Source organism: Ostrinia furnacalis, unplaced genomic scaffold (genome assembly GCF_004193835.3).
Source record: "Ostrinia furnacalis isolate ACB-3 unplaced genomic scaffold, ASM419383v2 OfSCF0802, whole genome shotgun sequence".
NCBI classification, from domain to species: domain Eukaryota; kingdom Metazoa; phylum Arthropoda; class Insecta; order Lepidoptera; family Crambidae; genus Ostrinia; species Ostrinia furnacalis.
The window spans coordinates 20,623-92,711 of record NW_021131041.1 but is presented as its reverse complement, the minus strand read 5'-3'; the positions used below and the strand labels follow the sequence as shown (position 1 = coordinate 92,711).

Sequence of the window (72,089 nt, the reverse complement as noted above, 5' to 3'; positions counted from 1 at the left end):
AATGTTGTGTTAAAGCTCGTATCACAGCCAGGGGTCGCCTAATTGTCCCATATCAAACTTGTTTGACAGCCGTATCGGCTTTTACGACAGAATTAAGGATCGTTAGTTTTAAATGTAGACAAAATGTAGCGGTTGACAATTAAAATAATATGGACATCAACCCATATTATGTCAGCCTGATTTGCATAAGCAATAAAACCTGTGCGTTAGTTTATTTGATTACCGATATCGAATGGTCTGAGTTATACGACTGTCTTTAGTGACCTTTTGGTTAGAGGGCAAGAATCTGGGTGCAGTGCCAATATTTGGAAAAGTGCCAGAGTTCGTCTGCTAATAAAAATATTGGAATTTATACGTTTTTTGGTTTCGTCGTGAGATAAATGGTATCTACTTACATACATAGAGAAGATACCTACTATAGGTGAATTTTCTTAGAAAATACTGCCGTACATACCTACTTGTAATACTCATACTCTAATTGTAAAATATGATGATGATATGTACCTAATGAGAATGGCACATCAATATGAACACTGGCATCACTGCACACTATCAACCGAAAAAATAACTGTCGCAATTGCAATTTCATTCACATAAAATGTATGTTAAACACTTATAAAAAGCCTTTTATCCGAATAAGCACTGATTAGTCACTTTACTCGTAATCGGGATGCCTACGCAGGTGAATGGCGCGCAGTAAAAATGCCAGAGCGGTCCGTTTCCAGCACATTTAGCATATCGTCCTTATAGTTAAAAGCTGTATAATAGCGTTATCTTAGGGCCGGCACTAAATTGGGATGTCTCGGGCAGCTCGGGGCCTTATCAGTTTGTCGTGTTCATCTTGAGTTGTGTTAGGCTTTAGCCGGGATATTTACGTCCCTCGCGGCGGGTCTACACCGCGCGACAATGTGCGCAACTTATTGTCTATGCTAGGCTGTTTTGATATAAATATGGGAGAGAAAGCGGATTTCTGGTGAAATAATGGTGTGGTATTTCACACATATTTATGTATCACAACTTTGAAGAAAAAGCGTCTTTATGGTACATACGACTATGGACGACAAAGAAGTATTTAATAAGTTTTAAATGTCTTGTTATGATATATTTTGTTGGGGATATTATTAATTAAAAACCAACTTGTCCATGCTGTGACATGAACCTAAGTCTCATGTTAAGCGCGCAGGTGCTTTCACTAAGTGTTACCTGACACGGTGAAATTGGCTTATTTATATTTGATCAAATAAAAAGTTTAAGCTTTAGTTCTGTATACTTAATGAGCTATTAAAATTAGCATGATAACTGCATTAATTATGGAAATTTCTAAGTAAAACTTCATAAGATGCGCATTAGTAAGGTTATTGAATACTACTCTGGCAATAACATCTTCATTCTAGCTCTACTTAGAAGATTGTAGGTAGTTGTAATCGTAAGCTGGTCGAAAGTTTTGTGCGTGAGCTTTGCAGCCAGACTCACGGCCTATATTATCGCTTGGTTTGGATATTTAATATTTCCCAATTCATTAATGTGCACTCACAACGTTAGACTTGGATAGGTGACAAGGGCCGGCCGATTACGGCTAAGCGACAACCCTTGCCGGACATGCATCGGTTTGATGAAGCGCTTTTTTGATACTCTTTCTGGTTGTTTTTTGTTCTTATTGTCCGCGGCCCATTGATAAACGGACAGGTATACGTACTCAGACAGGCGCCAACATTCCTCGCCCCGACCTCACACTTACTTGCTGCTTTATAAAAACGGGCACACTTTTTTATATTAGCACTTTTTGGTCTTATTGCCTCCCTTTGAGGCCGTAGTGTTTGTTTTGGTCAGCGGACTGTAGGAAGTGGTAGAGATAAACCTATTGCGCCTAAGCGTTTTATTGTACCAATTTTGAATATCCGTTTTGGAGATATAGAAGTGTCGATGATGGGGCGATGGGCCGAAGTTATTTATTTAGAGATAGTGGTGCCTATCATCGTTCCATTAGCACTTGAGAGGTTGGAGCGATAGTTCCGCAATGGCGATAGCGCCTGCGCAATATACAAGTTGTCGTTTCATTAGCGTTGAGTAAACGCATATGATTTACAATTTAAATGCCGGTCGGGTTTTTATGAAGGTACAAATGTACAAATGGTTATTCGTTTAGTAGATGGTGTGATATTTATTATTTTATAATTCTGGCAAGATAGAGACCCTAACTTTATTTGCATTGTAATCAATGAGCTGAAAACGCATCCTTTTATCCTCTCTATTTAACAGTTCGTTGTTATTAAATGTGTACTCAAAGGGAGAGGGAAAGACTGTGTTGCCTAAACTCTATTCAGCTATTCCTTACATGTATTTTTTTTAATGTGTACTATGTATAATTAAATACGTAGTAGTTTAGGTATATTTAAGACTAAGTATCTTCCTTTCTAGTTTAACATGTGTGAAGTTTTTAATTGGCAATAGAAATCTGTTTACTCTCTTTCTGCGCAGATTCACAAATTTTCTTATCTACCACACAGTTAACTAATGAATACGATTAATTAGGAAGCGAATTTGCACGTCTCTACCACGCCAAATACACATTACCATAATATGTTCACATTAAATGTTTTTTGCCAGGTGTTAATTATAAAATTAATGGGGGTCTAACGGGTCGCCAGTTCGCCGCCCCGGGCTATAAATTAGCCGCACAATCCGGAACTAGACGTATTAACATTTTATGAATGGGCTAAAAGCATGACAACATTTGAAAGTTGTGATGTCACTCTACAGACATGATAGATAATGCCTATTGGACAACATGGATCCCGAAGATAGCAGAGCTCTTATCTTCAAATAAAATATAATAATGAATCGATACAAGGGATTTATTTTACAATAATAGTTTTGAGATAGTGGTATGCAACTCCGTGCGCTTTGATTTATGAAGGCAAAATTATTGTGACAATTTTAATGATAAAGAGTTTGAATCAATTATGTACGAGTAGACCTGTCATAGGTGGTTAGATTTAACTATTTGAATATAGTAAAATAATAACGTCTCATTGGATGAATTATAATTATAAATAGACAGTCATAGATTTAAGTTAAATAAAATCTCCGTAAATATTTTTAGAAGCTAATAACGTTATAGCTTACTTTCAAATATGTTAATATTCATAAAACTGTCTGCGTAAAAAGTCTCTAAAATAGCTTTGGCATTGATATCTATCACCTATCAATAGTCATTTAGTCAATCATTGAGGAAAGTTTATGAATGGAGAATCCCTTGGTCTAATAGTTCTTGAGAAAACGGTGATCCTCAGCGAAAATTGGAGCAGAGTAAATTATTAGTGTGCTGTCCCCGCCTCGTCATTTCTAAGGAACTAATAAATAGTCGACTGCCCGTGTCGGGTCCTTTGGTTTCGACTAATTCGCCTAATGGTGCAATTTTGATTTATTTAAGAGATCATTTCCGGCACTAACTGACCATTTAGCGTTCATTCATGATTTTTTGCGAAGCTGTAGGCCTGTAGTTTCGTGCATGATTGTTTTCTAACGTAAGGTTGCGTCGTCCTTGATTATGTTTTTTATTTGCCCTAATGTTGTTATAGAACAGTCACCTCGCTTAGTCATCTCGGTTAATTCTCCATCGGCAACGTAAGACATAAAAGCTTCATACGCAATCTTTGTTTTCATAAATTTTTTGATTTACAAAGTGCCATGTTCCGTCAAGCATGATATTAAACGATTTCATTTCATTCCATTTTATTTCTTTGTACTGTTGTAGCTACCTAACTACGTGTATCACTTGAATGATTTTGTAGGTAGATTTATCCTAAAGATACGCACGTTGGCAGGTAATTCATAAGTAGTGAGTATGCTGGCCTGACCATCAGATAATGATTGCAATAATAATATCCGTAACTAGAAGTATTTTATGTGATACAAAGTCGCAAGATAATAATATAATAGAAGCAATATTCATTATTAGCCGCGTTCGATTGTGAGATAGTCTCTACATTCAGGTAATTACATGTAACCACCCGTTGTAGAAACAATTCGTATATAATCGTTTGCTTGATTGCGCACGCAATATTGCTTGTTGTTTGTTATGTTACAAGGGTACAAACTTCATAGTTGCCTATTTTTAATTTAATTTTTTCAGTAACTTAGTTAAAAAAAAAATAGGTACAAATCATAAGAACATGCATGTGAAAGTAGATATTCTAATTGTAAGTAATAAAAAAATGTTTATAGTGTTTACATATTTTGTCAGGAAATGAACTGTCTTTATTATATGTTGACCTGATTTGTCACTTACGAACTTAGTTAATCTATTCAACATTAGTAGCATATTCGTATCTTACTTTCTATTTACGTTATTTTACTAAGCTTATAAGTTTAAAGCCGATCGTTAAAAATAACCTTCAAAGTTGTTCCTGAGTGTGTGGACACTGTTAACATTAAGTGACACAACTTAAAAGAGATACAAAATACCCATTATCTGATTAGGATCTTAATAAAAGACCCTCATTCGACGAAAGGCAAAGTTATATTTTGTACGCGATCGTTTAAAAGCTAAAATTGAAAATGAGTTCTAATGCGAGTGTTTCCTTAAAAACTTTTTGGATTGTTTCAATATCAAATACAATGGTCGGCTGACAGAGCACCTACCATATTAGATATTTGAAAGTTTTAAATAAATGTGAAACTGGTATTATTGCAAAATGTAAGTAAGTACTAAGTACACAGTCATATTAACTATACAGGGTTTCAATTCATATTTATTTAGGTATGTAGAGGTACATTTGACCTAGTAAAACTATCCTAGTGCACGCTATACTTAACTCGCAATGTTGTTTATATGATATTTTTTTATTAGAAAATGAAACAATAGGAACATATTATAGCCAAACAATAAGTTCCAAAACACTTGCCCACTCACATATTTACTAAAGTCACCAATCCCGGTCCCCCTGTTGACATAGGCCAATGTTCTGTTTGGCCGCAAACCGCCAGGGCAAACACCGTCGTGCCCTGCTGACGATAAATCGGCAGGGGACTTTATTTGCACGGGACCACTGATTTCCAAGATTTCAGCACTCCACCGCAGTATTTATGAACAAACTGCTCTTTCGGGGTTGATGGAACGGCAAATAGAAGTATTGATAGGCAATTAGTTAGTTAAAACTTTTTCTCTACTAAAAGTAAGTATTTTGGTAGAACTTGGGAAAGTTATCATTACGATGATAATATTGAAAACTTGTAGTGGACGTTTAATTTTTAAGTAGAGATCTTGTAACTGTTATTAAGAAAGAAGTTATCAGTTTTGGTGCTTTATTTCTTGTGCTTTAGCAAACTCTTGACTCGTTGTAAAACTTCTCAGATGCCTTCGTATTTGTAAATGCCTTAAACATTTAAATTTTATTGGTCAAATGTTGATAGAGGAATAAGTTGCAACTATTACAAAAACATACAGTTGAAGTTTGTGGTCGCAAATGTTGATCAATAACACCTCGGATCAACGTAAGATTAATTAGGTTTTTGAACTAATTTTGACCTTTATTTGGGTAACTCTACCTTTATTGAAACTGATATAACCTTATGTATGGACCTACATTAGGTTATTCAATGAATTTGCTTATTACCCAACCTGCATACGGATATGAACCTTTTAAAATTCGTTTAACTTATGCATATCACTAAAGCTTGTGCAACCAAAAATCTCCGATACAGTATTATCCGTATCTCGCCAACAATACCGTGTGATGTCATCCTGCCTCCAGCCAGGTATCATTAAGTACCATGAGCTTGCCCAAATAACATCTTCCAATAGGATAGTGTACCGAGTCCTTATTTCAATGGAGTAAGGTTGGGTATTGAGAGGAGAGTTCACCAAAAGGTGGTACAGTTCAATTGCACGTGTTATCTTATTCCCGTCTTGACACCTCGGACGCAGTCGGGTTTTCGAGTGCTTGACCACATTATGGGACTAACTATCATCGATGTTTGTCTTCTATGATTTTATAAAAATATGAATAATTTAATGTATTCAGTAGAAACGATCTGACTCTACATCAGATAAATTATATTATTGTAGCTATTCGTACTTAGATTGCATACAAACCTCCTAAAAACAGACTTCGATTACACAAAACGATATAATTTTTACATAGTTTCATCATCATCATCATCATCATCATCATCATTTCAGCCATAGGACGTCCACTGCTGAACATAGGCCTCCCCTAATGCTTTCCACCTTGATCGATTGGTAGCAGCCTGCATCCAGCGTTTCCCTGCTACCTTTACGATGTCGTCAGTCGTATTACATAGTTTATCCGAAACTAAAAGGATTGATTTTCCGTCCGTCTATAGAGACAATAGATTTTCAGTTATCATTAGGATACATAGATACTCACTCGTACTCAAAAAACCACCGTTTTGAATCAGATTTCTTTTAAAAATTAGCATGTAGAGGATTTTCATTCATAATAGAGTCAGGTTAATTTAAATCAATAAGCTATAACTACAGTAACCAAGTTTGAACATCTCCAAGAGTTAAGAGGCGCCAAACTAATTAGTCGCCCACGATCGACTCGAATTAATTTGTTATATAAGCCTAATAAAGACTTAATTTTAATCAATTAGCATCCGAAACGAGAGGAGATGTAACGGAGATAAAAGTGAAAACAAATCGGATTAAACATAAGCTTTGGGCTTTAAATTAACATCAAATTAAGCATTGGTAATTGAGGATATCTTTTGAACTCTCTTTTTTCCAGCAGTGAACGGCATTTGGCTGAAACAAATCATTGGCAACCTTCGATAAATGCTGTGTGACCTCACAAAACAATGAACTAACCTGCGGCGCTTTAACAACAGTTGCAAACGAAAGTTGGTTAAACACCGGTTCGTGAATCCAACACGGTTTGTAAAAGGTCTCATGGCGGTTATCGGAGGCCATACTCTTACTGAGAAAAGAAAGATTGGTGTTATAATATGTAATCGTATATGGAGGTGATTTTCTCATCAGGGATGAATATGAAAGTTTATGTTACATAAACAAGACAACGTTTAAGTTACATAAACTTTCTAGTTAGTTATTGTTACCTATCCAGTTCCAGAAACATGGTTTCTTACCTAAATAGGTAAAATGTTGTTAAGGGTATATAAAATTACGTTAAAGAAATTAAAGCGTGTAAAAACAAAAATGTAATCTGCAAAGCGAGATATAAATAAATACCAAGTTACGAATAAATATGTCATTAAAAAAGCAATAAAATATCAAATGAAACGCTCTCCGAATAAGCATGCATTCCGTCACATCCATCAAATCAAAGTTCTCACAGAAATAGGCATTTAATAACGAACTGGCATAATGTTATTGAAACGATTTATTTTCCACGTAAGCTCGTCACGTACGCCGAAATGATTGGTCCGAGAACCGAAAATATCGAGATAGCTCCTATTAGAGCATCGGATCATTCGATACAAATCGTATGAAATCGATTGGTATCGCGGATAAACACTACAATCAGGGGCTCGTTGCAGCTGTTAGATCGGCGTCATCCACTAAAATAATATGACACAGCCGTTTCTGGATCTCCTTCGTGCGCCCAAAAAGGAAAACTATCCGTTGGATGTATTGTAAAGTATGGATAGCAGAAAAGTTTTTGAATAGTTTTTTTCTAGACTATGCTATGAAGTACAATATGGGTGTGAATATGATAAGCATTGCAGCATTTTAAAAAACCAAAGCCTCGTGAAACAGTGGCATTTAAACAGCCTTTGAAAGGTTAACTAACTTACTAACAATAATTGAGTTTCCTAAAATATCTTACTGTTAAAATACTCATTCACAAATGAAATAGTAGAAATAAGAAAAGTAAAGATTACATAAATAAAATAAACTTTATGTTGAGTTGTGCGCCTGACGCTACGCAGGGATCAACGGCAGACGTTGTAAGTGGTCGCTCATGCTTTCAGAGCCTATAATTTGACAATATTTTGTGTCATTTGGGCTTTATTATTACTTACGCCATTACACGACTGTGGATATAAAGTTAATACGGTCGCAGCGGCAGGCGATTAAGGCGAGTAACCACAGGGTCCCCTAATTCAATATTAAAAGCATCCTACGACGTGATCGGCAACTAATAATAGTCTAATTCGAAGAAATGTCCCTGAGAAAATGTCGGAATGTCATCCTCTCCCTAGTTTTTTGGCTCAAATGAAATGGGCAATTTTGAAATATTAGACACCAATTACGGTGTTTAGGACAAGGGTTGTGTTTTATGTACGCGTAATGGTTTTCTGAATGGACTAAAATGACTACTTAGTATTTATTTTAATTATAGCAACTATAATCAAAATTGGAAAAGAATAAAATGTCTTAGTGGATACGTACGTCGTAGTAAACGGTTCATAACATTCCAAACGATTTTATATTTATTTTTTTTTGGAATTTTTTTGGTTCCTAGCTAAAAAGCTAGACCACCGTCCAATCAAGACATTATGGCACATTCCAATGTGTGAAATAATTTCAACAATAGTAAAGATTTCTAGTTTACAAGTCGCAATATAGTCTCTTCCATCCCCATTTACTTGTACAAGAGCCTGAAATAAACCGTCGACTACCCGCCCTCGGCCGCGCAGGGCCGCAGGGCGCGCCAGCCCATGCATACTAACGCCGCATAATAACTACCCTCATTTCAGCTCTCCTCTCCTTCTCCTAGCGATCGAATCGATTCCAGTAATAGCCACGTCTGTTCGTATGGTAATGGGAAATTCGAGTTCTATTTGTTTAGGTTTCGCGAGTGTAAATGTGATATGAATGACTATTACAATATTGTTTGTTCAGTTTGAACTGTGGTATTAATATGAGATTTTATTGGGTAGGTAACTATTACGTTTAACTGATTTATTGTGTTTGTCTTAATTACATACAATGTAATGAATCAACAAAAAGGGTTAACTTATTAACTCCACCAGTTCGTTAGTCAATTTATTGTATGTACAAACAAAAGCAATGTGAGCACGTTAAATCCCATTGTCTATTTCTAATTTAATTACGCAGTCACATAATTCCAATGCGTTATAACAACAATGCAGTTTAATGGCAGATTACTTTCCTGATCCGCGCCCGGAAGCCTCGAATACTCGTAATGAAGACAATTACACAACGAACTTTAACAATACCACGTAAATTAATTACGTTGGGCGACACGATGCTTATCGTCTCTCTACGTCTAATGCACATATAATATTGCCATTAAAACATTACAAAACGGATATATTTTGCCGATAAATTAACATTTAATGTACGTTTGATGCAGAATTAAACTCTTATTGTTGTGGTAGACCATTATTTTATTAATAGCATTATAAATGGAGTTGGATTGTCATAGAAGCGGATAATGAGCTAGTTTTTGTCATATGTCCTTTAGTCGGAGGCCATTATGAGCGGTAGTGGCACAGCCTATAATATAACGCAGTAGGTAGCTCTCCATAATGAATGTGTATTAAAAAATTCACAATGCTAGATAACTAAAAAGCAATTTCCTAAATTTTTTTAAAATTAGCCTTTACATTGACACAAGGAGTATTTCTACCATTCCAACAATACTACTCAATCTGAATTTTAAAACTAAATGAAAAATAGTTCATAATTAGTTAGTAGGAGATTCAATGCATTTTTAATTAAAATAGAAAACATAACATTCTATGTTTTCGTAGTACTTACTACATTTTGTACTGTGGCCGTTTCCACGCTCTACCGCCGCCGTCGCGCCGCCAATCAAAAGATGTCATTTCGACCAATTTCCGAAAATAGTGTTTCGGACTGAACGCTTTTTATTAGGTAACGATTGCACGAAACGCTTTCGACCACTAATGAGATACGAGGACGTAATAGCCCCATATAATGATCAATTTTCTTTGACAAATGCGGTTAGGATAGTACCTTTGCGCCAACGGGCATCTCGTATGTATTACATATATGATTCGTTCTAGGATTACAGATACACAATATGAGTTATAATGTAATAGGAACATGTGGATTTGTAAAGAGTCACTAATGCAAGGGAAAATTTGTGTTTTCATAGTGTCTCATCTCATTTATCTTCCTCATAGACAAAAAAAACTTGTAGGGCACTGTGACTCTACCATTATACGGAGTGAATTATTATAATAGTGATAAATTAGAATTTTACCTCTATCAATCTATCAGCACCAACGCTAAAAGAAACAAATGAATGACACGCTCATAAAAATAAATCACATTATCATCATTCCCTGAATGTCAACGCCGGCCATTTACTGCTAAAGACGCTAACCGAGCTCGGCGCCCGCGCGGACGCAGCGTTGCGTAAAAAGCACGCCGAGAGCGGCCGCACTATGCACATAATGAGACCATCATCGTTTACAGAAGTAAGTTTAATTAACGTAAAAAGCGCGTTTACTCTAGCCGCCGGCTTATCGGCCCATCTCCGCACTTATTATGACTTTTGTTCATTATTTTGTTGCGCGCTCTACGATTCCCGGCGTCTTTCCGGTACTTCTAAACACCAATTTTATGGTTATGTGACTATTTGATTTTATACGCGCTCTTTTAGTTCCAATCCGAGAATTAGATTAATTAATTTTCGCTCGTAAAGAACAGTTGTACGTTATTTATTAGATGGTATCAACGTGTGGAAAGTCCGCCGAGAGGAGCACTGGTCATTATTTTAATTGCTAACGTTTGTAACAAACATGGAAATGGTTGCTAGTAAACATGGGGTATCAAAATAATTTTGGGAAACCATTTGAACTTAATGGTAACGATAAACGCAACGTTTTGAATTTCACTTTGCAAAGAGACTTGATTAAACAATAAAAATCATAAAAATATTTATTTCAGGAGCTCATAAACGGGATCTTTGTTGGACTACCATGAAGAGTGATTCTAAAATCAAAATACCTACTATAACAATAGAAACCCTATAGCGTAGATCACTAAGAAAAAGTGATTTCAGGCGCAATAAGTACCTGCAGTGAAAATTTCCTGTAAATTTTACAGTCCACAATTTAATCACTTGCTTTAAATATTATTCTCTTATTATTATACAAAGTAATAAATATGAATAAGCAAGCACACCCATAATATTTCTTACACGCACACTTTTGATGTTTTAATTTGTCATTACCGTATGTTATGAATATTTATTAAAATCATGCATTGTTAAACTTTAGAATGTGATTGTACCCATTTGTAGTGAGTGCAAAAACAAATCATAATTAATGGCGTGTTTCAATGCGCTATCCGCCGTCCGCTTCACATTACAGACCAAGAAAGTGAATAAACATGTTGTTTTATGACTGTGGAAATTCTAAAAACGGCAGTAATAGCGCCGTTTACGACATGCAACCTATGAAACTGATATCGCGGGGCTGCTGTAATCGAGCACCGTAAAAATATAAGGCGTTATGACGTTTTCTTACGCTTCCGCTGTTAATGAAGAATTATAATGGTTCCATTACTGGTAGTTGCCATAACCGACCCAGGCTATTGAATGTGATATCACCTCCATTACACACGAAAAAACATCATCCAGCATACTCCTATGCGCTATGATGTATTGTTATGTTATTTAAAGTTTCTTAACAGCCGTTGGGACTGAAGCCTGTAGCTTCTGGTGCAATTTGAAAAACGGGAGAAGTGAGACGAACCGACTTTTCTTCCTATTAGAAAAAAACTTTTTTAGTTTCATTATCGATATTGCAGGATTAAATTACTTAAATTGTATGATGAAAAATATCGGATAGCATTAACATGTTCATAATTTTTCCTGGCTAATGGTCACGAGTTGAAAAATGCTTAAGTAGAGTTAACATAATTTTAACATGAACAATTTACTTACTTTTTGTAATATTGACAGACAACCTTGATTGCTCCTTACAAAAACAAAATTCACAAAATCCTGACTTTCTCTTGATAGTAGTCAAGTGGTACTCATAAAAATTTAACTACCGAACTACATTTGAGTTTTAAGAGCGTTTACGCCGTTTGGCGCAAAAACAGTACTTTTTCAACTCGTTACAATCATTAACCAGTAATATTACAAATATGTTATAGGCATAAATAGTTAGGCAATTTCGTCGTCTAAATAGTTAATTGAGAAAATATTGCGATTAGTTTAGTATTTAAGAATTCTATCAAGATAAGTCCACACAGGTTTTGTAAATTTCCACTTTAGCGTCAGTTTACAAGCTGAAATTTGTATAAAAATACTGTGAAAACGATTTAACAAACATTTATATCCTATAGCATAGATCCTTGGGCAAATAGTTATCTGAGAAAATTTTTAGATTTAAGCATTTTACAATAAGAAATCACAAATTAAAATAACGTGAAATACCCAAAAATCAAAGTGATTTTTTCACCAATATTCTTCCTTTATTCAACACAAAAATAGCTTAATATGGGAGCGAGAGGCCTCAGCCGACACTCCGGTTATCCGCCGCCGACACCCTGGGCGCAAGAGGACAGCTTATGGTCTCCAACTGTCCCTTCCTAACAGGCCTCGGTCGCTAGACATGGAGGTGTCTGGTGGCGGCTAAGGACGAATGCTACAGGCAACAGCCAATGGCGATGTCCCGCGTTCCCTCATATCACTCATATGGATCATGGCAGAAACAGTCAGGTTTTTAGTGGGTGTAGGGGCTACCCACCTTCTGGTAGGAAGAACCCCACATAACCCACTAGCTGCCCCCGCAGCTGGTGGGTATGAAATGTTATGCATTTTCCGGATAAAAAAAGAATAGTTAACAGGAAAAGTTTGTTTTGAATAGAACCGATTTGAAAAAATCTCTCACCATTAAAATTCAATTTTTTTCTGCTGAACATAGGCTGTATAAAATATTCTCAAAATAGTAAAAAACCTTTGATAATTTACTATTTGATAAAGAATTTATGTATTTATTATTTATTAGGACTAATGTATACCATGATTTATAATTATGGAGTCGGTGTTGGAAGATTTGAAGATTTTATAGTTTCCTTGAGCTGTCACTTGACAGCCTGGCACACTTTTACGGTGGTGGATCAAAGTATTTTGGTTTGACTATAGAACGTGAGAAAACGCACACAGTCACAATTATTTTAGTGTGAATAAAAATAGCATCGAAATTACCTAAACTTGACATGCCACGCTAGACGTAAACGCTCTTAATTCGATTTAGATTTGATCGTTCATGAACGTAATTTCAAGTTATTAAACCTGTAAATCACCGTTTTGTAACCATCTAGAATATGCGTTTCCTTGCAGCTATAATTTACAATTTAATATGCATATTAACAACAATTATGTACATTTTGCCGTGTTAAAAAGACTGCAAGGAAATTAAAGAGCATAAATAACTTATTATGAGTATAGTCTGTATGTGCATACTATATCATGCGTCAGTAAATTGTTTAAAAATGTTGTTTAATTTCAAATCAATTAGTTTAGCATTTAATTGTCTTGTAGTTTACGCAATATATTTAATTTCAGTTTTTCATAGATGTTACTGTAAATCAAGACTGGTAATATTTCAGCACACGAGTTTAATATCTTTAATTAACTTACACTTAGAAGTTAATTCTTTAGTTGGTACACTGGCTCTATTTTTTTTTTCAAAAGTAGTCTGATAAAATCATAATTCAGAACTTTTGATTATCTTACAAGGTTTTTTTAATTTGTGATTCAACTAAGTACTTAATGATACGAATAAGTTTAGGATCACATATAGGTATTTCGTGCCAATTATTTGTGAGAACTTGACAAAATCAACATGTTTTCTTCTGAACACTGTGTTATTTTATTACTTATAATCTATTAGTTATTTCATAACAAATATATGCACGCGAGCAGCGTAGTCGGTGCAGTAACGCGTAATATTTATCAGCTCTACATTAAACAGTCAAGTGTGGCCATAAATAATAGCGGTTGTACTTATTTATGGCTTCTCAACGGCGTTTATTTACTTTAAGATTGCGTTGTTTAATAATCGAGAAAAAGTTTTCGCAAAAAGTTATTAAAGCTAGTAGATCGCCGAGGGTCCCTAGTTACACTCCATAAAACAGGGACAGCATTGTTCTCGTGCCTCTGAATTATGCAACATTTACAAATTGCCTTTACAGTAACTCAACTACTAACCATTTATCGATATAAATTACAACGCCTCTTTTTATTTATATGGTATAGCTATAATATATTTGAAATTGCACAGTCTGATTGCATTTGTAACATACAAGATGATTTGACCATTATCACTAAATAATGCAGGTGCAAAAAGAGTTATGGGGAATGAATAGTAAAAGAAAACTACAAAAAAGCAATTAAGAAACGCAATATACCACTATAATAGGCCACTATGTGACCCAGAAATACGACCTATAGAACACCAAAAACGAATTAGGTATCAACAGCAATTGATCAAACTTAAAACCATCTAAGTACCTATTCCTGAAGAGTGATTCCAACCACTTATGTAGGTACCTCCCTATCCTGAATCTGAAATTGTACCCTACATTCCTTTCGGGTGCCTTTTTCCTATAACAGTTAATTGCTACTTAACCTGATATTTTAAAAAATCCTAATTTTATTGAATAGTTCTTATTTATTTATTTTAAAGAATATAATAATGATTAACCTGTTACTGCCCTCGGTCCCTAGTTACAGAGTTGACAGTATTGTTCGCGGGACGCGGTCGGTCCCTGAATAATGCAACAGTTACAAATTGCATCGCCGCCTTCAAGGATAAGCAACCGCTGAAATTGGCTCCAACTGATTCGCCCTGTAAATTGTACCCGGCTTGTTTCCGAGTTATGGGAATAAAGAATGAGAGGATGCAGCTCGTGATCGAAATGTTAGTTTGTACAATTACACTGCAAGTGACAATACCTATTTATAAAGCAACATAAAATCGACATTATGTGTCGAAATGTCGATATGTGTCAAGGTCGACCAATCACCTCATAAAGGTAGCAGCAAGGCGTTGGATGCAGGTCGCTACCAACCGGGCGATGTGGAAATCATTGAGGGAGGCCTATGTTCAGCAGTGGACGTCCTTTGGCTGAAATGATGATGGTGGTGTGTCGATAGTACTTGCTCTTACATAAAGTTGTTGTCATTTTCGGCCTTCTAGTATTCGTTCTCTTCATTTTCGTCCTTTATAATGCTTTCATATCTTTTGGGATCTGTATTTTAAAAACATATCCCTCCTTCTGGCGCAGTCGGTTAAAAATAGCGGAAATGCAGAACTAATTTTCATATTTTTTGTGTAATTATTTTCCACTAGCTTTTGCCCGCGGTTTCACCCGCGTCAGATTTGGTTTGTCACATATCGTTATAAATAAATTATTGCCTATACTTATGTTATTCTGGGTTATAAACAATCATACTTTAAAGCATCAACATCCAGACAGACATCCATACAAACTTTCGCATTTATAATATGTATTAGGATTTTGTTACTTTAAAAAGTTACAAAAAGTACGCCATCCTAGTGTTAGAAGCCTTCCTTTAGTGAACTGCAACTTGACTGCAACAACATAATTTCAATGAACTACGAATTGCGTATAGCTATTAAATAATCGCGTAAGTTTTATTTTATTTTATTGCAGGTAGTAGTTATGTAAGGTATTTTTTATGTTCAGAATAATCTTAGGAATTTACTGCTCTCGTAAGTTTTCCCTTCATATTGCTGTAAAAACTTAATAAGGGTAGTTTGTCTGGTCGGTTGGCCACTCAATATGGCCGTCCATAAATAACCAATAAATTAGGGAAAATGCAGCCTGGTCATTCAGTTGGAACTGTCTTACTCGAGCAAGTAACAAAATTGCCTATAAGATACGAGTAATTTAACCGTTATTGACACGTGGTATAATTGAAAGGAAATACAAGTAATTTAAAATAATGTAATACATGCCAATTAGGCGAGTTTATCTTGAAACAAACAAAAACTGCGCGCAGTTGCGTAAATGAGTACTAAAAACCAAAGTAATAGACTAGTAGGCTTGGAAAGGAAACAATCAGCAACGATATACTTTTAATTAAGCAATAAGTTGATACTTATTACTGCACAAGTATGTACATAAAATTTATATCGACTGAAAAATTAATTGGTAAGCTTATATTTATATTTTGTTGCGCCATGATAATTTCATTGAAGTAAAAAAATAGGACATTTGACCAATCGACAAAATACATAAAATGTGTAAATGTCTACAAGAATTCTATATCTCGTTTCAATTCAACGAGGCTGCTACAAACAGCGTCAAACTTATCGAAAGGCAAAAAAACGTAACTTGTCATTTTCAGGAACCGACACATAATGCTTTGCTTACTGCCACAGTAAGTATGGCCACAGAATAATAAATGGCTTAGTTCGAAATAGATAAGTAGAGTTTTTCTTTATTATTTTACAATATTGTAATTTTTCCTAACGCTATTGTAAAAGCAATTTTTGGTAAACAAATTAATAAATAAAATATTTCAATCTAATTCCATCCGTTTACGAACTAAGCGTTGCAAAAATCGTAAAGTGCAATTGCTGGTTCCATGCAAAAAACGTTAATCATTGTTTGTGTAATGGTGTAAGTGTAAGCTGTGATCTGCGTTACCTAATGAGCTCGCTTCCCGCTTACGCAGCGGTTTATGAGGCTGGGCTGGGGCATGATCCGTGCTGAAGCCGCGAGGCTGATTGAAGGCGCCCCGACACGCGAGCGTCGCATGCGCTACGAGCAACACTTTTTACAAACTCCCGCAGATAAGCTTACACAACGATCAAAATTGTTTAGTGTGTGGTACCCACGGTTGCGTCACGTCTAATAATCTTGGTGGAACAAAGAGAGAAGCAATTAAATAAGTATTTGTTAAGCTGGCTGCGAGTAAAAACGCTCGCTAAATTAATGTGCGCCACCAGCTTCCTGATAATGAGTAATTATTGCAATTAGAGTACGGTCAGCGCGTTAGCTGTCAGATATTTCATATGCCCGCGCTTTGTTTAATTAATTATAATTACGCTATGTTAAGTTGGTGATGTTATGTTAATACTGGCTTTATTGTAAGAACATATTCCCAAATCGTAATTAGCGTTTATGATGTTTATGAAAAAAAATCTACTAATGAGAAAAAAATGATTCATTCACATAGTAAAAGTTTATTACACTGAAATTAGTGCAGAAAATCCTTAGTTTGTGTATGTTGGCGCTTGTTAAAAAAAGTATTATACAGCCTATGAATTTTGAAAGAATAAATCACTTTATACAATACAATAACATGAATGAAATTGTAAAAATACAACTAGACTTTTATTACCTTTCACAGTAGGAATACATAATTTTGGAAACGTAATTTCGTCAGTGTTATATACTAATTATGGCTTAATTGGGAAAGTACGTCCTAAAACTAGGGGTACATAAAATTTATAATTGAATTTAAGCAGTTTGTATAAATATTTAATTGCGGAGTGTAAAAATTAAAGCGTTTTCATTTTTACACCTTCATATAATAGTAACTAACTTTTTATTTTGAGTTTGTATCTTTATCTTATTACGGTGCTTTAAAATTCAAACAAGATTTTAATTACCAAGTAAATTCTTATTGGAAATTTTGATGTAACCCAATTAACTGAAGCCTTGTTGACGTCTTCATTAATAAGAATTTGTATCCACGTCATACGGCTCTCTATTTTCTACTCTTCCTTTGATCTGCATCATTTCTGATTGATAAGTACGCAACTTAGGCATCAAAGCTTAACGAAGGTTTTAACGATCTAAAAATAGTGTGATCAATAAATTAAAATGTACCTACCTAACGAAGATGATATTAAACAATTTCAGATCACTCTCTGGTAGAGCTGTTAGTGTCTAACGATCGACTCGGCAGTTGAATATTAGTAAGTCATTCAAAGTCTATCCATTGAATTTTGATGTATTGTTTTGTTAACCGTACCTGAGCCAGTGCGGCACGCTGCGCTAAGCGACACAATTATGTCACAGCAATCGATTACGTGGGAATGAATTAGATCTTCACGATTGTCAATCCGTCGCGTCGCGGGTGCGGTAGTCACGCGACGCTCGTTACAACCAGACATTTAAATTGGGTCAATTTACTTTCCAATATGTATAAGAAAATAATACAAGATGGTTGATATCGATTAGTTTCTCAGGCTCAAACTCAGTTTAACGTACTTTTTTTGGGCTTAGATTAAATTGCTGATATAAGCTTTTAGATTGCGGAATAAGGTATTTTATACAGATTATCATTTAAACTGAGTTTCACTGTCATTATCTGCAATTATTTAACTCTGAACAACGATATTCTTCCTTTCAACTTCGATCAAGATGAAATATAATTAGAAGTTAACTTATTTACTTAGCGGTGAAGTTAATCTCATAGGCATGGAAAGATGTAGGCAAAAATAGTAACAAGGTAAGTATTTTTCACACATTAACTGCATTTCATCTCGATCTCAAATTTAGTATGAGAATTTTTGATATTTGGTAGAGCGGTCATAAAATGGTTGGACAAACATTTATAATAAATAAAATAAAATAATAAAACTGACGGCTTACAAAAATACCATCTAATTAGGCGTCCCAACATACACAAATTTTGGTCAATTCATATTTTTTAGGTAGTTCATTAGAAAACCTAATTAAACACTTCCTAACAATGTGTTCCGTGTTAACCGGTGATAACACGGTCTAGCGTTTGTGTGGCTCAGCCGCTGAGATGAAAGGCCCGCAACCGGAAAAACAAAGGCAAGTACGAGTCCTATTTACAGAAAAAAGGTTCCTTTTGATTTTTTAAATATTAAAGTGTGCATAATAACTGCAAATATTCCACTTGTTGTATACTCATTGTGTTGGGACATCACTGGTTTTTAGTGGGTAAGCCTTGCCCTTCTGATGAGGAGAGCCCCACATAGCTCATTCATCCTCAGCACTTGCCATAATGTTTGTCTCGAAGCGCTGGTAGGGCCCAAAAGATAAGGAGACATGAAAGTGCCCCTTAATAAACTTATTTTTGATTTTGATTGGCCTCTCGACCTGGTGAGTATGCAGTTTCATATATTTTCCAGTCGAACAAAAAAGTTCTACTTCGACGAAAATATTGTAAGTTTTTTTTATTAAATGTTTTATCAATAACAGCTTTTCAAAATAAAAAAAATATTTCTTTCTGGAAGGTTCCATTGTTTCGATTTACGTCACGGAATCTTAAAAATGCACGAGCGTTACAAATATAATTAAAAGCAGCAGTTCCGCGGAAGTCGATAGGGAAAAAAGCAATACCGCGAACGGAAACGTTTGATAAACGCTCCAGTTTGCGGGCTGCGGCGGCTAATAAATTTATTATCATTTACAATTATCATGCTTGTTACTTACGTGGATTGTACGAGAAGTATTCGATTGAGGTACATAAATAGAGAGACTCTTTCGCTAAATGGCAACGCTTCTAGTAATGTTCTCTACATCAAAACTATTATTAATGAAAACGTAAAAATATTTCATCGTTTTGTTTACAATTTTTTCAATTGCTTCCATTTAAAAGGTGCTTCTTTAATTCTAGTAGGTACTTCTTAGACATTTTTATTTTTAAACAATTCTTAGGTTTTGTTAAGCCTAGGCGCAGACCACCAATTTTTAATTGGCCGATAGTTGGGTCCGATTCTAATTTGTATGAAGAATCGGCCGATACCAAATCGGTGTAATGTGCGCACTTTCATACATCTCCATACTGATCAACAGCCCGACCCAACTATCGCCCAACTAAAAGTCGGTGGTCTGCGCCTAGGCTAATAGTTCTAACCTATATTTTATGTTCAATAACACGAGAAAAGGTAGTTGACTATCTTTTGGGTCTAGACATAGTAAGTAGAGTATTTACCAACAAGAACCATTTTTCGTATTTCGTTTTCATGAAATATGGCATTTATATTTTAGAAAACGACTATCATCATGATTTCTATTAATTTATTTTAGTCTAACAACGATCCACTGGCTTTTAAGATCTAGGTCAGCCTGTTGAAGTAACACTTCATCAAGGAGGTCGGATACTTTCCGGGCAGTATCCATGCGTTGCGGACTTGACGATTGCGATTAGATTTTTTCAGCAAGTACCAGCAGTCAGCGTGAAATTACCGCACACACGGTGAGCGCTCGCGTTTTTATTGCTGTTATTGGTGGATAGTAGGGTGGCCATGCTTTAAATCAAAACGGTCAGTCAGCCATTTGTAGTCAGTTATTTGACACAAATATTTTAAAGGGAAATACCTACTTGAATGAGGTCTCCAATACCTACCTACAGTATCTACTAACTGTATTTTTGTTTTCATCCAGTATCCAATCCATTTTGCCCTTTTTACAATGAAGGAGACTCCACACAGCGCAGCAGTGTTGTTAAAAGTTATTGAATCTGGAATTCGCTGGCTTGTGCTGTCTTTCCCGAACACTGTAATCTGAGCTTTTTCAAGGCGAGAGCAAATAGGCACTTACAGGGCAGATATGTACCATCCTAGACGGCATCTCACTTAACATCAGGGGCGATTGCGGTCAAATACCTGCCTTGTTATGCATAAAAAAAAAAAAAACAAAAAAGTTCACGCGGCATTTGTGCTTGCCAAACGCTTTTGAAACGCGGAAGTTACTCTGATAGGTCGGATACTTGGAACGACTAAATCTATGTATAAGCAGTTAGCAGTGTAGCGTAAGAATTGCCTTTTGCAAAAATGAGTAGGACCCTATTTTTTTCAGAAGCTTGGTTACCCCAATGACCGGTGTTGCTAGCTGCGGGCTATCAGCTATCAGACCATCAGACCAGTATAAACGAGTGCCACTGATGCCAGCAAAGCAATGAGCTTAATCTAATCAAATGTTCTAGTTCTAGTCAAACATCGCGATACATACAGGGTGTTGGTTTTGATGTATATAGGCGTTTAATGCAGCTGGTTGTTTCATTATCTTCACGGCAATTAGTCTCTATTGCGACTAGGATGCAGGAACACGACCATCTTCAATGTACATGCCAGAAGCAATAAACCCTCCTTCTGGCGCAGTCGGGTAAAAAGAGGATTCGACTTACACTTGCCACGTTGACCAGGCGGATTGGGGAGGTGAGTCTATGTTTTAATGGGATATTATAAAAAATAATGATGGCATATCGTTAAAGTAAGTCTACTCCTTGAAGCACTACTAAGAAAGTGAGTCTAGTCTCATTTGCCTTCATGTTCACTTGAAATCAGCCTGTATTTTTTCCAAACAGGAGGCTAGAAAACATTTTGCGCTCAATAGCGTTTGCCGAAGGCTAAGAATAAATAGACCAACCATTAGAGATAACCAAGTTAGATTGAACTTGAGACGATCACAAAACTCTAAGGCTCGGTAGCACCATCTTACTTTAATTTTGACAAGTAAACGTCAAAAATCTGTCAAACTCCATACAAAAAACGCCGGTTATCGTTATGGTTACGGTCAAAGTTAGGTAGTGCAACTCAGCCTAAGTAGGTATTTACAATTTATTTAAGAGCGTTTACGTCTAGCGTGGCATGTCAAGTTTAGGTAATTTCGATGCTATTTTTATTCACACTAAAATAATTATGACTGTGTGCGTGTTCTCACGCTCTATAGTCAAACCAAAATACTTTGATCCACCATCGTAAAAGTGTGCCAGGCTGTCAAGTGACAGCCCAAAGAAACTATAAAATCTTCAAATCTTGCAACACCGACTCTATAATTATAAATAATGGTATACATTAGTCCTAATCAATAATAAATACGTAAATTCTTTATCAAATAGTAAATTATTTTCAAATACTCATAGAAAAAAAATTACAATGAATTATTTTAAATTTTAAAGTAAATATTTTAGATAAGATATTCTTCTATTGTATTAAGCTATTTTTGTGTTGAATAAAGGAAGAATATTGGTGAAAAAATCACTTTGATTTTTGGGTATTTCACGTTTTTTTAATTTGTGATTTCTTATTGTAAAATGCTTAAATCTAAAAATTTTCTCAGATAACTATTTGCCCAAGGATCTATGCTATAGGATATAAATGTTTGTTAAATCGTTTTCACAGTATTTTTATAAAAATTTCAGCTTGTAAACTGACGCTAAAGTGGAAATTTACAAAACCTGTGTGGACTTATCTTGATATAATTCTTGAATACTCAACTAATCGCAATATTTTCTCAATTAACTATTTAGACGACGAAATTGCCTAACTATTTATGCCTATAACATATTTGTAGTATTACTGGTTAATGATTGTAACGAGTTGAAAAAGTACTGTTTTTGCGCCAAACGGCGTAAACGCTCTTAATAGGTAATAGGTATTCTTAAATTAAATGATTATTGAATAGGTAACCATTTGGGTATTAATCATTACCATGACATGCGATGATTATGAAAACTTTACTACTAATGTAATATTTTTTAACTCGTATAGAAATTACCATCCGTATTTTGCTGACTTTTTATTTCAAATTTGCTGATTCAAACTTTTGATGGAAGTTCTGCCTTCATTAGTGACTGTGCTTTTCATTGAAGTTTAAAACGCATACCCTTTATTTAATGTGCTCAACTGGCAACACCACTTCGGTGTGGCCGCGCTCGGTGCACACATTCGCATGCCTTTCGATAAACACTTAAGAGCACTTGTAATATCAAATAGCCTCACATGCGATTAAGAACGCATGCAAGCGTGAAATGAAAATTCTAATACTACACAATACATATGGAATTCGCAGAATTGTTTTTGCCAACCTTATAAGTGTATTAAGGCTTACTGCACGAGAGCGATTAATACGAAATATTATTTTCCTGGCGAGTTGTACAAATATCGTATGAAATTGTAGTATCCTGATATATTACTTACTTCCTTCTCTGAAAAAGATAAGAAATATTTTTTTTAACATATTTGGATACTACTATACTATTATAACTTCCGCAATTCCGGGTTGTATATTTACAATATTTTCGTTGGATTTAATACCCATATGAATATGTATGCCCCAAATTGTTTCACTTTTATAGAGTTTTATTGCCGACTAAGAAGTCCAAGACGCGAAGACTGTGTGCGTGTGTGTGACTTAGTTGCTTTTATGTGTTCATAGTCATAATTATAGCAGAGAATAAACTTGGATACAATAGGTTTGCGATTTAGTCGTCCAACTGTTATTTTCAAAGAAATCTAACGTATTAACTCGCTATCGCAGAAATTATCGATCCGTTCGCAAGTCAATTACGAATGCTTTTTTGGTTTTCCGTGTCTTCGCCGATTTGTATGCCTTTCGAGAAATAACGCAAAAACACAATTGATATTACCCCTCCAGAAGAACAATCAATAATTGTTGCAATTATACATATGACTTCATCTTTACGAGTTTGGAATATAAATCAGTTTTCTTCGTTTATTTCTTATCCATCTAATTATAAAAATGACTAATATTATCAATAGCAGGAAGACAGATAGGTACGCTCCCACAGTGAACGTGCTTTGGAAAGAAGATTAATCTAATTAGACAAAAACCTATCACTTCGACTGATACACAGCTCTACCAAATACCTATGCAAATCTCGTAGTGAATTAATCATGCATTAATTTTGTTTGTGGTTCTGTAGACTTACAATTTAATATTGTATTTAAGAACTAAAGAAAACTAAAAAGAATATCTAGTAATAATTAGGTATGCTTATTCATGACACACTCTGGAGTTTCTTTACTCCCCAAATGACCATCAGAAAGACCTATTAAAGCTATCAAGTATTAAGGTTTGTAGACATGAAATATGCGAGTAGGTACGGGATATTATTAATTTCAGGAGGTTAAGATATTAGGGGAGAGTTCGGTATATTGTACCGCCGGGTAAATTGTACCACCCTCATATTTCGTAAAGTATTTATTGAATGTCTGTAATTGCAACACTCAGCGATACACAACTAAAATAAATTAATATCGGCCATGTGGTTTTTGCCGTGACAACAAACACGTGTGTTTTATTTTGAAAAGTATTTTTTCATTGTTTTCAAGTAACTTTTGACAATACACGTTTAGTTTGTAATTTTGTTAAATTTAATCACAGGGTGTTTCTAATATATTATTTAGAAGCGTAAATTAGTGTGGATTACAATTATTTGAAACATTTTTCGGAATTTATAAGCTATATTTTTTACCGATTTTTTTAAAAGCACTATCACCTAGTCGGCTAAATTGTACCACATCAAGTTGTATGGAACTTTACCAAAGGATTTTGAAATTTTTTTTAGTAAATCATATTTTGAAGTTATAATAGCATAGTTATGTTTGAATAACAATAAATGAAAGCAAAAGACTGGCAAAATAGATTAGGTACAAGTGTGCGTTACGATAATTGGAATTACAAAACTTGTACTCAAAATCGTGATATCGTGTAAAACAATATCGATTGTCTATGTTATTAACTACTGTTCCTTTTCGTTTCCTAATTTGTTAAGAATGTATCGCATAATATTTTGCCTTAGTTTTTTTATAAGCTTGAAATTTATTGAAATCCAATTTAGTAACCCTGTGGTACAAATTATCGAACCGGTTGGCTAAATTGGACCGAAGCTCTGAACTCGTACTTTGTTGATTTGTGCTAAATATACAACAATCATGTTAATTAATACTTATGAAATAGTAAGTTGAATAATGTATCTTTTATTATATACCATGGACATTAGCAAAAACAAAAGAAAACTATGTGTAAAATGGGATTGAAAAAAACTGGTCCAAATTAGCGGACTCTCCCTTATGAGGTCAAGGTAGTAGATTAGACTGCCAAATCAGTTTAAAAGGAAAGAACTTCAAAGGGATATTAACTAATTATCACATACAAGATATCAAAGAAGTATTCTGAAGCTATTGATCGAACTTTATATACCTATTACAAATAAATAAATAAATAAATAAATAAATAAATAAACTTTTAACCTGATTGCATATACCAATGCAGAAATTCAGAAACATTTGATTCATTGTGAACTTCGGCAGCCTTGATAACTGAAAGTTTCACTTTTATGTGTAGAATGCCCCAGAAAAGTACATTGTCATCGAAGAAGTTCACTCTGGGGCTATAAATTAATTATTTATATGTAAGAGCCAGTCTACTGTGACCCCTGTAATTGCCGCATTTGCCGCAATTTTTTGCATCAAGCATTAGCCCTCTTTACGAGTTCAATTGCGCAAGCGCAGAGCCAGCGCATGAGCTATTAGCGGTTAATAGCAAGTGTATAATTTTTAATTACCGAACCGATGTAAAGACCCGCCGATTCTCATGCTATCACGGTTAAAGTGATTTGTAAAAACGTTCAACGTCTCTACCTGCAGTGAATACTAAAATTGAACTAGGTCTATTTTTCTCTACAATTTATTGTGCCAGTAAGTTTTGGTGTTAGAGATAGGTAATGTAATAATGGTGGGTATTATTTTTAGGATTTCTGAAAGTATCTCTAGTATCATTAAATAAACTTTGGCTACAGTTTCAAATTATGATGATCATCATCATCATAGTTGCAAGAAAAAACAATTATATAATTATAATTTTTAAGAGCCACTGTGCCTAGTTTCGCTAAGATACAGTGAATTCAAAAATCATTGGCATTCTCCAAATATTTGAGTGATTCTGGCACTAAGAAAACTCTATAATAAATTATTGACGTGTAAAAACACGTTTGTGTAAGGGCTTTCATTTTCGGCAAAAATATGACGTTGTATTTGGCATAGCAATCTGTGTTCATAGGGTGTTATTGCCAACATGTTCCTTACTGATTTAGGAAGAAATTCATATTGAAATATTATAAGTAATTGATACCTATTTGCTGAAACAAAAAAAAAATACATTTAAGCATAGAAAGTAAATTGTTTATTAGAGAATACAGTCCTAGCTTTTACTCTTATAACATAAACAGTGTATTTAAACTGATTTAATTTAATTTGACGGAATCTTACATAGAAAATAGTACTTTTGTAATACTTATTAAGTCCATAGTTATTATTCCACCACTAAAGTACGTACTATTGTATTACCATTATACAAAAACTCTACATTTACAACAAATAGCAATTTAATTTTACTTTAATTTCAGGGTAGGTACTTACACGTCCCAATATAACTTTCTTTATTCATTAGTTACAGGTTAGGTAAATGAATTATACGATGTTGCAACAATTTTATTTTTAATACAATGCCTTTTTTGCAGTACAGTGAGATGGGGTTCTTTTTTAAGCAGTGCTGTCTCTGGTTGGATTAACGAGTAGGTATATTAGTAAGAAATTCAACATAAATGTAAGTATTTTTTCTTACTATCTAAAAATTGTAAAACTTGGTTCGATTAAATGTTATCAATATAAATTAAACGAATTAATATCGAAAAATTGAGATTCACTTCTAAATAACTTATATGCTCTCATCATGATAAGATCAGCGAAAGCTTAGGGTAAAACAAGTCAAGACATAGGTACACATATTGTGTCTTTAGGAGTGAGTCGAAAAAACCATTCATTATTTGTTTAAAAAATACAATTTGCGTAATTGAAGGAAATCCATTTTTTTAAATCTAAATTCTGCAAGTTGACTGGAAAAAATAATATATTTGACCAATTTCTCGATGAAATAAAATCCTTCCTTCTAATTCTACAAATTACTTATGCTAATCCTTTGTTCAACGCCTGCCTGCATTCATTATGATATAAATAGTTCAATATTTAGCCATAAAAGCTTCATATTAAAATATTTGCAAAGCACATTCACAACACGCTAGCCCCAATTTGGCGAGCGCGAACCAATTACTAGAGTAGGTATAGTGTCGCCAACTTTCAGTAAAACGCCGTCATAAAGTGCGATATCCCGCTGCGAGAACGCTTTATTTCTCCATAAAAGCGTTTTATCCACGTATAAAAGCTTAAATCCGCGAGCTTGAAGCAAAAAGAGCATTAAAGGCCCCGCGGGCAACATGGCAGCGACACGCCTCTCGGGCGGCGGCGCGCCGTTGGCTGCGCGGCCGGCGTGGCCCGCCGCCCGCCATTGGCCGGCGCCGCCTCCTTCCCACCGGCCGCCGCCGGCTCAGTCGCCTCCAACGCCTCGACCGGTGCGACGTGCGCACACGTTTCCGCGACGCACTTCGCTCGAGACATCGATACCGTTCGACAAACACGACTCTATCTGTGCAAACTCGATTACCTATCGTGCTTCCGAACTTAGCATTCATTTAATTGACTGAAGTGCAGCCCTAATTGACATTGATGAACAGTGCGATCGACGTTTGGGAACTTGTTGCCGTGTAAATAATTAGTAAACTTTGAGCAAGTGAGGGTGTGCACCATATCATACAGGTGTGGTGTCGGCGATGCGCTGGCGCCAGCGTGGAGTGAGTGCGGTGATGTGGGTGCGGTGACGCCGCTCGGGCTGGACGCGCTAGGGGCTGCGGCGGGCGGGCCCGCCGGCGGCGCGCTGGCGATGACGGTGCAGCGGGACGAGCGCGACGCGCGCGCGCCACGCACGCGGTTCATGATCACGGACATCCTGCACGACGCGCCGAGGGACCTCAGCGCGCACAGGGACTCCGACTCCGATAGATCTGCGACAGATTCTCCGGGTAATTAGTAGTTTAAGGGATTAAAAGCGTTGTCATCTTTTAATTGCTCCGCATGTGTATGAACAGCTGTAGCTGCTAGATTTTTCTTGTCAAATATGAGAATAAAATACAAAACTTTTGAAATTGTAATAAAAATATTGCCAAACATTATTTATGAATTTGTGATATTTTTTTTAGATGATCAAATTATAGAGATGGGCCGACTAGTCGCCGACTAGTCGGGAAAGCCGACTATTCGGCATCATTTGTAGTCGGCCGACTAGTGACGACTATTCGGCAAAATATGCCGATTATAATCGGCGCATTACAAAATTAAATATGTGAATGAAATAAAACTCATAATCACCAAAATGATTGGTCTACCAAGGGCGTTTATCTAAACCACTTTTGACTGCAAAAATTAGTCAAAAGTGGTTTCACCTGATTTCAATTTTTAGCAATCAGTCTAAATAATTCATACAAAGTTAAGATTAGTTAAAAATACCAGGAAATCATCACAAATGTGTAAAGTTTATGCAATTTGTCCAATCCAAAAATGTGACACTTTTCTTCGGGGAAAAAATGCATGAAATTGCATACCTACCCTGCGGGGAAGTGGTAGATTATATGGGACTCCTCTCATCGGAAGGATGAGAGGAGTCCCATATAATCTATCACATCACATAAATAACCCCTGAGCTCCGTCGATCGCCTTAGTGTGAAGAACTATGGGAATCCGGACAAAGCCATCAACTATCACAGTCCGTCCCAGCAATTGCACACCTATATGGCGGGCCCTGCCTATCCGACGGCGTGGGGGTAGGTACACCCCCATGCCCTCAGCTCGCTGGCCATCACCGTGGAGGGTGGAGAAGAATCAGAGGGCCTCATTTTATAAATTTTTCCCATACATTTTGACGTCGATAAGAATATCACGGCGGGCATCCTAGCCCAGCGGGAGGCGATTATATTGTCACCTCCCCTTACCCCTCCGCCGTCGAAAATTATGACATCTACCTTAGGCTCGTTCGTTCGTTTCAGCCAAATGACGTCCACTGCTGGACAAAGGCCTCCCCCAAGGTTTTCCACAATAAACGGTCCTGCGCTGCCCGAATCCAGTTACCTACCGCTCGCTACCTTAGGTATTGTTAGGTTATTGTAATGTTGCATTTTATTTTTCTCATGTTAAAGAAATCTTATTTCTCAAGAAGTTAAATTTTTTTTATTTTTTTTATTTATTTAATGAGCAACATAATAAGCTTACAGAAAACCCAAAGCGCTTACATGTTTAGTCACCACATCGATTACAATAAAATTATATATAGTCAAAAAATTACACAAATTATTAAATTAAATTAAAATTAAATTCTGTTTAAACAGAATTAATTAATTAACAAATTCTAGATAATAAACAAATCGAGATAAAATTAATATAGATACAGTAGAACAGAAAAATTATGGATTAATAATGTCACATGTCAAAAAAAATATCATTATATCAAGCAGGTCATCATTATCATTAAATATCTCATAAGAAATCTAAATATTCTTATTTCTTTGAGAAATCTAGATATTATTCTTCGGACAAGTAGGTATTAGAATGATCGGCATTGCCGATTAGTCGGCCGACTAATCGGCAATTTGAAAACCGATTAGTCGGCTAGTCGGTTAGTCGGCAAAGACCATAGTCGGCCCATCACTATCAAATTAGTAACTTGGTTCAAATAGAGCTTTATGAAGATTAGACTACTGTTAAATACTCACTAAATTAGGAACACTTTATGACTCCAATCGTTAATGCTGGACGCATCAACATTTGCAACCAGAGCGGTATTCAAACTTGCAATCCCGGTTGGCCTATTCTGGTAACTACTCTTAACCAGTACCTACACCACCACCAGGAAGTCGTTAACTACCGTATTTTCAATAATGCATTTTCAACCAAAATAACTTTAATTAGGTACAGGATTTGAAACAAACGGAAAGCACTGTAACCGCAATTTTCCCTGATTTTATTCACAAATACAGTGTAATAAATGCGTAATCTATAAATGCAAATATAGGCATATCCTTCATTAGCATACAATAATGGGTATTTTTGCATTTATAAAATATTTTTTCGGGCCTAAATAAAATATTGATTTTTGGTGAATCGTAGCACTTAAGAAAAGACATCAACGAAGTCTGTACCTAAGTAAAATTACTATTAAGTCACTTTTTCAATTACAACTTGTTGCACGTTTGTTGCATGAGATACTAATAATAATAAACATAAATTATTTATTGCTTTATTATTTAACAAAATTAGTTAAATTAAATGGATTGTGTTTACTTATCCTATTTATTTTATTTGATTGACAAAGTTTAGGTTACAGCTCTTGCTCTAAAATTAGATTGTTTGTACACTTTAATAAGTTATTTTTAATGTGATAAAAAGTATTTTATACATTTTTTACAATATGTTGCATTTTTTAATATTAAATTATCACTCTCAAGGGATTTTTGCATCAAAAACTAATTGTATTGTATTTTATAAGTTTATTTCTAACAATATTTAAGCTTTCAACCCAGTTTTTATAAAATAAGTTAAAATATTTTTGTTTATCTTGCAGTGGTTTTAAAATAAAAGATTGTGATACCCATATTTATGTCAGTTTCATAATATATTTAGCCAAGTTTAAATTTACGAGTAAATATTTCTAGTAATTTTAATTTTCCTGTTAGAATTGCATAGGTACACAGAACATTTAATTTGCCATTATTATGTGCTCTGAAAAAGTGCGATAAACTCAAACATAAATAGTAAGGATCATTAGTAATATCTAATAGGTAAATAAATTAACAGGACATAAAAATAAAAGCGTTTGCAACACATTAACTTACTAATACCTACAGTCAGCTTACAAATCATTATAATTGTTAATGTTATTATTGGTTCGGAAAAAGTACCTATAAATATAGTGTTTCTAAAAGTCCGATTGTAACATGATTTAATATTATTGTTTTAATTAATATGTTATCTTATTGCCAGCCAGGATTTCTTAGGCAAAATAAAATAACTATTTTTAACTGCAATGCATCCATTACATTACATTTCATCACTCTTAGATGATAATATCTCAGGTGGAGTGTGGGCCATGAATACCTATAACAGGAACATAAACAAATAATACAAAAGTCAAACACAAGACATTCCAAGCCAAAAAGCAAGCATAAGGCTATAATGACTGTAGAAAAATCGAGATCCTTCTTTGTAATAAGCTATTTTTCAGGTTAAATCGTAGTTAAAATCAGTTTTAGATATTCTGTTATTTAGAATAAGCAATCCCGGAAATTATGGAAATTAAATATTCATTACTATTAAAGTGCTTAAAGCTTTTAGAAGTGCGCTGAACAAATTTTGCACATAAATACAATGTCTACTATTATTTTATTATTTTACTTTTAAAATAATTATAACTTGTTTTATTTTACAATTAGGTATCATCATCCCTATTATGACAGCCGGTTGTAACCCGAAGCGGGTCGTTCGCACTTCGCACCCGGCTTTACGGAACGCGGCGGACCGTCACTGATTTTGTGTGACTTGTGCGCGTTTGATTTCCTTGTTGCGATTAATTTGGTTTAACAATATAACTAACCAACCAGCGATAGGACAACATGGGTGATAAGTACCATATCGCGGCAAATAATGTACGGTTGAACCAATCATTTGGGAAAGTTAAATTGGAATTATTTCGTTTAATCGAGGAAAGTTGGATCATAATTTTATTAATTATGTATTAAATCTCGCTGTTCTAATTTAATTATAACGAGCGATACATTTTATTATTGATTGAAGTGACAAATAGATATTTAAAAACCACTTCAGAATATAATTTTTTGAAAAAAAAAAAACAACTATTGATTTAACTTATATTAGTAATAAATTATTCAAGTTGTTGCAATCTTAATCAACGAAAGATAAAACATATTTTATGCATTAATTTAAAAAAACACTTTTGTATAATTGAATTATAAAATAAAGCAATAAGTGTGCTCCAATATTTTATAGTCAATTTATTAGTAACGACTCTACATGTTCCTATTTGACTATTGACTAAAAATGAACAGTTATGTTTTAATTTAAATAGATTCTTTCTATATAAATAACTATTTAATAATAATCTTGTTTTATTTATACTTAAGTGCTTGTTATCTAAATCGCGGAGTTATTATAATATTTAGAAAGAATCACGAAGGCGACGGCTTGTCAAGTATACGCGATACATTATACCGATACGGTGTGCTCGGACCGGCACATATAAATTTAACTTAATTTTAACGTAGGCCCGTGTAATCTGCATTGTAATTTCTCATTAATATTAATTTAACCATGGGACCAATTAGTGTGCTCTAAGACAAATGCTTTTTATCGAGATTAAAACAACAAGCACAATTAACAATTAAGAAATCCCTATTTATCAGAAGAGTCTATTAGACTAAATATTAGATGAGTTATAAGACCAAGTAGTATTTATAGCTTTCTCACAAGATCTTGCTCTTGACGAATGACACTCAGTTTACTTCATGTATGTTAGGTAAAGTTACTGGATTATAAATTACATACTTTACTGGTATAGACATCTACGACTAATAATTTAGTTGTAGATGTCTATACCAGTAAAGTTAGTAGTTAGTAGAGCGGCCAAGGCTGTCCGTCAGCTTACTTACTACAGACAGACCAAAGTGCAAGAGTGGTACACATTTTGCGGCCAGGCTATTACTTCAAATGCAGCGACTGAGGTATCGCTTGCCGTTTAGAACCTAATTATTACCTACATAATTGGACAAACCACTTTTCCAATGTTTGTTTTAGACGATACATTTCAAATCAATTGATCTGTATTCAGAATTGAAACCCATTACCTGATATTTTTATTTATAATGTTAATAAACAAATAGCAAAACACAAAATTAGCATAAATATGTTAGTCATTATAAAAGTAAAATACTACACTGAATAACCTAATAAACAAATGAACGATATTTCGATTATTATAGAATCGAGAATTCCGATCAAAATTTTACGTACGACATAATGATACGATCAAATAAAATACAAACACGTTTTAAAGTATTGTAGCATCAAATTGAACTTCGATGGTGTGATTAAAAAAGCACTCAAATAAAAATAAATTAACAAATTTAGATATCTAATACTAAGTAATGTTTGAGTTTCGATCGCATTATCCCGTCGACAATTTAATAGACAAGCCGATAAAGCCGAGGCGTTAAATAAATTAAATAATAAAACGCATAATGGGCGCGATATACAACCCGCTCCGACTCTCGGCTCCGAGATAACTAAGCCCTTATAAAACGGGCCAAATTAATCCAAGCTGAAGGGATCCCTCGTAAAAGAAAAAAACTGACGTCATAATCAGCTTTTTGTCAAACGTACGCTTTTTAAATAGCTCTCCGTACGAGCCGGGGTGGCACTGGTAATTTTGGACTCATAAATATTATTGTGTTTTCATTTTATAGGTCGATGAACCTAAACATTGATAAGTAGGATTAGTAAAGTTGTTTATGTTTCGATAAATACCTATAGTGCGTACAAAAGTTAAGCTGCAGTGTGAAATATATTGCCTAATCCGCTAAAAATCTCTGCGGCTATGCTAAAAACAAAATTAATGATTAAATCGTATAGTTATTTGTCTAATGTATTCTTTATCTCATGAATTCTCTTCCCAATTACTGTATTTAACATCCGCCGTCCGCAATTAAACGTCTCATGCAACTGTAAATACAAAACCTCCGCGCGTAATTTGAAAAACCCACTTACCTACCCAGAATGTGAAAAAATACAACGTTTATAGCAATTAATGCCCATACAAGTCCGGCTGACAATTTAACGGAGTAATTAATCCATTGTTAATAGTAGGCTGAGCGGACGCACCGTCAAATTGATTACTCATATTCCAAATTAATGTAATTGCATAGATGTTCAACAGATTTTCTTGTCTACCGATCTTGATCTCCTTGACATCGCTAAAGAGCGCCTTATCTGTCCGAGCAATCATTTACAAAAACTAATGTTCAACGTAATTGTTATTCATATTTAACTTATGATAATGTTTAATTAAAATCACGTAGTCATAAATAAATGCTTTGTTCGTGCAATTTATATTTAAGTGTTTAATATTCGTGTTCGCCTGTACAAAGTCGTTATTTAACTGGTTTATTCTAACATAAGTTGCCTACTAAAAACTTCAATTTTGACCTCAAATACGCATCAGCGATTTAAGCTTCTTAGAAAAGTCATACCTTGAAGCAATCAAACGTTTTATCAAACTAATTTAAGCTCTATCTCAACGACTGTGAAATCACAATTGACTCGCTCGTCAACTAAACCGTGACTTTTGGCATCACGATAAGGGCGAGAAAAAGTGACAATTCTTTCATCGCAACTTGATAACATCAAAGTTTTTATTGTCACAATAAATAGATTATCATTGATATAAATAGGGCCAGTTTGAGTTCTCTCATAATACGACTCCCATTCGCGGCTTTGTGTCGCTTTTGACAGGCGATGCGAGCTGTGAAATTGGGTTCGATTTAAAAATATAAAGGCTCGTCTCAAGACTACGATTAAACTTTTTTGGACGGGGATTATTTACAGTTTGTTTAGTTGTACTAATGTTGGAACTGTCAACCGTGGAGCTCGGATAATTTGAATGGGAAACTTAATCTCGCTAAGTCTTGCCTTGTTAAGATTTAGATAGGCCACGTTATAAACAATAAATTATTTATTACTGATTGATTTCTGTAGGTCAGTTAGCGTATTTTGATATACAAAGCTGCTCTGCTCTATTCGATTTGGTTTGAAGAGTTTGTATTTTTGACAAAACAATTAAAAAAACGGTTCAATCAAAAACGTTTTCCATGTCGACTGATAGAGTCGGTTGTAGATAACGTCATAGCGATGTAAGCCTATTACATACAAGTTCTTCGGGGCACACAGCGTGTAATGGCTTCCGAGCGTCCGAAAGCGTTACGAAAGCGTCGGAAAACGCATAATTTGCCATTCGATTTCACATCGATATTCCGAAAATATTGCGACCGAGCGAGCCTTTGACTTTCTGCCCATGTTATGTTTTATAAATATTTCACCAATATTTTTTGGAACACCTTTATGCTTTGATGCACGTGATTCGTAAATAACTGCTTTCGGTTACATCTCCAGTTTTTGTGTGAATTTTACAAAAACAAATAAATACTTTTTAATTGAATGGAATATTTAAGACAATTTTTTTTAGTATTGTGAAGGAAAACATTTTATTTGAGAAAGTAATAATTTGATATTTTACGTGTATGTAATCGCACAAGTATGTAATACTCTTATACTGCCTACTTATTAACTACAAACTATTATATTCCTCTTACTTTGTACGAACCAGGATTTTTAAATTACATAGGTATATGAATGCGCAACATTATTATCGAGAATCAATCCAAGAATAACAGATTATGGATATTTTGTAAATGATTTTGTTCTTGACACAAAACAAAATTACCGATTGCACAATGAATGACAAGCGTTAAACACCGATAATTTTCACCATGTTTGTGCAGTAGCAATTGCGTATGCGTTTACATGGCTGAGTTAATAATTTCTTAAAAACGCAATGCGTTGTAGCAATTGTTTTAATCACGCAGCTTTTCCAACTAATTAGCATCGTGGCGGTATTACGTTCGAGTGGGGTAGGGTTGCCAAATGTGATGATTGATGATGATAGCTCAGTGAGATCATCTTCAGAAAATTGCCCGATCGAAATGCCATTCGAATCGAAATTAGAAAATCGAATTTAGAAAACATTACCTGAAGCAATATTTGACGAATCCAGGGAAAGAGATGTCCTCTCTCGGTAACTTTTTTATCATTGACCAATTGGCAGGCTGGCAAATATTTGTAATTGTTACTCGTAGTAATGTAATTTATTTTAGTCTGATCTCTACAATTTCGAAAATTTGCAGTTTCAAATAAATTTTCCAGCCCTAGAACACACATGTAAGGATAGTTTAAAATTCCCAGATCTCAGGCAACCCTAAAGCCAATGACTTATATAAGCGGAGTGAGCGGGCCGACTAATAATTGCAGGGGAGGCGGTAGGCAAAGAAGGAATGACATGGAATATCACACACTTCTCGTTTTACAATACCTACCAAGAAGAATTATCACTTGCACAAAATAATGTCACTTGTTTGCTTTTTTGGATCGCAGTGAGTAGTTTTCCAAGTCATAGGCAACATCCATCAATTCGACCGCCCTCCGTTTCCTGTCTAAACTAAGGCCAATATTTTTTCTCTCTCTCTAAACTGATTGAAATCTGTAGGCTGTTTGCTCTATCTTAAAAACTAACGAAATAAGTAGGTACTTCTAGTTTGGTCTGAAGTATTGATGCAATGCTCATCACCAAACGTAACATTAATTAAACATTGTGTCCGGGCAAAAACCTTATGGTTGGTGACCATGTCGTGACATAATACCATGCGACGCTTGAGCGCATTGCGCGCGCGCTCTCACGGCTCCGTCATTCAGCCTAATTAATTAATTAATTTACTCCGCGTATAAACAAACAGACGATGCATTATTACAATAAAAAAAGACCAGTTTAAACAATGCCTAGAAAATACACAAAGTGGAGTGTGCCATCATGGAACTAGTTTAAATGAAATAGTTTACAAAATGGATGATTTTCGCTCGTGAGTTGGTTTTGATTAGGCAAACGATGCTGTCTAGATGCTAATCTCAGATTTACTGTAACACATTGGTAGATTAGTATAAACTAAAATGCTTCTTTGTCTAATAATAACCTGCGTCACTTTGTAGGTACAGGATTCAAAATCTTGAATGTAGAAGATAGTCCTCCCTGAAAACCCATTGGTCATGGGTTTAATCAATTAGAAGAGACAAAGCGGAGGAAGACAAAAGACATAGATGTAATTGAAGTTATGTGAGCCTAAGGCCGCCCTGAATATTATTAATTACGTTAACATTAATTGCTCTATGAGTGACAGCCGTGGTCGGGCTCAAGCGTGCGCTTGCCCTTATTATTCCTGCATCGTTGCTCTGGAAAGTGAGCTCTAGTAATTAGGCAAATTGTATAAACGGCGCGGTCTGTATGCCCATGCGCACTATTATTTAGCCACTGCCGGTTTAGATTTTAATTGCAATCAGATTAGATTTCCAACATCATTTAGTGCAAGTAATGTACCATTTTTATGTAACGCAACGAAAATAGCATTATTTTGTAATCATTCGCCGCTATTATACCTACAGCGAGTATGAGATTAAACCGTAGCAAGCTATTAGTGTTAGGAGGAAATTTACATAATGCGTAATGAATATTAAATTTGTGTGTTATAGTACCTAATTATAAAAGTGTTTGTAATTATATCAAAGTAGTGAAAACTTTAAATGCCTTAATCATGAACTTGCTTAAATGCTTAAACTGATGCAATATCATTTTATAAGGAATAGTTTCAAAGGTTACCTACTGCTAAAAAACAACGTTGTGGCTAACATTGTCAAAACTAAGGCTGAGTTGGGTGACCTTTTTGTATGCCAAATTAACTTACAGTCACTTTTCTAAAAATATATTCATGGTGAAAGAAAAGAAAAAACATTCATTCAAAAATATCAACTGGAGAATAAATGGCAAATCTGCAATAAATATTCAAATCTCATCAATTATTTTGTGTTTCCACAATGAACGTTTCCTTGTGCAATGGGAACTTAAACGATTCATATCTGATTAATGTCCTATTAGGAGTAGTGAATAGACAATAATTCTCGTTAATCGCACGATTATAATAATTAAGTGGTTACGACTGGGTAAATGTGTACAAGTCATTAAAACTATCTGCCTATTGTTAATGGGCTTCCTAGTTTTCATAAGTGGACCATTATGTGACTATAAAGATTACAATAAAGTCAGCTATGTTCCATAAGAAATATACCCGATGTCCCGTATGTCATAGCTAGGCCATGAATCATCGATGTAGATAATTTCCCATCAAATGTATAATTATTTTTCATTTCGCATCACTATCACAACAGTTATATTTCACGATTTGAACGCATCTATCGAAATCTTATTGTTATAATTAATTTGTGTAGTAGTAATTAATTAATACACCACATTAATTGAAAGTACGTTTTATTACGTATCACAATCTATTACCAATCATAGACACCGGGAGGCTGTCATCGACAACAAACTGTCACAGACAATAATGCATACTATAAAGGTAGCAGTGCACTTAGTAACATAACTATATAGCACTTATCAATATAATATTTTATTTTATTTGTTAATGAATTATTCAACAGCGTTAATGTATGAAGAAAGTGAGTTTCAGGACTCTTGTGTAAGGCTCAAAATTGTTTTTTACTCTTTTTGTCAGTATGAAGTAGTAACTAAACGAATTAATATTGCACTATTTCGCTAACAGTTTCAAATATGGGTATGCTATTGAAAGGAATATGCTTTAGGCACTCACACAGCCAAGGCCTACCGGGCCTGGTTTATCAAATGTAATTAAAAGCCACACGCCCACTCTATGCACTAATTAGCCTATGCATACTCTACCGGTTGCTGGCATATGAGCGGTAGCGAGTTTGAAACCACCTAAAGTGCATTCTTAAAGACTTTGGTCAAAAAATAAAAAAGCACAGTTAATTTGAAAATTATAAATAACTTGAAAATATCGAACTGATTAAGGCAGGAATTGAAGCCACGACCACACTGTTAGTAAGACATTGGAGCAAAGTAACGTTTATTTATTTATTTATTAGTAACGTTACTAATAAAAAGGGACACACGTCTTTTTGTGCCATTTCATGTCTTTTTTCCCGTTAATTCTTATACGAAGGACCTCTATGGAGGACACACTGCACCCTCACAAAGCTTCACGTGGTTGCTGATATTATGCAGCTGTATCGTTCACCAAATTGGCCATTGTTGATTTTTTTAGATTTCACAGGTTCATTGCAGTATTACCTCATATCAACCCGTACATATTAAACACTGACTGCTTTTATGTAATTCCTGTTCATACTCCAATAACAAAGTACTGGCACATTCATCACTAATTTTGTGAAACAAATAACAAGATTACTAGTAATTTGCAAGGTTCATTTCACGCCACCGCTACCGCTTATGTCATGTCGGTGATCTAAATCAAATTTGTCGAAAGTATAGCCATGTGTAATCGATATGATCTCTATCAACGACCTACTCGAATATGAAATAACCAATAATGTTGTCGTCACAAATTCAATATTATTTAGAATAGATTGACCGTAATTTAGATTTGTATCATACAAGTGTGAATGTTTCGTTGTAGCTGGTAAAACTCACACATTCATTTAGCTATTTAAATCTTTAGAGCACAGCAACGAAGTACAAACTTAGTACTACTTTTTTAATGTAAGTAGGTAGTCTACAATGTCAAAAGTAAAAAAAATATATTAAAACAATTATAATAATGCAAAGCTACATTTTACGAATAACTTATATCGGTTTTATATACACAGTCTTTCTTGCGAAAAAAAAAGCTCCACGCAAGCGTTACCGCGGTCACAGACTAGTGTTCAATAAAAGAGGCTCATAAATACTTCTCGGCTATGTGTTTGTGTGCGTGAATGCTTGACCCGAATATGTAGAGATTTGTTCGCGTCGCGATCCGATCGTTTATTGAGCAATTAAAGCCACGTTGAGCCAATCAACTTGTCCCACCAGTAACTTAATATTCAATTAGCGCTTTGGCTTATTTGTATGTATGTATGCGGCTTACCAACCGCACTGCTACTTACAGCGAGCTTTTACGAATTGAATTTGTAATTAAGCTGGGTAATGTAGAGTAGGCTTTTGTTAGATTTTAATTATCTAACGCACTTAAACGATTCTTAATTGTGTTAAATATATGAAAAAGTTTAACCCTATTGTCAGTCAAAATCTTAATTACACTGGCATAATTGAAATTAATAAGTTGTTATTAAAATATTTTAAATTAATTATTTTCTTAAAATGTCTCCATGCTTTAAATAAGTTAACAATTTGAATTTAAAACTATGAAAGCTTATTCTTAGTCCAGTTACATACACTTCCTCTTGCCCTTTAATTATTCGTAGTTTTAACCTATTTTCTTCTGTCTCTGTATGAACTCGTATGTAAAGGCACTGAATATATTTTTGTTTATTTATAGAAACTTTGTTCGTTTCGCGTAATGAGAGGGCCTAGATCATGCAAACAGTCAATCTCCTTTTCAATTATAAGCCCATTTGCCTGCGCATGCTCCTTCCTGATGCGAGGGTCAGCCGTGATTGGCTCAGAGGAAACGTCGATTATTTTTTATATTCCCTGACGAGCTGCCTGATGTTTGCATATTATATCATTAGTCTATGCTATTACAACTATAATAATACTTGACTACTATAGATCATGAACATTAATAGTCATTTAATTCACATTTAATTAAGTTAATAGATAAAAATGGCCAATTGAAAGAATAGGTAAATTACTTTAATGAACAATATCCTAAAACAGATGATTTTTGAAGCTCACTTTAAATGCAAATAATACATATACTTGAATTCAGTCATCGTCAGGCAATACCTACTTACATTTTTGCGACCAAATCTCACCTTTTACAAAGGCGTTTGACAACAGCCCAAGCCACAGTATTAACCCTGACGTGCCATTTTCATTGCTGTGTTTGTTATGTGTGTTTTTTATGTTAAAAGCTTAACTCTTGTTGGCAACAATGTAAGCGATTCTGCTTAACAAACGCTAAGTTCATTCAGTATCAAAAATCGCCCGCCCTAACTGCTTTCGCTACAAAAATTGCCCAATTTGCGATTCGTGCGAAACTTAAACACTTAGCAGTGATAATTTTAACATTGTGTTTACGCAACTCTGTGTCCGTAGGTACATTATTGTCCACTAATGATAATAATTTTCACGGTCGGCCGAAGTCGGCAGTTGGACCTTATTATAATAAATTAACGGTGGCGAACCCTAATGGCCCTCCAGTTCGTAATTACGGCCGATATTACAAACTGTTAAAGGGTCGAAAAAATCACCTTTCATACAAGCTACGTATATGTTAATTTATTCCAACTATGATTCGTTAGTTTGTCGTGAATTCGCCCGCAATTAATTTTCCATTAAAAGATTCGTTAAGTGGCTTTTTCTTGTACTTTTTTGGGTGTGTTTCCGCTTGTAGACGTGTAAAAAACGTCTTAGCAGAATGTTTAAATAGTTATATTATAAATACAAAGACGGTAATAAGTAACAAAGCGTGTATAAATGCCTGCACTAAAGTGTACACATTTGAGTACACTGATAAGTACATATTTAAAAAAAGCTCAGACATTAATGTTTGCGTGTCTGTGCTTGTAGATGATGTGCTTTTTAAAAGTAGTTTAAGACGGCACATAAACACTGAAATTAAAAAACAAAATGTTCTTGCGAACCTGATATGCCGTAGGGACTCTACTTGCTAACTTAATAATTATTAAGTTAAGATTCCACAACCTTAACATTTAATCCACTTGAGGTAACTGATTGTTAAGGCAGGGACAAAGTAGGTACAGTCGACAGCACATCAGCCAGTTTTGTGGCAAAATAGGATCTATTACAACTACATTAGGGTTCTAAAGTGTAACATTGATGAACTGTTGCTTGTACACTGGTGGGTAACCGCAGCGCGCTCCTACACTTCGCTGCGCTAACTCCTCGGTGCAGTTAAGCCTGTGTCTCACTTTCTAATAAGCTTTAGCCTGAGCGTTTGCTTTTGTTGAATCAAAATGATACTTCGTGAGACAAACGTTCTGGTTTAGTGTAAAACAATAGAAAATAGTTTACCTTTTCTCCATAATACTAAACTTTAAGTCACGGAAATGTCGAAACTTACTACGAAAATATAAAAATCAGATTGAGAGTACATTGAGACCACTTTATGTGGACTTGCATTGCCTAAACGAGCTTTTACAAGTAAATCATGTAGAAAGCAACTAGGCTTTAAGTTAGTAACTTATGTAATCATTATTTAATTAATAAGCGATCGAAATGATATTCATTAAATAAAACAAAAAAATAATCGTGTAGACAACATTTAAAAATTTTATTAAAAGATGCGCTTAACCTATTTAAACTGTTTGGCACAATTTATATCGTCTCGCTTACAGTGTAGTCCATTAGCGATCGGTTGAAGGAAACGCCGAACCGCAAGAAGCCCCGCGTGGCTTCAGGCCATGGACGCCCGCGTTGGCCCGAGAACTTGAAACATTATACTATGGCGATAATAATGTAGCAAACTATACCTATCTACAAATTTTGATTTATCTTTATTATTTTTGTAAGTAGGTACCTAACTACTCTATTAACTTAAACCACCACTTAAACACACTTATTTTGTACTAGGTTCCGACTCTACTTTTGAGTCGCAAGCATAAACTTACAACATCTGCAGAAAATAATTACCTAATTAACAGTTTTATAAGAGTTTACATTCGAGAAAAGCTTCTGTGATAAACTAATATTCCAAATCAGTTTGATGTTCTCGAATACTCTTACTACTGTCTGATTAAAATCTAGAGTTTTTGAAGTGTCTAACCTCCAGTATTTTCTTTGCAGGAGTCAAAGATGACTCAGACGACGTATCAAGTAAGAGCTGCGGAGGCGACTCCTCGGGGCTCGCGAAGAAGCAGAGGAAAGCGAGAACAGCCTTCACGGACCACCAACTGCAGACCCTGGAGAAGTCCTTCGAGAGGCAGAAATACCTCAGCGTCCAGGACAGAATGGAGCTGGCCGCGAAACTTGGGCTCACGGACACGCAAGTCAAAACGTGGTACCAGAATAGACGGTGAGTTGCATTTTTGATCACCGTTTTAATCATTGATTTTTGCTGATCTAACATAGAGATCACTGTCACGACACTTGTACAACAGACATTACAACCTTTCTGATAAACGAGTTTTTCTACAAGTATTTTCTATCTGAGGCCATCAATGTTAATCATTTACTTTATTCTTGTTAATTCTCGCGAAGACCACTGATTTACTAGCTCTACCATTGCTGTATTTGGTCATGCCACCGTAACAATTAAGATTTTATTGCATGGTATGAGCAAATGTCTTTATTCTGATAAAATGTCCAACGAAATGCTGCATGAATAATTATTTCAGCGCAAAAGGGAACAACTTTATGGAGGTTTCCATTTTCAATAAATCTGAAACAGCTTTTTTCAGTGGCCCAAACTTTTACTCATACCTATCAGTAAAAGATAGCAAGACATAGGTACGTACGCATATGACACGTATAGACTAACAGACGACCACAAAAGAAAATTATAAATGCTTTCGCCTTGAAATTGTGCGAGTTTGGAATATATTAGCTTCAACTAAAGCCATATCTTTAGTTTTACAATCAGGGAAAATAAGCGATCGGCTTACATGCGTACGAGGAAAGCGGTTTACGGCCAGCTTAGCGGTCGCCACCTACTCTGAATGTAATGGAATTAAAAAGACCACAAGACGGCAGGCCTAGTGAAGAAAACAATTATCGAACGTTTTGGGCGTTGGCCCAAGATAATATTAAGCAGCGGGAATTGAACCAAACATACTTAGATAGTATATGCTAGTGTTTCAGATATGGATGTAAAAGAGTGAAACAATGCTGAAGTAAATCTCTGAAGAGTGAAACGATGCTGAAGTAATTATGTACCTGAAAAACACTGCTGAAATAAATCAAGTGTGTATGCATATTATAAGTTCCCAAAGCCTTCAGTTACGAAAAGTTTTAAACAAGTATTTTGCTATGAAACTCAAAATTAAGAGTTTAATGCGTCGTTGTTTAATAGCTAGACTTCTACTTTTTTGGCGTTACTTTGTCTTTAAATATCAAATTTTTTTTCAAGTAGGTAATCATAAAAAAGATGTAGAGATATATGAACTATAGCGTCAAATAATGATACCCTAAACACAGCAAACACTCGCTGCATCCCGCACCTTGCGCTACGGCGCCAGCCGTGAGAGAGTCGGCGAACCTCACAGGGCGATGCTGAGTCAGCGAAATGGGCACTGCTACTGCATCAGTATACGTGCACAGCACTGCCGGCTCATTCGGAGCTTAATATAAAATTACAATTCGTTACAGAGTTACTTTGACAAAACCATATCATCTGGCTATACATTAAACATTAATACATAGAGAGACTATTTGGTACCTACGTGAGTTTGATGCGCGATTTGTGTCTTAAGATACCTAAGTTTTCATTTACATTACATTCTCATATCCCTATATCCATAGCCGTAAGTAATCATCAGTAAAAAGAAAAATAAAGCTACATTTATGATCATACTTTGTATAAATACAAATTCATCTAAATAAACAAATTAAATAACCATGATCGGACTAAAATTCAGTTTCCTGTTTTGCCTCAAAATAGTATGACGTGACGACATGTAAAATATAACACAAACATGCCAATGGCAGTCGCCCCCGAGTGTACCTGGCGGCTATTTCAAAAACAAACGTTTGTAATTAGGCGGGCCCCGCCGCCGCCACAAAAACAGGTAGCCAAAAAACAATCTACTCTAATTTTCTATTGATCTAATAGTATTCTTAATCATCTTTTATACTTATTATTCTGCTTTTATTTAACGTTCTTCGTAATAGTTAATTGTCCTTTTAATTACCTAAAATTGAATAGCGCTGACTCTTCAAAACTATTATTCTTCCATATCCATATCCTACCTGGATATGGTACAAAACATTTATCAATTTATTAAAAACAAAAAGCAACACCGTAAATCGTCGATCACCCATAATTTTATTATTACCTACCACATAAGGTCAATAGATACGTGGATCCATTTGTTACAAGTCAGTACTAAATTGCTAATGATAAATGCCAGTTGGCTCCGTTTGGCGCTGGTGGCGTGTGACGTCACGTTGCGTGTTGCGCGGGCGCCGCGCAGGGCGATGTCCGCCCCGTCTGACTTTTTCAATCACCACCGCTTTTTGCCCTAGTTTTTGTTGGTTTTCCATAATTTCGGTTAAACTAATGTTTGGTCTTCGATTTTTCGGTTCGTGAAAGGGTGTGAAATCGGAGTTAATTAAAGGATGTAATGGCTTTTGTGTGGTCACTTTCTTCTGTTAAAACCGCTGTTTTTGTCTTGCTACAGTAATTTTATGGCAAATATAATCAAGATAAATATTAAAGACGCAATAATATCGAATTGGAGATGTGGTGCTGGAGACGGATGCTGGGAATATCGTGGACCGAGTTTCGTACCAATGACTCCATATTAAATGAACTCGGCATCAGACAGCGCCTATCAACCACGGTTCGGTCACGCATTTTAACCTTCTTCGGCCATGTATCTCGGCGCAGTAATGACTCCATAGAGCGTCTCGTAGTACAGGGAAAAGTTGAGGGCACCAGACCACGTGGTAGATCACCAATGAGATGGACGGACCAGATCAAGGCCGCAACTAAGTGCTCGGTTAGCGAAAGTACCCGGAAAGCTGCAGTCCGCGAGGAATGGCGCCGTATTACGAGGAACATCACTCTGAATAGTGATTCAAAATGATGACCACGACCACTCTGACAAGAGTGTACCGACTGAGAAGAAGAAGAAGAATATCGAATTGTTCGCTGCAATGAGAATAAATTACAATCTGTTACAACAAACTGTAAAATAATTGCTATTATTGTTACTATGATTTATATCATAGTCGCCACCTCATACTCTTCATTGCCACGTCTCTTATTAAAACAATTAAGTATAAATTGATAGTTACAATTGCCAATATTGTTGAAGTAACAAAAAACAAACTATTGATTAGGCCTGTTTAGTTGCACCAAAATAAATGTGTGTTAATTACGGACACGGCGTTTGCCTTGTTAAAGTCAAATTAATTGGCTACATGCATACGTTCCATAATTTATTTAATTAGTGATTGTTCTCGACAACACATTTCAAATTTTGAGCCGTTTAACTTTCATTAAATTTTATTAAAGCTTAACAAAAACATTCTAATTGCTGAGAGCCAGGCGAAAAAGTAAACTAATTAATTGTTTTATAATAAATGTAATAACTGCTTTGTCTGCAATTATTAGGTTTACTCATGAATTCATAATTGTATTTAGACTAAGTCACTTTTAATTGCTTTGATTAGGTGTCTTAATATTAACTTATTAAGTTTACTTATTTTATTTTTATACTTACCTAATCAAACATTTACTCACTTTGAGCACGAAATAAGATAATTAAAGCCTCGCAATCAACTAAATAAAAAGAGCATCTGCGTTAACAACCGATAATGTAAAACAGAAAGTAGATCGTTGAAACAAACAAAATCATATATTTTAACCGGGATACAAAAGTTTTGTCACATGTTTTTTCCGTTTTAGATTTCCCTTGGAATTAACTTTTATTTGGGTTTGGAAAGTCTGGATGAAAATGGGGACAATAGTAATTCAGAAATAGAGACTAATAACTACAGATACACAAAGTTTTGGATGGCGATTTTTACGGCTATCTAATAATGTGCGTAAAAGTTTCGAAAATAGGTAGCAAACGGTGGCTTTTGAGAAAAAATATTGAAAAAGCTTTGATAATAAAATTAATAATGTTTTGAAAAGTGACGGTAAACATTCAAATACATTATTGAGACGCATTGTAAATATCAATACTGGCAGTACGACGTTCACGGGACCTTGGTGTGCATAAGGAGCTAGTATCTTTGTGAACGTGCCGTGTCAGTGACTTTTTTTGAGAAGTAGCCGCAACCCTGCAAGTCATGGCGCCCATGCCGGCCACTCATTACGTCCCTTCCGCCGACGTTTTTGACACTATTATTTATAATAACCACACGTCGATGGTCAGTTAATTGTTTTAAAGTATATACCCACATCTGAGAACGGTTTAAGATATTTAGGCACTACCTACCTTACCACTTAAATCGGTGTAGACTCTACTACACTGTAGAGCTTTTGGACTTTTTACACATAAAACACTTCGCTTCGCATGTTACTATAAAAGACATCGAATTTATAATAGGATACAAAAACCAAAAATTAAGGCAGCTAATTGATGCCCATTGTTATTTTTAATTACCTTCTGTTTTTAAAATAAACTTCCGCTCCGTTCGGCCTTTTGAGAAAGTTTACATAGCCAAACCTAACTGCACACTAGATTCAAGGGAAAGTTTAGCGGATTAATGTCATGTTAAATCATTTCGCATTTAATGGCTAATTGATAGTCCACGTTTTGAATCATAAAAATATGTCTTTCGAAAATGACTTCACGTTTCAAGTCCGCCGAAGTCGGTAAAAAAGCGTTTACGAAAATGACAGCCTACAGATCGGCATTGTGATTGAACAGAATCGTTAAGTCTTAATGCGTCCGCGACTGTCTGACGGCCTTTTTCGCTCGTAAATAGTGATGCGAGCGATACCAACTGCAAAACAATTGAACTCATTTTTTTGATCCAATTGTGTACCTATTGTCAAAGGGACAAGGATGGTCTAGGTATGACTAAACTAGGGAGTCAATTGACTTACTCTTTATGACCAGTCAAAATGCGACTCTCATAGATTTTGTGTGCTCATCATGCTCCAAGATTTCAAGACGCGAACTCAATCCACTTATTTCAATTAAACACGGAACTCGGTTTTCAGAAATGAAAAGGAGAATAAGTACTCATGGAATTATATTAGGAAGAAATAAAATAAATTCAATGCTCTATCAACGTTCTAAGGTAAAACAACGCAATCTAAAGCTTTCATCGCCGAACTTTTTAAGGTGAGGTATAATAATAAATACAAGATACTCGAGTACGTATTTATTACATTACAAATACTATAAAATATCTATTTAATATTCTTTAGCGGCCAGGTAATTTCTGAAACTATTTCAACACCTTTTTGAAAAATAATTTGACTGGACGAACATAAGTAACAAGACTTCTTACTTATAAATTGAGTAATTTCTATTTTATACTTTTAATTAACGAGAAATTTTATTTTATTTGTAAGAACTCTTCTTTTTTACTAATCAGTCATGCATGACAAAATGTTGAGCTTACCCACTTTATTTTTTATTCGCCGTGAATTGGTTTTTTCTATACATTTTAAATATTATTTAAGAGACTCTTATTTATTGAATTGGCAACTAAGTTTTTCGGTAAATAAAGCCGATGTCTAGTAAATTTTTTTTTCATAATAGGCTACCCAAACAGGGAAACCCCTGTATCTTTCAGCTTCAGTAAACCTAACGGGCAGATCGCTTATTTGTTTTAAGTGTTTGCAATTTATTGGACTGTACCGGTACCGTAATCCCAATTGGAAAACTTATACATCACTACAAGCTTTGGATAGTTATTTGTTTTAAATGTCGGCAATGGACCGGTAAATCAAATTCGAGAACTTTACAACTCTACAGGCGAATTAGCGACGGGCATCACTTCTCGTAAATTCGTAATAGGCCGGGGGCAGGCGGCGTTTATCGGCGTTTAGCCGGCGCGACGTGTAATCCCGCCGATCACCTAATGACGCATCTTGTAATGACACGAATGCGATTCCGCACTACCTCCTCACAGGATCCGTCAGCGAATTATAGTCATTGAGTAGCCAATACTGTATCCAAGTTTTCGAGAAATGCACGGGTCACACCAGTTGGAATTATATTTTTGTCGACTTTTTACACAATTAACTGGCCATTTTACGATTCTCCTTTAAAGGTGAATTCGTAGAAGCGTTCATTTCATAGTCTACATCTACATATTCGTAGGTACAGTGTACCAGATGTTAAGAATATTTTAATAACTGATGTCCTAACATCATACAAATACCAGGACACAAACCAATATAACTGGTAGAAGTAGTATAGCACATGCTTTTATGAATGCACGCATTTTAGGTAACTTATTCAACGTATACTTATTTCATCTACAGCGTTCGATTGATTCCGAGATTGTCACATAATAAACTGTAAAGTGGATTTATTTCTCCTGTAAACTTCAGAATCTGGGAAGGCTTTGCTCGCAGATTGTAAAAGTCACATCACAACTTAATTCGTCAAAAACTGTTTTGGTACCTTACAACAAACATAATGTATGTAGGTAAAGTAAGAAAGCTCGGAATCGAGTCCAGTACGTAGGTACAAGCTATCGGGATTCCGTAAACGAATGCACACATGTAATGACATAATGCGTGGGTTCCGCGAGCAGCTACCAAGAACCACTAATCGGTTAGGGCGAACATCCAAATTGCAGGCAGAGACACAGCAGCCAAGGTCGCTCGGGTCGCCTGCCTTATCATTTAACCACTAATCATTATATTGCAAATGCCATTTGAGTTTCGGACGGGTTTTAATGAGCGGATCGGATTATTCGTACTTTATAATTTCGACCGTTCTAAAGTTAGTTCGTGATCCAAATGGAATGATAATTTTGTGGGTAAATTTAAGACGCTTTTAGGTGGGCACGACGTTTAGTCACAGTTTTAGTTCAGCTTTAGTAGGTGTGTAATTGTTTATTTTTCACGATTTAAAGATTTGGAATGCATCTCAATTTATTTCTTATCGCAAGATTTTTAGCTTCAGGTGACTTAACTTGAACCCGTAATCTGTCGCATAAAGTAGATTTGGTCAAAAACATTTGTTCTAAGCGAATACCTACATGTAGAGACTTTCTTCACAACTACCTTAATGTCTTATTAGACACAAACTAGTAGGTATACTTTAGATGAACCAGTTTTGTAAGCCAACAGGGCGTCATTTATCCCAGATGAAAATTACTAAGGACAACAATTTAAGGGGCATCTCAATATGAGAACCTGACAGATAATTTTGTAATATCTTGACACATAATTTGTTGAAAGCTAATAGCGTCATTGAATTAAGTTCTGTAGTTACAATAGGTAAATATGTAAGATAATTTCACTTTCATGTACTTAATAAAAGCTCTATCTTACCGATAAGACTATCAAAACGTGAACATAGTAAAGTTGAGAATTTGATTTTTACTAACAAAAATTATACTGATATCATCTTGGTAATAAAGATATCTCTCTTAAAACTCTTTGAGATAAAATACGACGATTGCCTCGAAGCCACAATATCGTCTTTCGACTAGGGAGATAGGCTTACAATAAAATGTTTCTGTATCATATTATGTAAACATAATACCCCTTCATAACAATAAAAGCTCCAACTTCAAACAATTCCCATAAGAACACTCGTTCAAACATGTTTCTGAAACTTTCTAAGCAGCGTATAAATAACGTTCGGATGAAGCTCAAATTGGGGCAAGCGCTCGGGCCGGAACGACGCAAGCGACGCGGCGCGAGGACAGATCGATGGAACTGCTCTTTGTTTGCCGGATATACAAGCCGAATTCGCATCACGTCGCCCAAAAACCCAAATCGAGATAAACAACCTCCCCCCCTTGGAGAGGCCGTAAGCGGGAACGTTTTACCGGACGATTTTCGTCTTTAACTTGAAACGGTTAAGGCGCGTTTTTGGGCGGACTTCTTCGCACAACAATTGAATCAGTTCACGCAGCATCAAATCACTAAACCACGGGGCGGAGCGTACTCAGACTCCGCCGGGGGACTGCACGACAGAGACGGAAGAAACCGCTCCGGGCACGTCGCGCGCGCGTTAGACAGAGAGCAAACTACTGTCTGTTGAGAGGTCTTAAGACATCCATCCGAATTTAAGTGCTCGCCGAGAGCTTTTTGTTTGTAGCCGGCGGGGGCAATAAAAGAATAGTGTCACTGAGCAGATTGCCTCTCATTCAGCACTTGACAATTAAATAAGAGCTCTTGAATGACGTTCGTTAAGAACCACCCGTCATAATACATGATTAATGCGAGCGCAGCCGCTTTCTATCTATCACTTGTCAGCTACCGATAATTAAGGATCGGCATTTAAATTAACCGCCTCCTTAAGTATTGCGAGTAAACGCTCGAGTACTAATGGCGATTAAGTGGATCTATAAAATTATGATAATTACACTGGCGGTGTCTAAAAATAAGTTTTTATTAGTCGGCATAAAATGAATGAAACGAGCATAAATCATGTCATGAAAGATGAGCCACGAATCGTCTAAACTCCCCCTCATTTACATTTAATGAAATTAAATGATCCATTTATAGAAATTAATTAAGGAGGTGGCCAGTGAACCGTCTGCTAACAACCGCAACCCTCCACAATGCGATCTAGTTAATAATAACAATGATGATGCTCGCAATAGCAACTCCCTACGAATTAATAAAAAGCTCACTTGATGACAATAGCAGCCTGCGTTGGAACTAATCGAGACTCGAGGACGTTATTAAATTAAATTTACAACTGGGGACTGCTGCAGTTTTACAATTGTTGAGGCGGCTTTATTGTGATGGTACAAAATCAAATGTTCAAATGATAATGGTTTTTTATTATTGTTATTTTAGTACGTTTTTAGTACTTACTTATCCTGCATAAATAAGATCATTTTATTAAAGAGTACATACATATTATAAGATTTTCTGTTATCAATCTGTGGTGGGCATAATTAAGTTCTATTTTCCGATAAATGCGAAGCTTAATTTGTAACTGATTTTCAGCGATATCATTTAGCACTGCCTGTAAGCTCACTGAAATTATCGATTTACATCTAAATATTGTGAAATGAATAAACTACTTCTGTTATTAATAGTCAGAAAGCTTCTCTCTTTTCTTTACAGAATCATACTTACTATCCATCTTAATCGCTGTAATAAAACGCAAACTTTTCGCTAGAAATGATACTTAAGAGTAATCTATAACTATTTAAAAAAAATCAACGACGCCCTATAAGCAATATCGGGTAATTTATACGCGCTCACCCTTTCTCGGGAGCAAATAAATCAAATTAAACTACTCGACCACGCTCCAGCGCACATACGAGTGCCCAAGACGTTTTGTCAAATTTATTATTTTATTTATTTATTTTTTATTGCGCTGTTTTTATTACTCATTGCGGTATCTTCATGGTGCGCTCGAGTGCGCTGTGACAAATTTGGTGACGACTGGGGTCACAAAGTAGGGTTAGTGATGTATGGCTGGGGAACGTAAATGATAGTTTACAGAATTTTAGAGACGATTTAAGTTTCTAATGTAGCATAAATAGTTTTTGTGCGATTTCTTGTGGGATCCGCACAATGTTCGGTATTTCGAACGTTAATGGACTGTGAATTCATTGTCACGTTTTTTAAAATGTGTTGTCCGATGTTTTGCTATTCATGTCGATAATATCATAACTATTTTGATTTCGTGATACCTACCTTACTTACCTATTAAGTTATGCATTAATGTAACGGTTTCATGGAAGTTTATAGCGTCACGTACGAAATAATGAGTAGAGATCTACTGTTAAATCTGTGCTATTCTATATTATCTGGACATTAACTTAGGTATACATTTTTATTATAACAATAATGTAAAAAGATAAAAAATTCCTGAAAATGGTAAAATACATGCCGCGTATTAAAATAAATATTCTTTTGTTATTTGTTTAGTTGGTAGAGTCGTAAATGAAGGTTTTCTTTAAAATAAGGAGTTAAAAAATTACACTCCTAAAAAACGACTAAAACCGTAAAATGTTTAGCATTATAAAGTAAAGACAATGTTGACAGTATCAACTCTGATACAACAATGGCTCGAGCGGACATTGGTCCAATATCTAACATGCCCTTCGAAGCATAATTCCGTGAGCTTTCATTCGACAATCGAAAGACTTCATAAATTAAAAAAAAATGGTGGCGTCGACGTATGGTGACGTGTGGATTTCTGGTATATGACCAATCCCAACAACCACCCATGGACATAGCAACTCCGCGGTTATTGTGGCCGAATCTCGAGAGATGCACGCGTATTTTTCGTTCATCTAGCATATGACCAAACGGGACTTATTCCACCACTCTTTCTCACTGCAACTTCTGTATAGCTATAATATATTTTATATAAATTATATGTATGTATTTATGTATAATATTATAATATTTTATGTATTATATTGTGTACATTTTTGTAGCTTTTTAGCACCGCCTACTCAATATCTCTGTTTTGCTCAAGGTCAGCTGGTAGAGAATGACTTATGGCATTAAGCTCGCCTTTTTGTACTGAACATTGTTGTGTGTGCAATAAAGTCTTTAAATAAATAAATATAGCCACGATCTACAGCTTAGCCTCCAATAAAACTCAAACAGTGAAAGTTGCAAAACTTTATTCAACTTTGATTACTAAATCCATTTAGATAATTAATAAACAAGAATTAATATGCCCTTTTCTTTTGCCCACAGGACGAAATGGAAGCGGCAAACAGCAGTTGGCTTAGAGCTGCTAGCAGAGGCTGGCAACTACGCGGCCTTCCAGCGGCTATACGGCGGCTACTGGGCCGGCGTGCCTGCCTACCCAGCGCAGCCGGCGCCGGCGGCCGCGGATCTGTACTACCGACAGGCGGCCGCCAACGCCGCCGCTGCTGCCTCGGCCTCCGCTAACACGTTGCAGAAGCCGCTTCCATATAGGTTCGTACCGCAGCAGTTTATTACGTCATAGAATTCTAACATTATTGTTAGTTGTATCAGATTTATATTTTGGATTCGGATTTTGTGTGTGGGGTAAGGTTAAAGCTGAAAATACGAAACTTGTGTTGACGAAAGACTGAAAAAGCATTGAAAACTTTTCTTATAATCATAATCATAATCATAATTTTACTGTCAAAACTGTGTACAAAAGGTAAAAACTTAGAAAACTTTATACTTATTTATCTTGATCATGTGGATGTGTGAAGCCGCAAATCTAATGAATAAAATAACAGCTACTTTGGAACTTAAAACCATTTTTATATGGACGTACAGATGACTGCACATCAAGGTAAATATTGTGGCTGTATGTGTTTGTAATAAGTGCGATTTTACAACAAAAAAATACTTATCTGATCTGCTGTCGACTGTACTTATCAATTGACACGAATATTATTGAACCGCTTAAAACTAGCTTCGTTAGTAACTCATTCATTATTTTAATTCCGACGATAGCAAAAAATCTATCATGCTGTCGTTAAATTAACAAGTAATTATTTTATAACCACCACATTTGGGACTTGAACTTTACTTATAAATTACAGTTTTATCAATGATCATACAAATTAATGAGTTATCACTAAAAAGTGGATAACTTTGCATCGTTTACGAGAACTGGTGATTTTTATAGCTAAGTAAAAACCATACGGGTTTTTTCGAAGAATGTTGAAGTTGTTAGTCTCAACTCAGAAAGCCCCCCAGGGCCCTTTCGACCTAACACTGAATACCTAAACACCCCTACACGCTCGCGGAAAATCGCTAAGTGGATCTACTTGTGTGGCTAATAGAGGGAAAACTGTTACTTCGACGAATCTCTGCAATTTTAACAAACACCGAACAATCGTAAATGTTTATGCAATTTTCTAGTCGATTCCAATTACCTTTAACTGGGTCTAAGTAGAACTCACATTACTTGACATTTAACTCGGGCACTTAATCACATGTTTAAGGTAAAAGTTGTTAGCATACTTCGTCGTTGAAAGATTATTTTGTTTGTCAACAGATTATACCCGGGCACGCCTCTAGCCGGCGTCCCGCCTTTAGGTTTGGGATTGCCGGGCCCATCAGCGCACATTGGGGGTCTTGGAGGCCCAGCTCTGGGGGCATTGGGGTACTACGCACAGGCTCGGCGCACGCCGTCGCCTGACGTAGACCCAGGCAGCCCTGCGCCGCCACCGCGCTCTCCCAGAGAAAACTCCGTCGAGAGACGCTCAGACGACGAAGAAGATGACGAACCCATCCATGTCTAACTCCAGTGACCGTGTGAACGAAACAGACAATCCGCCGAGCAAGACGCGATAGAGTGAGACGGTATAAACTACTCAGTGATGCTAAAACATGTGTGCTAAGTGTTAAAACGTGGACATTCAAATTGAAACCGTAGCTCCGGTAGTCTATTGCTCGGGTTTCGAATTCAGTATTCATTCGACATGCACCGAACAATCCGCACCGACAACGGACGTTCGTCTGACATATTTCCTATTTGGCAATGTTCGCGAGTGCTGAGCGACGCTTGTCCAAAATATGTGATATTATAAGCCCAGATTCGATAAGATGTAATGTATAAATTGATGTTGTGTAATTATATCTTAATAATAATAATTAGAATACACTTGCTTTATAAGTCAGTAGGATTAATAACCTGGAACGAATGCATTCCATGTTGATATTAATTTTAAAATAAGTATTTCTCATTTTTATTTGAGAACTGAAATAGTACCTTTACTAAATATTTCTAGCAATGCAATCCTATGCCTTTTATGAGTTATTATAAATAACATAAATTATTTTTGTTACTCACCTAAAAGTCTAAAAACATTGAAAATTGAAAAACCAATAAAATATAAGGGTGTTGTAACTCTATGCTTGTAAAAATGTCTGATACTAAATTATTACATATTTTTCTTCTTATGCTCGAATATTTACCCCTATTGTTGATGTTAATTGAAGAAATTTGTTTTTAATATTAAAGTGTGTCGTCACATTCCAAACCAGATTTAATTTTAAATAACAATTTACGATCCTTACCAACGTCAATAGATATTAATATGCCCTAAGATTAGCACATTAACGAAATACATTTGTTTTAATAATTATATTTGAATCGCCAGTACTTAAATATTTATTATTTGTAAACACACGAGAGATTAACACTATGTATAATAAATATTATGACAATGTGATCAAAACGCTGAAAAAATATTCGGCAATACTTTGTGCAAAGAAACTGTATAATATATTATTAAATTAATTAGTAATCATAACCTGTAGTTATACATGTTAATATTTACGTTGCCTCACAGTGGCAGACAAACAATACACTAATAATTTAGACATATTAAGAAAATAACACAACAAACAACTTGTCAACAAATTGTCTAAAATGTAGAGATTTAATTTTTGTATGGAGATTACTTACTTACCATAAAATTATAATTATCCATTCTAAAGTAACGTAAATATAAATATGTACCTTGCTAGTATAAAATACACAACTTGAAGTATTAAATGTATGTATAGTAAGTACCTAAATGCTATAATAGTTACAATAGCGAAATATGTACTTAAGCAATTCGAAACGTGGCATTTTATGTCAAATAGATTTTGTGGTGTTTTTTTAATTAAAATGTTGTCAATTAAATATTTCTTTTAATTTTTGGCATCCTTGATTTATATTAAAAGATGTGAAAATAGTAACTTAAGTACCTATATCTCCGATACACATAATAATTTCTATATTAATGCCAATTGTTTTTAAAACCTACAAATTATTTTATTTAAAAATATTAGCCAGTTTCTTCCGCTGAGTAAAAAATATTAGATTTCGAGTTACATTATAATCATAAATGAGTAACGTAAACTCGTTTTTCATCTTTAAATCTTCATATTTAAGAAATTAATTTTAAATTGCTTATGTAACAAGTATAAAAAGCTCAAGCCTACTAAATCACTGTAACATTGATTCTTCTATCCCCGTTATCTCCATGCTAATAGCTCTTACAGTATTTCAATACTGGACTCTATTACTTCAGCGCAAGATTCGGAATTCATTGGTGGGTGGTTGAATGAAAATTCAACAAAAAGTGCATTTAATCGGAGCAGTTAAACAGTTGTAACAAATACCTAACAGGGTTGCCAACACTAATGGAAGGACTAGGACTTGGAAAAAGCCTCAGAATTAGTATAAAAGATACATCATTTGGTAAAAGATAATAGCGAGCTCGTAGAACTAAAGTACTGAAAGTTAAAGTAAGATCTCTCTCAATCACTGAACAGAATTTCAGTCTATCAATTGATTTTTACGATTGATAAATTGTGACAGTTCTGGCATGTCTTAACTTTTTATTTAACCAATAGATAGGTACGTCAGGTATTTGCGATATACGAATTTAAAAGAAATTCACGTTATTACGAAAAATGAAAAAAACTAGTGTTTAATTAGTCGGACAAGAAAAGTCAATTGTTACTATAGCACTTAGCTTTCAAAATAACGAATATAACGCCAGTTTTTTTAATAAATCTATAAATTAGTCACTCTACATTGTAGAGTCGCCAGCACATTAGACACAGCTTTATCGAAATCGCTCTTATTGCGTAACTTCATATGTCACCGTTTTTAGGGCTATGTATCCGTGATTAGGTCTAAGGAGGTTCAGGAGAAACAATCCTGTAGTTTCAGTTACAGCCCTGACACAACAGCGGTAGCATGCCGGCCGGCGGGCTAACGCCGCTCTGTCACGCCACCGCTAGGTGTTGGCTCGCTCGCTTAATAAGCCCGTGTTAAATTGTGTGTGCTATCTCCATTCGAAGTAGACAGGATGTAGTGTAGACTCGACTACACCTTTTTCATGTCGCTCTGTTCAACTGTTCAGAAAAGTATGCTATTGCCAATGCGAATAGGTATTCAGAGGACACCGACAACGTTTGTGACGTCAATAATTAAACCATGTGAACTGCAAATACTCGGTGCTTGCCAAGAAATAATGGGATTGCTACTTTGTAGTGAAGTAGGTAATTAACTTGCAGTTGCCTGATAGATCTTGCCGCAATATTTACGCTTAACTGTCCTGTAAAGTAAGAACAAACTTTTGTGTGACCTGATGAATTCAGTAAGAATGTCAACCGTAAATTGTTAATAATAAAATGTTAATATAAAGCTTTAAAGAATGACGTCACATTTAAACTTAAGCTTTATTCTGAAACGGCATAACGCCATTACAAATTACCGACGGGCCCCAAATAAGTCCGTAGCGGTCACGGTGCGGGTGCTTTATAAAACAACTTGTCCGCACTCGCGTTTACACAATCGCCGCTCACGAAATCTTCGGGGCTTTTCTTTCGATTTCCTTAGTAACATTTTTAGCGGGCATAAAACCTATTTAAAAAGCAATCAGTCAGCGGTCGCTGATTGCCGGCCGAGCACGCCACCGGCCGTGTTCACAAAACGGAGTAATTAACAATATCCCCACCTTCCCCCTACCGACGCCAGCATACGATGCCCGTACTGATCTAATCGCAAAACGACCGTTTTCTAGAATCGCCTCCACGACTATTGCGTGCTCCAGCCGGGGGTAACGATAGCCTTTTTGAATGAATAAAAATAGGGAAAAAACAGCAACACTGAAAATAACGGCGTGCCTAATGATCATTACATTTAACATGGTTTCTATTATCTCATTGCTGCTGTAAATCAAATCCAGTCAAGGATTACGAGAAAGAAAATAATATGCTAATACTTCTGAAGATCGCAAAGATATTGAAATTAGTGTCAGGAAAAATCTGGTAATCCTTTGATTTATATCAAGGCGAAAATAAATTGACTTACTGTACAGACTACAAAATAAAGAGCCTATTCACATTTCATAAGTGCCTATAAATATTCTATTACAGAAATAGCAATCCAATGGATACGAAATGAGTGGCAATGGGCGTTAAGAGCGTTCAGCTTGACGACTGACCTAATGGAACAAATCACTGATTGATTGTTATTTTACACGACAAATGATCGACACTTCAGCTAGTCACAGTCAGGTGGAAAAATTACAACACATGTGCACACGATTTCCACAATTGAGGAAACAATGAAACGCGCGCAATTTTAACGCAATTTTAAATACCTATTATACATTTCAAGTAATCAGTACCTGCACAAATGAAACTAATTTCCAACTGTTATTTTTAACAGTTGGAAATTAAAATTAAAAAGTGGCATCATTAGTATTCCTATAGACATGACAAGAAAATGATTGATGGTGTCAAGAAATGTGCAAGCCAGATAAGAATTGTGGTGTGAATTTCCTCAGATGACTGTACAGAATGACGAAAGCAGACATGAAAAAAGTTAAATAGCAAGTTAGCACGCCAGTCAGATAGGTAGGTACTAATGCAATATGAATATTTATGCTGTCTAAACGTTCTTTAATCACGACTGGCACGAATGTTTTTTGTCGCTTGCTTACTCAAATGAACATTTCTCTGTAAATGATTTTTCTGTCTGACAAATTTTTATTATTTGAAATATTTTAAAGTTGGCAGCAGTTGTTCGTGTGAGGCCGTCAGTTCGAGCTTACAACGTTATTTATTATGGCGCTTACGTTAAATTTAGGTGACTAGTGTAACGTTAATTTGTTTAGTCTTGATAGCGTTGTAGTGTAGAGCTATTAACTCCTACATACATGCAAGAAATTTTTACATATTTAAAATAGATTAATGTTTCTAAAACATTCAGCAAGTACTCAGCCAGTATGAGTGCTATATGAATTGACAGCTTATTGTGAGCTTGTAGTAAATTGTATGGAAACATAAAACTAGGCTCATATCGTGCCACATTTATTTTCTGTGTGCCAGTAGATTTAAAATGATCAGTTCAGACGCTTTATAATTTTAATGATTAAATGTCTATTAGATTCATTAATATTAATTAGGTACTTCAAAATTGTCAAGTCAAAAATCAATAGGAACTACAGTGAAAGTGAGAAGTGTAATAAAATTATTTAAAATATTATTATCGAATCAAAATTGATAACGCACGTCAAATTGTCTAGCTAGATACACTACATTTGTAGAGCTACCAATTATTTTGAAATAATATTTATAATTTCATGTAATGAAAAAACAAGATCATTAATATTATGGTTATGACTAGGTCCCTATTACGCAGTTATGCTTACTTTATTTGCTACATAACTAATACGCATTAATTTTTGTGTATTGCATAAAGTAGTTAATCGTGCATTTGCAATAAACTCTGTTACATATAACGCATTTCAAATCAATATTACTGCAAGCTGAAAAACTATGACATGGTCAGTTTATTTTATACGACTTCCTCGAGCTGCAGGTATTGCTAAAAGATTGTTTAACGGCCTGAATAACGGCCTAAGTTTCCTCATTTTCGCATATTTAACATTTTATTAACATTACACTATTAACATTTCCTAGCACTAATACTTCCTGTGTTAAAACTAGTGGGCAATTTAACTTACAATGTGCTGGTGTGTTATTTTATTACATAGTGGGCATTTAAAACGATTACACAGGTTTAATATTTTCACCTATTATACTTCTATTTTATTTAGGTCAGTTATTACTTATGTCATCGTAGCTAGTCAGCCTATTAAATACATTATTAATAACTTGAGTGGACAATCATCACTATGGCTAACTGGCGATACTGAAAACAGCAGAAAAGCTTCGTTCTATAATGCACACCTAAGACAATATTTCTTATATGTACTTCGGTAACATTATCAAGTAAGTAGAAACTGTATAAAATATACCTCACATTTTCTGAGTAGTCATTAACTTAGCAGCCTTATAAAATCTTCGGAACGGAAAGTTTATTATTAGTGCTGAATTAATGTGTATAACCATTTGCAATTAGGTGTAATTTCGTACACAATGTTTCGTTAAAATATCGATAAATTATTGATTATCAGCTAATTGTATTTGAGTTGGCTGACAATAATGGAAGACTTGTCGCTTCGGATTCAACTGATGCGATTTATTGATCTGCGTCGACGCAACTATTCAGTGTAGTTTAAAAAAAGACGACAGCTCGTTAGTTGTTATTAGCTAGAAAGAGTAAGCCAAAAAAGTAATGGTCTCAAATAACAATTAAAATCAACATATTATGATATTTTTAGAAATAATAACTTTAATCAGAAATACCTCAGCTTGTTTAAAAGTACCGTAATAATCAAAATAAAGTTATTTAAGCTATCTGTTTAATAAAAGCTTATAAAAAAGCTCGTGTTTTCAAGCTGAAGTTTTCACAGTTATCTCTTGTGACGTAATTAATTTAATTCGTTACAAGAGTTGCAACATTTCGTCAACTTATCTGACGATGATTCTGAAAACATTATTTTTGGTATCAATCGTGAATCGAAGCGAGAATTTGGTATCAAACACTGCTAGTAATATAAAATAATACTGGTAAGTTTGATAAGAGAATTAACACGTTTCAACACCAGGTATTCAGGCAGACTAGAATCCAGCTATTTGTAAGCTGCTTAGATTAATAAAACCTAGATGGATAGTCTTCATACAAACGCTTCGTCAAGAGTGAGGCAAAAATCTTATGTCATTAGTGTCAATTTTGTTGGGGAGTGTAGACAGTGAAGGCGATTTTCCCGAAAGTAGGGAAATTTTTAATACGTTTTTAATTATTTTATAACTAACAAAAACAAAACGCATCATGTACTTATTTATTTATTGAATTCAAAGTACCTACCTAATTACAATAAGATAAATCGACTGAAAAGTCTCGATTCATAAAAAAAGGAAGTGTATTTGTACAGCGAACAATTGGGAAATAAATTTTCTTGTTACTGGTATCATTCCCGTATTTAATTTTTGAAAGCCAAATTCAAGCAAAATACGCGTCGAATCGTAGTACTTACTTATGAAATGTAACACTGGTCACTTTCTTTAGTTTTTCTGATGTATTTAGACACCCTTTCACAGCACAAACCGTCTTAATTAATTAAAAGTCGTCGGACGTGTTTACCAATTTTTCACTTTGACAGTTCATGTGACGTTTACGAGTAAGCCATTCTGGCTTACTAAAATCTGCCTCACCTTTCGTGCACTGACTATCTATCTAGGTTTTATTAATCTAAGGTAAGCTGTTAAACGGGCGTTTACCGCTAAATCAATGGTCAACGAGCGGCCGCGCGCTGTAGATCCGTATCGCTTCCGCCGCGTGACGCCGCGCCGGCGCAATTACTCATTACAACGGTTTTAGGCTCTTTGTCAACCCTAACACTGAAACTGAATAAGTAATTTGCCTTGTAAGCCTGAAGTGCCCAACTGTAAATGTTTCGAGAAAAGTTGCACGTTTTTTACGTGGATTTCTAGATGTTTTGGCAACCCTATCGTGCAGTAGGATCTCAATATTGAAATGGTATTGAATTTGTAATTTGCTTTATAAGCCTAAAGTTTTTATCAGTATAACGTTTTGAGCTTTGCATGATTTTTTTCAGTAGGTCTATGGTTTGGACGTTTGGACAACTCTACCACATTGAAATGATATTTAATAATTAGGGACCTATTTGGTTTGCAAATCTCAATTTTACAAAAAGCACATTTTGAACTCAATATAATTCTTTAACATCAATGGTTCCCACACAGCGCCATAAAATGCGGTACATTTCTGGTAGAGTTAGTGGCGAAAATGCATTTGGCCAGTGAGACATTGTGAAGTCTATAAGGTTGGGAACCGCTGCTTTATATCGACGGATTTTAGGCTTTTGGTTTTTGTCAACCCTAGCTCGCTGAAATGTTACTATAAATAAGTAATTTGACTTGTAAAACATAAATGAAACCTGAGGTTTACAAACGGTCACGGTTTGAGCTCTACGTGATTATTTTACACCACAGGTAATAAATACCTCGCTTAGTTACTACATCTTTTAAGAATTTACCAACCTTTATTTATGTAGATAATTCGATAAACAAAAACAACAGCAAATGTGTGAGTCGCTTGAATAAAAATCTTAGAAAAAAACACGAAGTTTTACATTATATCTTTGACGCCGATGTAACTATCAATTTGTGTAGGAATACAGCTCATATCTTATTAACTATTTGTTTTAATAAAAAGATAGGTAAATCTAAAACAAGATAGATGATCTCTATACGGACTGTAGTTAAGTCGAATATTTGATAATTAAAAAGCATTTTTTTTACCAGCCATGTGTGACGAGTTGCATGATAAGGCACCGTACGTCTTCTGATGCGAGTCATCAAGACTATAAACTTGTGATTATGAAAAGTTTGGCTTACTGATACTGACATATCGTTATTTGTAAAACAATATTTCACGAAAACGCTTCGGTTCGTTCGTGCGATAAAGTCTGTTACACACAGCGAAGATACAATCTTCAGATTAAAAATACATTTAACTTAAAGGATGATTTTCGATAGTTTATCACGGTTGGACGGATTTTTGGATTAGAAAATTTCGTGACTTGCTATCAAATAAGAGTTTATTCTTATAAGAATGATGTAAGACCAGGCAGTGTCGTAAGTACCTAAACGACTTAATTATTATATCTAAGACTCTAGCTAGACAATGTAACATGCGACTAGATAAAGTCTCATAGTAGGAACATTGTACTTTTTTGTATCTTACTTAGGAAGTTGCGTAGAGCAGTCACGAAATAAATATATATGTACAATAAATATCTTACTCAACGCCATTTCCAAAGCCAAGCCAAGCAATTAATTTATAGGTGCCAGATATATCTTACGAAGTAAAAGGAATGGATAAATGTATGTACTTAACACTTTAGGAATATTTATAACGCATTGTCTACAAAACGGATTAAAATAATAAAGTCATATGTCTTATAAGAATAATGCTTATAAGAACCGTGCATTTTGAACAAAAAACTCAGTCCTAATCGAAAACACGGAACAATTAGCAGCCTTAGGTCAGTCCCACGAGCATTAGTTACAGGATTAAGTTTATCGAGTTGCATGTTCATTTAATCAAAACACAGACTAGTGAAAGCAGTACACCCAGCCACCGTATAGGGGAATTTAAAATATTAATGTGTATAACGTATTTGCATATTAATAAGGTTGGGAACGTAAACTCAGCTAATGGAGGCAATTAAAATTGTTCAAATTGTTCATATGGTGTGCATTTAACCTTACTTCTAACTTGTTACAATGCTACTTTTTGCTCAAATTATAAATTATTCCCAGGGAAATGGTCCGAGGATGATAAATCACTATTTTTATTTGTTATTTAGAAAGGCATAATTTTGCTATTTGTAAAAGCTACCTATTTTAACAGGTAGTGAGTGATAACATTGCTTAGACTTTTCTAGTGCGATATGAAGATAGGCAATCATTAAAATACATATTGATATAAATAAATCTAATAACCTATTTAAAAGAAACATAATTGAGAAAAAAGAGAAGGCACTCTAGCGTTTGCAAAAAACTATCAATATTTACAGAACTGTCGAGAAATTCCGTTTAAAAGTGACTCTACATGACTTGCCTTACGTATGGAGCAAGTTATTGTACTTTGTAGCAAATATTTGAGAATCAGCCTTTGCGACTTATGTGAGAGAGACACTTGTACCTTAAAAGTACACAAATATTAAATACATACATCAATCATTTACCCGCGTTTAATGTGTTTAAGTTGCGCGGATTCCACGTAGTCAATTTGGTTGCACTCATCGCGCTGAGTAATTAGTTTATTGCCGGCGCATTTTATTGCACGACATGCTTACGTACTTACGGCCAAGACACGTAATTGAGCAGACGTACGATTTGAATAGCAAAACGGAGCAATTTTTATTTTACCGCGATTGTATCTCCACCGCAATTAAGCGCACCGTTTAGTCGCCGTAAGCGATGCCACAGCACCTTTGTACTCGCATAAAATCTGAATAGCAATGAAATAAACGCTACAAAACACTTATTGTAATTAATTATTATAAAATATACTTTACTTACCTACCAACGCATTCGTATCTCTAGACATCATCTTGAATTATGGGCATTTAAAAATATTACGTGTTTAGATTTAGTTTCGCAATGCGCAGAGGCAGTTAAATAAACTTATTTTTGATTAAGCCAAAAAAACTTTTTCGTTTTTACAGTACGCTATCATGGTTTCATTAATTGCGAAAAGCCATTACCTCATATTGGTTTGAAAGGGCATAAATAATAATCTAAAAATATCAAGTGCAGGAATGAATAACCTAATCGTTTTGGTTGCGATGTTTTAGCCTTCTATTGTCGTTTTATGGTTTTAATTCGCCTGTGTGTTTACACACTGTGCGGCGTGGCGGGCCGCGGCGATGCTATCGCGCGACCACTGGGCAATTAGTCGTTTCATTTCAGTCGCTCGCCCGATAAACCAACTGCACGGTTTGTATGCACTTTTTGTAATTAATTCCTCTGTATCGATTGATTACTTTTGTTTGTTCACGCTGTTTGTCTATCCACTGTGTGCTCACTAAGTTTTCATTTACCGAACATGCTCGGAATTTGCTTTTAGCGATAAAACCTTTCAATTGCAGTGTTCAAAGAACATTGCGCAATTTCGGTAAAACCATCTGCTTTAGGCTCTACAAAGTTAAACAATGTTTGTGTTGTCTCCGTAAATAATTGGCGTAATTTGTAAAAAGGCCAAATGACACTTGAGGAATTATTTAAGTTATTCTTAGCCACATGTCATTCGGGGCTTTGTTTGCCGTAGAGCGCGCGCGCAGGTTTTTGACAGGCAAATTAGATAATGCGCGGGAAACGTTACGAGCGCCATTGTTCCCGGCCGTCGCTCGATTGTCAGCGCTCTTTTCGGATTTTAATCTGCCATTTTGTGAAATTATGGAAATGAAATGGACGTTTCGCGGTTAGCTGCCTCTGGCGTACCTGCGCAGGGTGTAACGCCATTTTGTAATTTTATTGTTCTGACATTGAATTAGTGTAGCGGCTCACAGATATGTGTATCATGGCGTTGGAATTGTAACAGTGCTTTGATCTGATACCAACTAATGCGAGGTAAAGCGTCGACTAATTCGTATTACGCTAATGATACTAACTTTATATTATGTAGAGTTAAATAAAATATTAGATATTTAAGTCTCTTAAAGTACCATGGGCATATCGTTTCTAATGCCTGAGAGTCATGCGTACTTAAACGGTAGGTAAGGCAGTGAATATACAAAGAAGATTTTCCATAGGAAAATATTAAAAAAAACAACAATTTGAATCCTTAGTTACAGTAGTTAGACAGTGCCTACAAACTTCAAACAATAAAATACAATTTTATCCATTAGGGTCTAAGTTGTGTCGGTAATGAGCGCACGATATCGTCCGTTTTGTAGCGCGTAATCGCGATCTTATCGCCCCTACCACCTTGCACTCCCCCCTCCCCTACCCCGCTGCACCGGACCGAGACCCTCCATTCCCCAGTTGCATGTCACAAACTTGCCGCAATGATTTCTTGGCTAAACATTAGTGACGTCAATGTAGACATAATAGTTTTCCAAGTATTTTTATCGCGACTATACGAGTAATTATTACACACATCAACGACCAGTGCTCATAGAGCAGCGCAGTACAAATCAATAGGCATCCTACCTAACCTAAAGCCAAAACATAAATCAATAGGGAAATTGAGTCATTATTCCAGGCCCAATGAGAGGTATGTATTAGAACACAGACTTGCAAACAGCATGCTTGGCGAATAATGAAGAACTCCAGACCAATTACATGCTAACAACCCTTTGGAGGATCTCACAAACACAGAGTATAATTTGAACAGCTGAATGGTTTCTCAGGGCCTAATCTTCTCTACATAGGAAAACTATGCCAAAAAAATATGACGATTTTTTAAACCCATTGAGCCAACTAACTCTATGACCCTAGTTATTCGGAATGAACCTATCTTTGATTGCAATGTGAACTTCTGTTGAGATCACTGAGACAGTTCATAGTCTGATTCAGTTGAATGATGTAATATTTTATGTACAAAATTGCCAAACTCATTGGTTCGGATAGTAGGAATAACAAATGTCTGAAGAAACAGTCTATTTGTCCAGTAATTAGCTCTACCTTATCGGTTGAACGACCTTAAGTTATGAAAAAGCTTTTAATCTCAAAAGGTATCAGTTCACTTCGTCAAAAACGGACTTCCACAGGAGAAACTTCGTCATATCTACTGAACATTTACCCCGAGACGTTGTCAAAGACGATAACATCTTAATTATCATAATACTCGTACAATTTTAGCTTTATTTTTATATCTACGAATGGAAACCGTCTCCATGAATAATTACTTAGATTTTAAGCTTCGTTAAGTCGCGTCAGTTAAGTGAGCTTTTACTAATCATTAAATATGACTGCAAAAACTGTTACAATTATTGTGTTCGTGGAACAATAGTTTAACAATACACACGTAGTTTGGTATTCATATGCTAGTTTTTGTTGGGGCCTATTAGCATCGAATTATACCTTGTAATTAGTTCGTGCTTGGAATGGAAAGGTGCCCTTTGTGGTGCCCTGTTTCATTTTTATAGACTAAAACATTCGCGTTGATAGAAAAAGTTAGACACGTTTACTGCGACATTGGAGCAATTTATTTCCTAGACATTCATAATGCGAAAAAATATTTAAAATAACACAATTGTATTTGCGTCTGCTAAGAATAAGCAAGTAAAACAACAGATACATTGTTATATTTCAGTGTAACTTTCAATCCTTTTCATTTAAAATGTTTAGACAAATACCTAATAAACTAATATTTTTTTAAAGTCACTGGCTACTTGTTATTAAATAATCAACAAAACATCCAATTAATATGGAATCACTTAATCAAGATCAAACCCGCCGCCGCCGCTACGGGGCTGCTACGAAAAAATAGACAACCCGAAACCAGCAATCATCTGACCGCTATTAATGTAGAGTCGCAAGCAAATGAGGCTTAAGTATACCTAAGATTAAGATTTTTGTTGTGTATTCGCACAAACACACAAGGTGCCTCCCTTTTTAATAAAACTGCCGTTGTCTGTTAAAAAAAAAGTCAATATTCAAAAAAAATCAAATTTATCTGATTTTAATTAGTCCTGAAAAACTAATCTAATTGAATAAATAGTTGTATTAAATACTTACCTACTACTACTATGTAGGTATAGCAAAACCTCTAAAATACTTAGTTAGATAGGTACCTAGACTTACCTTTTTAATAGTAGGTATGTACCATAGCCTTAAAAAATAGCTTTAAAAGCTGTAAAAGCTTTGGTTTACCAGAAAATAATAATTCAGACTTGTGAGTTTATTTGCGACGACCGTCGAAATGTTAATGAATGCCGATAAGTTCTTTAGTGTGCGTCTATATCCGTTGCAGCTTGCATGTGAGCGTATGAGGTAATATCATTCAACAGTGTAATGCTTTCTGTGTGCGTCTAAGCTATTTGTTCTGTTTCATTTTTACTCCTACGTATGTTTACTAGAAAAAAATTAAATGACTTAAGTGTAAATACTGTTCTTCACTGTAAATTAGTGAGTGAATCTCGTTGCATTGGCAATTTTTTGTATTTTTTTGACTTGAGACATATCGACGAACTTTTCGTTAAATAGGTATTATTCAGTCTGTATCTCACTGAAATGTGGATGTTGTTATATCAGAATCATATTTATTTTTATAAAACTCTGAATGTTTCATTGATATTTTCTATACTTAAGTAATATTCTATATTTTCAGTGATTTCAGTAGAGCTTAAAATCTTTTAAATTGGCGACTTTTTTCCCCAAATCACGGACACGCACAATTCCCGTTCACGTTAGTGTGCGTGACCTCATACCTTTGTGTGCGCTCTGGGTGAGTGTGCGTCACTAATTGCCGCGTCCGCCGGAAGTGGCCGGTTCCGAGTGTCAGGTGACGCCACCTGTGCGCGGGCGCGGAGGGGCTGGCCACCGCTGGACACTGTGGACAGTAGTGGTTGACCGATTTCTTGAATTGACAACAGAACAATAGGGGATACGACACCACCAAATGAAAAAAACAAATGAACTTTTCGAATTGCGATTTGATTTTGGTGTGGACACATCAATTTTTTTAAGTAGGTAAAACCACTAAAATTCCCTGAAAGTTTATATAAAACGTGTTTTTTTTTATTTCAACGACCGCACTGCATAGAAAAGGTACATACTCGTATAATTGAACAAGATCCACTACTCACTTTTACTTATCTCCCTGTGTCCATAAGTTAAAGAAAAAAATCGAGTTTAACATTTTGGTCCACCAAATTGTCAAACAATGTATTAAAAATATTGTATAATGTTTTTCTTCTTTCATAATGTTCCAATTAGGAGTTTCAAGCCATGCGGCGCTCTCTGCCACCACTTCATCATTGATGTCTGTATGAAAATTCACGCATCATTGACTAAGAAGTGCGTTTCAAAATAATATAAAGTGTATTTTTTGCGCCAATGATTATGTAAGTACAGCCGACCGCACACAAAAGTCTGTGGATCTTAGATCTTATTATAGTGGTTTTTGTAACAAATATGTATGCGTCGACTGTACGTTACTTATACCTACTTAGCAAATAATAAATACGACTTTACTTATTAAATGCTTGTTAACATCGAAATGCAATAGCCATAATTCTATGGAACAGCTCGGCAGGCAACATTGTTGACTTCATAATATGACAGGAATATAAATTGACCACGTAGCATAGTAATTATTTTTTCATTATTTCCGACCCTATGTGAAGGTATGCTAGATAATGAAGCCATAATTTAAGTACACAATTTAACATTCGGAATTGTAATCATGTGGAAATAAGTGTTCGCAATGCTCAGACCAATTCGTTTCGTTTACGCCAGGGTTTATGTGATTTTTTACATGATAAACGGTACATGGGCCTATAGTAAATTTTTTAACCTTTGAATATTCGTCTTTAATCTTAATTATATTGTAGCTCCTATTTGTTTCTTTTAGATTTTTTTTATTACAAATGGATCGAATCTTTTTAGGGCCCAAATCGTTGATTTATCAAATCTGTTATGACCATTTTCACAGGAAAGATAGGTACTTACTTACAAATAATGTGAACGTGTGTCTGATGCCGTAAAGGTTGCTGACTCTACAATAGAACTTCGATCAAATTGGATTAAGATGTCCTATGAAATTCTAATGTACACAATAGTATTTGTACACAATGTCGTATGCAAATCCATTAATAGGTTCTAACGTAACTTTTGATAAATTGCATGTTACCCGCATTGAATCATTAAATCGCGTTTAAGTACTCTCCTAATTAGTACCTAACGCGAACAGCAATCTAAGTAATTATATTACAATGCGGTAATGGAGTTAAAATTTTGCTCATATTTCAAACCATGCATGACTTTCAATTTGCAGGGAAAAAACGTTACGGACTCACTGCCAAGAAATGTCGTGAGCTAATGTGTCGACTCGGCGCGGCGCCGGGAATGCTCGCCATTTTGTTTTTTTATATTCTCCCCATAATTACGTAATTAGTGTCGATAAATTGGAAGTGCATTTACGTTGTGGTCCCTTTTGTCCGGGCCCGCTGCGCCTGCGCTGGCTTTTGTTTAATATCGGCGACAGCTGTTCTATGGGTGGTTAGTTTTGCAACTTTCCCGCTTGACAATTTCCCTTTTTTTGACGTTTCGCTAATGGATTTTATTGCTGTTATTTTCTAAATGCTCTTTATTGCCATTTAGCGCCCGTCTAATTGGATAGTGCAGGGTTATGTTGTTTAATGCTTTCCTTGAAATTTAGTAGGTACCTATAGTAAGTCTAAAGTAACATATTTAAAATAAGGTTTTTTTATAAAATAGAAGCTCACTTGACATAATTAATATCTACTTATGTGGTTATGGTATAAAATATTATAATAATCTAAATCAACAATTAAAATTAAGATAACTATGATGGCAAAAATATTGCAAATACATATACCTACTAGTTCATACTTAAGGAATGATAGAAGGATGATTCAAGTACGACAGTCGATAGATAGGTAGAGATAGTGCTCACAAACAACAACTTTTACAATAAGATCTACATCAACGACACAAAAACATCGTATACTCTACATTTATCACTGAGATCAAGTTCGGTAATTTTGTGTGGAAGTGAGGTTTATTTTATTCAAATGTTTGTCCAACCTTACCATAAGATGTTGGTTTCAGTATCCAACATTACTTTACTTATTTCTTTGTAGGAGCATCTTTGTATTTACAATGTAAAACGAATGCTACTGTATGATCTAAGAGGTGATACTTTAGTGTCTGTAAGAAGTTTTAATAACTAGTTTGTTACTAAGTCTTTATTGCTCAATTAGTGCACAAAAGGCGAAACAAATGCCGCGGGGCACACTAAGCTATGTATTATGATGCCATATCTATGATGTATTATAAGGAATTTAGCTAACTACGCATTTGCATTAATAGATAGTAATAGTAGGCTGTATGATAGTTAAAAAACGATGAATTTTGAAAAGATCACTGTTTCATTCCAAGGTACCTTTTTGTATTTACAAATAGAACAGTAAAGTGGTCTGTGTATGTAAGTTTTCATAATCGTAGTTAATTAATAGAAACTTTTAAAAGCTTTTAAGAAACCTGTAGAATAGGTTTTAAACGCCATGTTATGTTAAACAGTCGTATGATTTAAGACATTTGCAGGAGGTCTGTGATCGTTACTTTAGTATTTATTATTATTATAGTTCATTAACATTTTATTTATTTTATTTTATTCCCGTTTCGTTGACTTATTTATTTATTTATTAGTAAACACACAAACACTCAACACGTCACCCACACTAACGCATTGATAGCACGTTCAGGAGCACACACACAACACACTTACACATTCTTCATTTATTAGTATTTTTCTTGATTTTGTCTTTAGCTTAGTGTCTGTAATGTTATTTTATTTTTATTGTTTGTTTAAATGTTAGCAGAGCGCCACGCGGGGCCTCGACTGTTGGGCATCCCCTATCCGCTCTTGAATCTATAAAAGTTTTAATAAAATAATTAGTTTATGTTTGGCGGACGCGGTTTGGGTCCCAACAGCCGAGGCCTAGGTAAGGGTACTCGCTGAAAATCAGCGTCGGGACATTTACTTATGTCCCGAGTATCGCTGAGCGGGCGCCTTTTTGGCTCGGGATTTTTACTAGTCTGGCTAGATTATTTTACTGTTTTTTATTTTTTATTTTTTTCTTCTTTATGTACCTTTTTATACTTGTAATTGTCATTTTTTGTCCCGTGCCAAATAAAGATTTTTATTATTATTATTTGTACGCTTTGGAGCTCACGGGTCAAAAGTGGCCCGGTCCTTTATAAGGCTTGCGTGGGGATACAGATCCAACACGTAGAGGCCGTTTTAAGCGCAAAATAATCGAAAAAATTGAAAGTGGTACACATGCTGGATCTAGTCTCTGACTATATCATGGGATGTAGCCAGAGACCATCCCCAGCCTGTGCACAGGAGCTATTGCAGTTATTGGAGAATGGACTAGGGTTATGGATGAAGGATGGATGGACTGGTTACTGGGCTATGGATGGAGACTACGGGTCACCTGCCTGGTTCATAGTCTCGGACTGAAAAAATGGCAGGCGGTGACTAGCCAGCGACTAAATGGGCCCCCCCTGGCGTCATGAGTCGTATAGACCGGACTGAGGGGCAACATTGGCGTCTGCCAGCTCAGGGGTGTAGAGAGGTGTGCTGCGCTTTCTCCGAAGTTACTCGCGGCGTTATGCCCTTTAACACTTCCACCCCTGGAGCATATAGCTCTAGCGACTCCACTCTGGCCGGCC

The 72,089-nt window shown here is 35.3% G+C and overlaps 1 protein-coding gene across 1 annotated transcript; it reads left to right on the top strand.

Moving 5' to 3' along the window:
- The first annotated feature begins 27,423 nt into the window (after positions 1 to 27,423).
- LOC114350201 (homeobox protein B-H1) lies at positions 27,424 to 55,905 on the top strand. The gene is made up of 4 exons (XM_028300908.1): positions 27,424 to 27,617; positions 42,284 to 42,512; positions 52,983 to 53,207; positions 54,268 to 55,905. The coding sequence occupies exons 1-4, from the start codon at positions 27,479 to 27,481 to the stop codon at positions 54,512 to 54,514; spliced, it is 840 nt and encodes a 279-aa protein (XP_028156709.1). The 5' UTR covers positions 27,424 to 27,478; the 3' UTR covers positions 54,515 to 55,905.
- Positions 55,906 to 72,089: the final 16,184 nt, after the last annotated feature.

Coding starts and splice junctions, on each gene's coding strand:
- LOC114350201 (XM_028300908.1), top strand. CDS start 27,479: ATGACGGTGCAGCGGGACGAGCGCGACGCGCGCGCGCCACGCACGCGG. Junction 27,618..42,283: donor ATCTGCGACAGATTCTCCGG/GTAATTAGTAGT, acceptor TTTTCTTTGCAG/GAGTCAAAGATGACTCAGAC. Junction 53,208..54,267: donor CAGAAGCCGCTTCCATATAG/GTTCGTACCGCA, acceptor GTTTGTCAACAG/ATTATACCCGGGCACGCCTC.